Source organism: Triticum urartu, chromosome 3A, assembly GCF_056163025.1.
Source record: "Triticum urartu cultivar PI428250 chromosome 3A, HENAU_Tu73, whole genome shotgun sequence".
In the NCBI taxonomy this organism is placed as follows: domain Eukaryota; kingdom Viridiplantae; phylum Streptophyta; class Magnoliopsida; order Poales; family Poaceae; genus Triticum; species Triticum urartu.
In genome coordinates, this window is record NC_141875.1 from 579,523,074 (window position 1) to 579,582,044 (window position 58,971).

At 47.3% G+C, this 58,971-nt stretch overlaps 4 protein-coding genes and 1 pseudogene across 4 annotated transcripts; 3 read left to right on the forward strand and 2 right to left on the reverse strand.

The window, feature by feature from the left end:
* The first annotated feature begins 282 nt into the window (after nucleotides 1–282).
* LOC125545194 (acidic endochitinase-like) lies at nucleotides 283–1,754 on the forward strand. The gene has a single exon (XM_048709074.2). The coding sequence runs from the start codon at nucleotides 333–335 to the stop codon at nucleotides 1,260–1,262; it is 930 nt and encodes a 309-aa protein (XP_048565031.2). The 5' UTR covers nucleotides 283–332; the 3' UTR covers nucleotides 1,263–1,754.
* Nucleotides 1,755–1,931: 177 nt separating this feature from the next.
* Nucleotides 1,932–6,525, reverse strand: ABCI8 (ATP binding cassette protein 1). Its single transcript, XM_048709073.2, has 2 exons — nucleotides 5,022–6,525; nucleotides 1,932–2,485 (listed from the first exon to the last, which is right to left on the reverse strand). The coding sequence occupies exons 1-2, from the start codon at nucleotides 6,435–6,437 to the stop codon at nucleotides 2,267–2,269; spliced, it is 1,635 nt and encodes a 544-aa protein (XP_048565030.1). The 5' UTR covers nucleotides 6,438–6,525; the 3' UTR covers nucleotides 1,932–2,266.
* A 425-nt stretch (nucleotides 6,526–6,950) lies between these two features.
* LOC125545190 (internal alternative NAD(P)H-ubiquinone oxidoreductase A1, mitochondrial) lies at nucleotides 6,951–10,712 on the forward strand. Its single transcript, XM_048709071.2, has 8 exons — nucleotides 6,951–7,436; nucleotides 8,251–8,467; nucleotides 8,922–9,082; nucleotides 9,166–9,231; nucleotides 9,418–9,581; nucleotides 9,673–9,787; nucleotides 10,075–10,254; nucleotides 10,342–10,712. Exons 1-8 carry the CDS (start codon nucleotides 6,996–6,998, stop codon nucleotides 10,492–10,494), a joined length of 1,497 nt encoding a protein of 498 aa, XP_048565028.2. The 5' UTR covers nucleotides 6,951–6,995; the 3' UTR covers nucleotides 10,495–10,712.
* Nucleotides 10,713–11,132: 420 nt separating this feature from the next.
* LOC125545191 (uncharacterized) lies at nucleotides 11,133–13,543 on the reverse strand. The gene has a single exon (XM_048709072.2). The coding sequence runs from the start codon at nucleotides 13,227–13,229 to the stop codon at nucleotides 11,526–11,528; it is 1,704 nt and encodes a 567-aa protein (XP_048565029.1). The 5' UTR covers nucleotides 13,230–13,543; the 3' UTR covers nucleotides 11,133–11,525.
* Nucleotides 13,544–17,207: 3,664 nt separating this feature from the next.
* Nucleotides 17,208–18,159, forward strand: LOC125546995 (L-lactate dehydrogenase A pseudogene; annotated as a pseudogene).
* Nucleotides 18,160–58,971: the final 40,812 nt, after the last annotated feature.

Consider the following 58,971-nt stretch of genomic DNA (forward strand, 5'->3'; position numbering starts at 1 on the left):
TCGAGAGGCTTGAGATATGAACAAGTGAGTACAGGGTTTGAACGAGTATCTCAGACACGCAGTTAAAATTAGCAACGTGCCGTAGCAGATGGAGATGCATGAACTCCAAAAAAAACAAGATCGGGGCCGAACTACGTGTTGAGAATGTTCAGGATCTTAAACAAACAAAGATATGGCTCCAGCGTTACCTCGAGGGCACGCCCCAGTTTCTGACGAGACCGGATCGCCGGAGTAGTATAAATCAAGCAGGTAGCAGCAGCGTCCCATATCCAAAGCAAGAAGCAAGCCCCTCTGCCTTGTGAACGAAAGAGCTAGCTGCCTAGCTGCCAACAATGGCCGTCCCGGCTAAAGCCAGCAGCTCCTTCTCCATGGCCTGCCTCTTGGCCGCCATCTTCCTCCTCTCCTCGGCGCCACGGAGCCACGGCGGCAGCATCGCCATCTACTGGGGCCAGAACGGCAACGAGGGCACCCTGGCCGAGACCTGCAGCACCGGCAACTACGCCTTCGTCAACATCGCCTTCCTCTGCAGCTTCGGGTCGGCCCAGCAGACCCCGCAGCTCAACCTGGCGGGCCACTGCGACCCCTACTCCGACGCCTGCACCAACCTCACCGCCGACATCAACCTCTGCCAGTCCAAGGGCGTCAAGGTGATGCTCTCCATCGGCGGGGGCGCCGGCGGGTACACGCTCAACTCCGAGCAGGACGCGGCCGACCTGGCCAAGTACATCTGGGACAGCTTCCTCGGCGGGAGCTCGCCCAAGCGGCCGCTCGGCGCCGCCGTGCTGGACGGCGTCGACTTCGACATCGAGGGAGGGAACCCGGACTACTACGGCGCGCTGGCGGCGCACCTCAAGGCCTACGGCGGCAAGGGCAAGGGGGGCAGCAAGGAGGTGTACCTGTCGGCGGCGCCGCAGTGCCCGTACCCGGACCAGTGGGTCGGCAAGGCGCTCGAGACGGGCCTCTTCGACTACGTGTGGGTGCAGTTCTACAACAACCCGCCGTGCCAGTACGTGCAGGGGGACACGGCCAACCTCATGGACTCGTGGAAGCAGTGGACGTCGGGGGTCCACGCCAAGTACATCTTCCTCGGGCTGCCGGCGGCTCCGGCGGCGGCGGGGAGCGGGTTCATACCGGCGGGGAGCCTGGAGTCGCAGGTGCTCCCGGCGCTCAAGGGCTCCAGCAAGTACGGAGGGGTGATGCTGTGGTCAAAGTTCTACGACGACCAGGACGGCTACAGCTCCGCCATCAAGAACGCCGTCTGATGATGATTTGATGATCGATCGCATTCCTGCACGATTCGGGTTATGGGCATCGACAGTGTGTGTATAGTTGTGGCGCATGTGTGGTCTGGCAATTGGCGTAGTTGATTTATCTGTGCACGCAGCGGGATTTATATCGAATAAAAGGATTATTTGTCACATCTACAGTGTTCTGCTCCTGGACTTACAGTCATTAAATCATACTCCCCCTCCCATAATATAAAATGGTTTTTTAAGCTAAAACAGCTTGCAAAAACATCTTACAAACAGCTTGGTCCCAGAGGTTGTAATTCAGAAGAACGCGCCAATCATTTTCAAATGATACAAGACGAGATCTGTGGCCGAGGCACTCTCAAATAGTAACACATGGATCAACGACATCAGATGTACACTTCCTGTCCAGGCCACTGGAATTCATGGACTTGTGGCGTCATCGTCTCGTACAGGATGCTGCCCTGCGGCAGTTTATTCAATTGGCCAAGTCATATCCGGTTGCAAAAATGCGAATCAGTAAGCCAGGGATGAAATCACAGTTTATTATACAAAATTATCAATGCAGGAGCAAAAAAAAGATTATCAATGTTTAAAGCTTCCTTGCCTGGCGATGAACAAAATGAAGCTGGAATACATCATGTGTTCAGCACCCCAGAAGAGGTTGTTCCCATCAAAACATGGCAGAATCAAGTTTGCCCATACATACATTGATACATGATCCACAGTGAAATACATGAAGACGACAGTTTCTATTTCTTGCATTGGCATCCGAACATGAGCTCGTTTACACAGCAGAGGAACCAGAAACAAAAATGGACAACAAAAGAGAAGCGCCGCGGTTCTCTTCGTTGTCGTGGACATACAAGCCATGAAACGTCATTTTATCATGTAACTTATTCTTCTCAGTCACATACTGCTGCTGTACATGGTCACATGGACTTCCTTAGATAACCATCGTATGGTATTTCAGATAATTATCGGGTGATATTTCGCAGACTTGTTGAACCAAGAACTTAGCCAACTGATCCCTCCAGCTTCAGGTTCATAAGTGCATCCACCTCCTGGGCAAACTCGTAAGGAAGGTGTTCAAAGACAGCCCTACAGAACCCACCGATCATGGCTGCAACGGCCTTTTCATGATCTATCCCTCTTTGCTGAAAGTAGAATAGCTGATCCTCGCCAATTTTGGATGTGCTTGCCTCATGCTCAACACGGCCACTAGTGCAACCCACCTGTTGCCACGAAAGTTGGGTCAAAATCATACTATAAATGAGGTTTTCTGATGAACTGTTATTAAAATGATGGTAACCAAAAAACTGGTATGACTACTTGTCAGAAAGAACTGTTGTTAGCATGTGGAGGTCATGTAAATATAGTATTGGATGCACACTTATGCAAGTGCAGTATGAGACACACATGCAGCTTAGGCCTGCGGAAGATAGGAGTTGTTGATCCCAATATTCGTGCAGCTTATGCAAGTGGTTGCATAAGTTAGAATAAGAATAAGCATGACAATGCGCATGTGCCCCTTGAGATTATAGGGACATCAGACGAAGCATCAAGATTGACCGGTAGACCTAATTGAGTAATTCAGCCAGCTATAGAAGTCTATTTAGCATGGATGTATATGTAAGATTCTGGAAGTGCACTAATAAAACTAATAAAAGATAATTCATATATTTGCTTGGTATATCTGTATATACCTAAAAAAAAGTTAGGTGTGAAGGAGAACATTATGAAATTCAGCACTGAACTTCCCATAATGCCTATTAAACTTGTTTTGATTAATGATTATATGGCTCATATGCCTTATCAGTCTAACCATAAAACTTCCATCAATGAGTTGCCAAGTTTCTCTCTCTCTCTAAGTCAATGCAAGAAATCCTACCCTATTATTTTCTTCCATCATTATCATGACAACTTCTGAGTGTGCTTTTAGTATGCAAATGACAGGAGTGTTTATAAGGTTGCACAGATCAATGCTATATCAAGATACTGATACCTTCTGAGTTCCAGTACATGTGGGAGTTCAATTCGGAATTAGGCAGAATACCATTAACATTTATCTTGCATGTCTAAAACTTAAATGGGGAGAAATTTAATTTTACGCTAGGAATTGTTATGGATCAGCCTGGGAAGGGTTTGAAGACCAGTGGCAACACGTGCCCTCAACTAGCCCCTGCAGGGCATGATCCCTCTCGTGGTTACGAGAAAAGGCCCTTTATATAGCAGATATTGAACTATTGTATGAAGAATTTGATAAATTAAGAGTTCTACTAGAATGATCGATGATTCATTGCTTGACTACAGGAGACTAACTTGCGCACAAGTCGGAGCACAACTCAAACTCTTCACAGACCCATAACTCTATCAAAGTTAATTGGACTCTTCCTAGTCTAAAGACCCATCTAATCCAAATCCAACATGAATACTTCTCTTACTGTCTACCCTAAGCTTGCCCTATCCTGTGCCTTAATGGATATGCACACATGAGGCTGCTATCGCACACGCACACACAGGCTGAGTCCATGTTGCTGCTGCTGGCTTGTGACAGGCCGCTGCGGAAACCACCCCACATAACAAATGGTACCCTCAAACAACCAAATTACCAAAGCTCCTTAATTCCTATATCATGTCAGCGCATAGTTTTGCCTCAAATTGTATATATACTATATGTACCACAGAGGTCCCAACTCCCAACTCTATATGTACTTCGATACTTGTTAGCAACTAACCACAAATTAGTCACAGAGACAGAGCCTGCCCTATGCCAGCAATCAAACCTTGCGTACCAAACTAACCTAGGACAGAGAAAAGGCCCTTTATATACGTATCAGATATTGAACTATATCTACATGAGCAATTCAATAAATTACTCCCTCCATTCCACAATGTAGTGCTTCCTCTATCCTCGTGCTTCAACTTTGACCGTAAATTTAACTAACAAGACCGATTGCGTCGGGAGCAAAAGTTATATCAGTGAATTCGTATTCAAAAGAAGTTTTTAATTATGTAACTTTTTCTCCCGCCGCAATCAGTCTCGTTCGTTAAATTTATGGTCAAAGTTCGACCTCGGAAAGCGCGGGCGCACTATATTTTGGAATGGAGGGAGTATGAGTTCCAACTGAAGTTCAATTATCTGTTGCTTGGTTGAAGAGTTACACAACTGCCCTTTATATAGGTGACTGACGCAACCACAAGCTAGAGCACAACTCAAACTCTTCACAGAACCATAACTCTATTTTCCTAATTTAATTGGATCTTCACAGAGTTATACAGCATGAATGCTTCTCTCAAGACTATCTCTAAGCATGCCATATCCTATGCATTAAAGGATGCGCAAACATGAGGCTGCTATTGCACACATAGGCTGAGTCCATGTTCTTGCTGTTGCTGGTTGTCACACGGCCACTGCACAAACGGCCCCATAACAAATGGTATCCTCAAAAAATGAAATTACCAAAGCTCCTTCATTCCAACATCATGTCAGCAAAGTTTTGCCTCAAATCTTATCTACTACGTGTGCAACTGAGGTCCAAAGTCTATGTGTGCTTCACCACTTAACAGTAACTAACCGCAAATTAGGCACAGAGACAGAGCATGAAAATCTTATCTACAACGTGTGCCACTGAGGTCCCAATTCTATGCGTGTTTCACCACTTAAGAGTAACTAACCACAAATTAGGCACAGAGACAGAGCATGACAGCAACTGAACCTTGCACGCCAAGCTATGATAATTAAACATGTAATTAAGAAGTGGAAAGTACCTGAATGGTGGGATAGGTGTTAGCAGCAGCGTTGTCCCCAATCAGCAATGAATCACACTGCGAAGAATTATAAGCATTCTCTGCACCTGAATTCATCTGGACCAACCCACGGTAGCAATTCCTTGACTTCCCTGCTGAGATGCCTTTGGATATAATCCGGCTGCGTGAATTCTTCCCCTTATGGATCATCTTCGTCCCTGTATCGGCCTGCTGGTAATCCTTGGTCAGCGCTACGGAGTAGAACTCTCCAACAGTGTCGTCCCCAACAAGCTCCACACTTGGGTACTTCCAGGTGATTGCTGACCCTGTCTCAACCTGTGTCCATGAGATTTTCGAGCCACGCCCCTTGCACCGCCCCCTCTTGGTCACAAAATTGTAAATGCCCCCTTTGCCCTCCTCATCGCCAGCATACCAATTCTGCACGGTGGAGTACTTAATCTCGGCCCCCTCTTCGCACACAAGCTCCACCACCGCGGCGTGGAGCTGGTTGGAGTCATATGCTGGAGCAGTACAACCTTCCAAATAGCTAACCGTGCTCCTCTCATCAGCCACAATCAGAGTCCTCTCAAACTGCCCGGTCTCCTTGTCATTGATTCTGAAGTAAGTAGATATCTCCATGGGGCAGACCGTGTCCTTGGGCACATAGCAGAAGGATCCGTCACTGAACACGGCTGAATTGAGCGCGGCATAGTAATTGTCACCAGGCGGCACAATACTCCCGATGTAGCGCTTGATGAGGTCCGGGTACTCACGGATGGCCTCGGAGATGGAGCAAAATATGACGCCCTTGGCCATGAGCGCCTCCCTGTGGGTGGTGGCGATGGAGGTGGAGTCGATGACGGCGTCGACGGCGACGTTGGAGAGGCGCTTCTGCTCGCCGAGAGGGATCCCGAGGCGGTCGAAGGTCTTGAGCAGCTCGGGGTCGACCTCGTCGAGGCTGTTGAGCTTGGGCTTGGTCTTGGGCGCGGAGTAGAAGCACAGGGACTGGAGGTCGACGGGCGAGTAGACGTTGTCGCTCCAGGTGGGCTCCGCCATGGTGAGGAAGCGGCGGTAGGCGGCGAGGCGGAAGTCGAGCATCCAGGCGGGCTCCGCCTTGAGCTCCGAGATGCGGCGGACGGTGGCCTCGGAGAGGCCCTTGGGGATGGAGAAGGACTCGAAGTCGGAGACGAAGCCGTACTTGTACTCCCGCTTGAGCAGGTTCTGCAGCGCCTCCGCCTCGTCCGCCGCCGGGGACGACGGCGACGGCGACGGCGACGGCTTCTGCGGGCCCGTCTGCACGGCCACCACCGAGAGGCGGCCGCGGCCGCGCGCGTCGACGCGCCGCCGGGGCCCGCCGGACGGGCGCCCCGCCCCGAGCCTGGCGGTGAGGGCAGACGGCCCGAAGAGGGACGTGGAGGCGGACGCGGAGGCGGCCATGGTCGGTCGCGGCCGGCGAGGCGGAGGCGGAGGCGAATTTGGGAGGGAGGGGATGAGCGGAGGGGAGACCGTGGGATGAGAGAGAAGCGAGGGGAGGGAGGGGAGTTGTTGACAGGGAGAGGCCGGAGCGGTGGCACGGGCGTATGGTCCGCGCGCGCCGCTGGGCCCGGTGCCGGTGGCTCGGGCGCGTGCCCACGGCGTTGGCGAACCAGGTCCAGGGAGGGCCGTGCTGGCGGGGCAGCGGTCGTGTGGCGGCCGAGCGGCGGAGCACGGCACCGGATGGGGTTCGCGACACGTGGCTTTCCTGGAGAAGCGCTAGAGAACACAGATTTTCCATCCTTCCATTTATCGGTTTTTTCCTGCCGCAGACGGGACGGAGCCACCGAGGATGGGCCCGGGCCGTCCAGATGCGATCCGACGTCACCCGGCCGCGGATCGAGCGGCGCGGAAGCCCGGCGGCTCGCCCGCCCGGGCCCGCGGGCCCAACGGCCCCCCGTTAACTCGCCTCACTCCTCGCACTCGCTCCCGTGGCGTTCGCATCTCGTGAGTCGTCTCGCCATGGCCGCGTCCTCGCTGCTCCGCTCGCTCTCCCGCGTCTCGCGCCGCGGCTGCGCGCCCGCGTTCTACGGCCGCGGCCCGCTCTCGCCGCTCTCCACCGCCGCGGCGGCCGACGCGGGGGATGCTGCTGTGTTACCGAGGGGGCTCGCGGGGCTGGGGCCGACGGCCAAGGGGGAGAAGGCGCGGGTGGTGGTGCTCGGAACGGGGTGGGCGGGGTCGCGCCTCATGAAGGACCTCGACACCACCGGCTACGACGTCGTCTGCGTCTCCCCGCGCAACCACATGGTGTTCACGCCGCTGCTCGCCTCCACCTGCGTCGGCACGCTCGAGTTCCGCTCCGTCGCCGAGCCGCTCGCGCGCATCCAGCCCGCCGTCTCCAGCTCCCCGGGCTCCTACTTCCTCCTCGCCCGCTGCACCGCCGTCGACCCCGACGCCCACACGGTGAGCCCGGTTCCTGGGTTGGTTGGTGAGAGGCGCCGCGCGCGTTGATCCTGTCAAACGGGGGTCGCTTTTACAGATGTGGAATGTGTGTCCCCGAGATTCGTGGAAGGGGATGATACTGTGCGCGCAGTTGTGCTTGACCTTTTCTGATGTCCATAACCACGTCCGGTCTTTTTGGATATTGGATGGGGCAAAGGAAGAGGAATCTGCGCTTTACTCCCATTCAGCAGGAGCTGCATGTCTATTTGCCTATGGCGCTATGTAGCACGGTTCTCCATAGCTCTATGCTAATGGAATGAGAGAGACAGAAAACTTGTCACCAGCTCCCACTCATTTATGACTTTGTGGATATTTTCTAACTTTACCAGTACTAGCTTAGAATTCATTTCCCCTAGGCCAAAACTCTTGAACACGGTTACACGGGGAAATCAGCTGCAGAGAAAAAAAAAAGCAAACTTGTTTATATTCATTCATCACACGCCAGGTCTTCTGTTTCTTACATATTCACACAGTATGCACATGAGACTTCTATATCATTTGGCTTGTTCATGCAGTAGCATCAAGTAACTTTGCTTGCTCAGGAGCCTGTCTATTAGAAGATTCACTCCGCAACTTATTAGACAGTTCCTGCTGGCTTAGTGCCTAACACTGCTGGGCATCTCTATCACTATACAAGGGAATGGATCTTCACAATTTCGAACGCTAGACATTTGCTTATGAGGGATTTGGCATATTGCATGATCTTTTTACGAACAACATGAGCATTTCTCCCCACAGCTTTTACATACATTTGCTCAGACACGTTTGGTTTCAGATTGAGTGTGAGACAGTTACTGAAGGTGAGAAAGACACCTTGAAGCCGTGGAAATTCAAGGTTTCGTATGACAAGTTGGTCTTTGGATGTGGAGCTGAGGCATCGACTTTCGGTATACGTGGTGTTACTGAACATGCAACCTTTCTTCGGGAAGTTCATGACGCTCAAGAGATCCGCAGGAAGCTCCTTCTGAATCTGATGCTGTCTGATGTACCTGGTATGGTAACAGCTCAATATGTTTCTAATCACCCTTTGCTAGCACAAAGTCGTCAATTATTACTTTCCCACTTTGTTGTTCTCCATATAATGTTTTTTTTTTACTTAAGTCAAGTGGATACAGTTGCATGTACTTTTTGTTCGATGAATTTTGGATAAATCTATGTCACCTCGCATATGCTTCATTTACCGTACTTTTTAATCGATGAATTTTGGGCAAATCAATTTTTTATGTCTCATATGCTTCATTTTCAGAATATAGCTTGTGTGCACAAACATGTACTCCCTCCGTCCGGAAATACTTGTCATCAAAATGAATAAAAGGGGATGTATCTAGATGTATTTTAGTTCTAGATACATCCCTTTTTGTCCATTTTGATGACAAGTATTTTCGGACGGAGGGGGTAATACCCATTTGATTATTGCTGATGGATCAATGCTATTTTGTTAAACAGGCATATCAGAGGGCGAAAAGCGCAGGCTATTGCACTGTGTTGTTGTTGGAGGTGGTCCAACAGGGGTTGAATTTAGCGGGGAACTTAGTGATTTCATCACCAGAGATGTGAAAGAACGTTACTCACATGTGAAAGATTATGTCCATGTGACCCTGATTGAGGTTTTTGTTGTTGATTTTTTTTATTCGTTCCCTACTCTTGTTGAATTTGGGACTTAACAGCTGGTATTCGGCTTTCATTTCAGGCAAATGAGATATTGTCATCATTCGATGTTCGCCTCAGGCAGTATGCTGTAAACCAACTAGTTAAGGTCAGTAATCTTTGTTCGGTATCTTTAGCCATCATCAACCAAGACTTGGGGACTAGTAGGTTTTCAAATAAGGCATTCAGATCGTCCCATGATATACATAGTTGGTAGTTGTAATAGCTGTGTATCATTCTCTCCCATATCATTTGGAATATGAATATAACCTGCCCTTGCATGGTCATCCACCAGTCAGGTGTTAGGCTTGTACGAGGAATCGTGAAGGATGTACAACCCGACAAATTAATCCTGGACAATGGAGAAGAGGTTCCTTATGGTTTGCTGGTATGGTCTACTGGGGTTGGTGCTTCATCATTCGTCAAGTCATTGCCATTTCCCAAGTCACACGGAGGAAGGTATAATTGATTGGTAGGACCTTATAATCTGTCGCCTGTTGGCTCATGTGCAAATCCCTAGGATTCTTAATAGGTTATGTACTGTTTGCAGGATCGGTGTAGATGAGTGGTTACGTGTTCCTTCTGTCCCAGATGTATTTGCTATTGGTGATTGCTGTGGATTCCTTGAAAGCACCGGCAAGGAAGTTCTCCCAGCCTTAGCTCAGGTAACTTCATGAACTATCTTGATGCAGTTCAATAGTATGAAAGCATTTTGTCAAGTTACTGTCTCAGAAAAAAAAAGGGGCTTTTGTATTGTTTCCTCTTTCCTGAAGTGCAATAGAACTGGGTGGAATAGAAACATGGCATAAAATAAAATTGAACAGATGGTTATACATCCCATCAAATTGCAGACACTTGGGTTGTTGGGCATGACATTAGACTATCTCTTTGCGATGCTGCATATCAGTCATGCATTCTACTGATTTTGTTCCCCACTTGTACTCCTGAACAGGTTGCCGAGCGGCAAGGCTTGTACCTCGCTCGCCTGCTCAACCGTGTGATGAAAGCTGGAGGAGGGCACGCAAATTCCCAGGTCGAAGTCGATCTAGGTCCAAAGTTTGTGTATAAGCATCTAGGGAGTATGGCAACCGTTGGAAGGTACAAAGCTCTGGTGGACCTGAGGCAAAGCAAGGTTGGTTGCTCTTCCCTTCTTTGTGAATCTTTGCAGTTCACTAGACGCTCAGGAGTCAAACTGAGCGTGTCTTTTCCCTATTCGCAGGACTCGAAGGGCATATCCATTGCAGGATTTGCAAGCTGGTTCATCTGGCGCTCAGCGTACCTGACTCGTGTTGTCAGCTGGAGAAATAGGCTCTATGTGGCTATCAACTGGCTGACCACGATGATATTCGGCCGTGACATAAGCCGTATCTAGGGTATCTATCTGAGTATCTGTAGATCTCTGGGCTCTGAACTGTATGAGTTCGATACAATATATAGGCCACGAACACTACAAGAAATATGGGTCTAGATCATCTTTTTTCCCCTCCTGCTCCTCTCTGTATCCCCTTCAGACACGTGAGTTCCAAATGCACAATTTTTGTTTTTGTAAATTATGAATAAATGAGATGCAATTTGATGATCTTCAAGTTACTTGGTGTGTGGACGATTGAATACTTATGCAACTGTAGTTTCTTTGCTCGGGAATGAGTGATCGGTCTCCAAGAACCTCACTATACACATTGTAAACGTCCGGCGAATAAATGCAAAACCAAGATAATGGAACATAATATCAGGAAGACTACACGAACCATCAAATGAAACAATGCCATAGTTGGGTGTTTCTTTAGAGGTTCCATTTCCAGTTCGTTGTTTTCTACTTGCAATAGTGTACCAAGTTTTAACTTGCTCTCATGAGAAAAAGAACTTCTATTTCATCATCTGCTAGCAAAAAACATTGCGAAAATGATGAGTTGGCTTGCCGCCAGAACTATCAGTGAATGAAATATATGCTTTTGAGAGTAACTTATGTTGGAGTATAAATGAGCATAAAAGATCAGGCTTGGCTTCTCAAGCAACAAAGGCAATATTTCCATCCATTTTCTGGGTATTTCATATACCATCATATATAACCTCTCAGTTTGATACTTTGATGACCAGAGTTTCTATGAATTATAAGCAGTCCATAGAAATCTCATTGCTCTGAATGCACATTTTGGCATCCAATCAACAGGGAAAATTTCATCCCACAACAACCCTCGACATTTGGCTTGACCAACAGTTTGACAGACTAAAGAGGTACAACAGGCCCCAGGGGGACTAAACAGAACCATTCTAGTAAAAAAAATGGAAAGGGAAAGAACATTGTTACACTACAACACAGCGGATACCATCCAAAGAAACGAAATGGAATAACTGGAATCAGCAACATTATCAAGTTCAAAGAAACTCCGCGACCGAGAAGGTCTACATCCTCCGCCTCTTGTTGCGCTGTGGGGGAGCACCATCCACATCTAAAGAAGCCAACGCACTGCTCCTCCCCCTCCTCCTCAGGGTTCTCGAAGAACCTGCGTTACTAGGCTCTCCCGCCGTCTCAGAAACACCTGCATCCCCCTGTATCACTGCAATGGTGCTCGAGTTTGATGCTTGGTCTGTAGAAGGCGCTGCACCAACATGGGTTCCGTCGACGGTTGCCTCGGGATTCAAAGGGTTCGACGATGAAGCAGATCCTCCGTATTGGCCAGGTGTAGCTAACCTTCTAAGGTATGAAGCAGATGCTCCGTGTTGGCCAGGTGTAGCTATCCTTCTAAGGTCACTCATGGCAGTTGCCAATCTTTCTGTATTTGCAATGCCAATAAGAGTAAGCCGTTGCAACAAATCAAATCCTTCTGGTAAAACCGGGCTTGAACCATCTCTAGGTGCATCTGGCGCACTATTTCCAGGCAGACCACTATCAGGGGCAACAAAAGCACCATCAGGAGAGTTATCTACCTCGCTCAACAACCGTCTTGCTCTCATCCTTGTGGTCAATCTACTTAGGCGGCCAGTGTGTGGAGCAATGTCACCTGTTTCATGCACAGCTGGTTCAGACGGGCCTTCGAATCTACTCACACTACTCATGATTTGTTGATCAAGAAGGCGCCTCCACGATGACAGTATCCCATGTGCGTCACCAAGCCTTCTTGACATTGGACGTAAGTGCTGGAACTGCTGCCGGAAACTTTCAAGACGATTCCCATGTGGCCTTGGTGGGATTGTAAGACCTGGCTGCTTGCCTTCATCCACAGCCTTCTCTGCATCTGAACAAGAATTCCCTCTACCATAGATAGGAGTGATATTCGCCTCCGTCACCTCGCCCTTGCAGACTGGGCATTCCTTGTGGTTGGAGTAAACATTAAGCCATTGGTATAAGCAGGGCCAGCAGAAGAGATGGCCACAAGAAGTGACCACCGGCTCTCCGGCCATCTCAAAGCATATGTTGCACTCAAATGTGGCGACACTCTTGCCCCGCTCCTCCGACTCCTCCGAGGCACCTACTTCCACTCCATTGCCGGTTACCTTATCATCTCCAACGACATCAATTGTCGGCTCATGATGTGGCACCGGCACTGCTGCATCATGATGCCCCAAGGGTTGAGCCTCGGAGCTGAGCGGTGGAAGGTCCGATCTAAACCGCCCGGTGGGCCTAGAGCGGAGCCACCGGCTTCCTGTCTGCTCAAGCAGCTGCCTGTACCTTGTTGCAGCGTCGGGGAGAAAGGAGGAGGAGGCCGTCGATGAAGACGGGCGGTCCTCCCAGAGGAACTCGCTGGCTCGCACCAGCGATGGCGGGGGGTGGAAGCCGAAGCCGATGTCGTCCGGGAGCTCATGGATGACCGGCGGCAGAGGCGGCGCGTACGGCAGGTGCGCGTCCTCGGGGTGGTACGAGGAGTACACCTCCGGTGGCGGGGGAGACAGGTCGGCGCGAGACGGGGAGTAGGGGGCATGCGGGGGCTCCGGAGGCGGAGGGGCGTCGACGGAGGCGGCGGAGGAGGAGGGCGAGGAGGGCATCGGGGTGCTGAGCGCGAGGTCGGAGCCGAGGTCGGAGCGGCGGGACCGCGGGGCGCGGGGGAGGCCGAGGTACAGGTTCAGATCCATCCTCCTGCTACTTCCCGCAGCCTCATCGGCGTCCATCCGCCGGCGAGGCCCCGCCCCAGCTTCCTCCGGGTAACACCAGGTCGCCTCCTCCCCGCCTTAGCATGGCAGGGCGGCGCGCGAGGCAAACCCTATGTCGGGGAGGTGGCGCGGCGCGGGGGGGCGGCTCGTCATGGATGGGATGGACTTGCCGTGGCGCCCCCTCTCCGGCGCTATTCCAGAGGATTGGCTGGCGAGGGCGGCGGCGGCGGCGGCGGTGGAAGGGCGCGGCCTCGCCCGAGGTGGAGGGGTCCGGCTGGGCGGAGGCGCGGGTGGGGGTGGGGATGGGGAGGCGCCGAGGAGGGGGAGAGGGAAAAGGTAGCAGCAAAGCGGTGCGGGGAAGAATTGCCTTTCTATTGCCGTCTAGTATTGCCTACCGCGCAAGAACGGCATGCTGCGTCACGTTAACAGCTGGTCGCTAACCGCTTAACCGTAGACCTTTCATCCACAGCTGTTTTTTCACCAATTTACCTCGAGTGGAAACTATAGCCATCTAGCCAGGCTTGCAAACACACTCCATGGCGTAGCCGGGCACGAAGAGAAAGAAGAAAGGAAAATATAATAAAGAAGAAAAGGAGAGTGGAAAAGGAAGGCCGCGACGGAGCACGAGGAGAAGGCGGTTGTCGAGGGAGGAAGGGCGTGAAAAGGCCGGTAGATGGTGAGAGATGGGAGGCATCGGAGAAGAAGAGGGGGGAAGAAGAACGGCGAGGGGTGGTCAAGAGAGTGTTTTGGCACTTTTGCGTATTCTTGTCAAGTTATCGTTTTGTGGCATCTTATTACATATTTTTCATACATGTCAGTTGCATGAGCCGTGTTTGTGTCACTGTATATGTATCATTCTTGGCCAGGTTATGATAATAAATAAACTTGTAATGTCAAGGTGCAATAATAGTAGTAGATATGTAAATAAATCTGACAAACAAAAAAGGGTGTCTTATTTAGTATGAGTAATTTTATGACATAACAAAGCTAGAACTCTACTTTTGAGCTGATCTGAGGGATGTCGCATTGATGCATTCCTTTTTAGCACACGCGTAGTCTTTAACACCTTATGAACGCATGTATTTTCTCTCTTGCATGCACACTTGCCCAAATATTATATGTTCCGAATTCTCTTTATCTTTGCAAACATGCCTTCTTCCCGTTTCATACTTTCTATGCTTTAGTTTAAAAAATATTTTCTCTATACTTCTAAATCCTATACGACTACCCCTATGTGCTTGGTCCCCTATTGTTTTTTCGAGCATGGACATATGTCGTCATCCACACTATTTTGTACCACACTTTTGGCCAACTCCCTAAAACCATACCACTATGCAGACCACGTATGAAGGTAGAAACTATTCGGCTTTCAGAACTAAAAATCCTCGTTCAAAATTTTGCGAGAGTTTCCTTGGGATATTGAGTAGAAAAATGTAGGTGTATCGCTTTAAAATTGTGTTTCATTGAGCTCAATCGCTTGTGGAAGACATGACGGCGCACTCCGATGATGTTCCATAGGATATAGCTAGTGGCGACAACGGCAGTGAGCAGTGGTTGTGGAAGGATGCGGTCTTGCCAGGGCTGGGGGCTGGGAGGAGGTGCATGCGGGATGAGGAGAAGCCAAGGAGGATGAGAGAAAAAATGAGGTGGCAAAGCAGCTGGAAGAAAAAAATATTGCGCCTATCATAGGAGAACATCTTGCCTATCACCATGTTTAACATTTTGTGAGTGTTCTGACCTATGTGTCCCAATTATTAGGTCCAGCTGGGATGCCACATCTGCGGGTTTTTTCCTGATGGTTTTTCTGCACGCCGAACCGCACCGCCTAACTTCTTCCGGCTGACCAGGCTCAATATGATCGCACCAGAGCAGCTTGCCAGCGTCCGATGGCCAAGTCGCCCATGTCGGGGACACACCACACTGGCCTCCATTATTCACGACACACATCGCTCGCATTCCAATCGTTAGGCGGGGTAGGACAACGTAGATGACGAGTGGCAGGCAAGACTTCAAGGCGTGGCCGTTGGCGATCGTCGAAGCGAGCGGTAGCTAGTACGGCAATCTTCTCCCTTTGACCGCATCCTCTATTTCTCACCCTTGGTGGTTAGCTTCTTTGTGGCTAAATTTTCTCTCAGACTGGGATGCATATTAGATGGGCTTAGGATACTTGTTTCCAGTTCAAAGAAGTATTGTGATGAGATGATTATACTTGATCAGCGTGGCATGTTCCCATTGAATAAATTATATAGGAGAAAATGTTACTGATATAATCTGAAATCATGTATGTTTTTCTTTAATATTATCATATACGACCTTAAGTGTGCATGATTCAGTGGATGAGATTAAAAGTGGTGTAAATATACTATTTTACTAACTCTGATGCATGCGCCTCCATCGAGTCTGGCCGATCGAAAGAAGCTAGGTGATGTGATTTGACGTGCAAAAAAACCATCAGGAAAAAACGGCCGATGTGGCATGCCAGCTGGAACTGACAATCGAGACTCATCGACGGATAGAGCGCTAAAAAATTTTAAACAGGGTAAATTGTGACAACACTTTTGCTATATGGGGTAAAACGGATGAAATCCCGTTAAATGGGGTAATTAGTGTCAAAATATAGGGTAAAAACAAGAATTCACTCTTAAAAAATAGTATTACGAAAGCAATGGCAAACTGAATCTTGGCTTGCAAAATTAATGAAGCAGTGAATTTCAGAAAATATGCGAGTTAGACGCACAAATTTCAATCTTAATCTTGACACCAATTTTAGAAGATTACAACAGTTTTGACACATTATGTTGGAAAATTAAATTTTTGTGTTTGGCCTCACATGTCAGCCTCACATATGAGCAAGGTTATTTTGAGGATGACAGGTAGTACCAGATAACTTTTTTGTAGTTATCTGAAATTGACATCAAAAGTTGTAGTTTTTCTGATAGGAGATCACAAATAGTTGTTGTTTTCTGAAATTTTGTTGTGTGTATTGGATGGAGATGGAACTTGCAGGTGGGCCTCTGTAGTGCTACAGAATCGCTAGGTGCACACCTTGAGGATGCACATCAGAATGTTCTGGGAATAGAAAAGAAGAACTCAAATAATATACTAGGGGTAACCAAACCATTTTATAAAATGAGGTCATTATATCATCTATTTGTTCATTTCGCATCCATCTACCCAAGCAGAAAATGAAGCCGCCCTGTCCATCATTCATCCCTCATACGAAACAAAAAATGGCTCATGTCACCCCTTCATTAAAAGAGCAACAAAGGCCGACATATTCTCGAAAACAGGGATGATCATGTCCTGTTCCACTTTGACCCCAAAACAAATGCACCCAACATGACATTTCCAACTATTTTGATTTTCTCCTTATATGAGTACTACTAGTAGTAGTAGACAACACTAAAGATATGTGGGGATATAAAGAATTCTGGGTCCCACAATAAAGATATGCACAATGAAGGAACGGTGAAGGCTGTGTGACACATGGCTCTTACACAGCTCTCTGCAAGGGTTACTTTCTTGATCGTTTCTCCTCAAGCACATCATAATATAGCTATATGGTGGGATCGGTGGCAGCAGTGAGTAAATAACGACCAAGATTGATGGCCAATTTGATAAAAGTCCCAGCTTATAAATATAGCACTTCGCTACCCAGAATGGTGTGCTTGTTCATCTCTTCATAACTATTCCACTAAATCCACAAACGCCGATGTCACCACCACCACCACAAAAGCAGTAGCAACATCGTCGTAGGTAGGAATGGGAAAGTTAGTTTCACAACCGGATCTAGGTTTGGGCGCAAACCGCTCTTCGTCTTGCCACTTACCGGTCAGGTGTCAGGCACAGACATGTCCGTGACCAAGGGATCTAACCTTGTCATCAACGACGGAACTATGTGTGCTCCAGGGGGCCGGTGCCCCCCCCCAAACAATGATGTTTTGAGACAGTTGCCTAGCTCTGCCACTACTGGTCATCATCACTGCTAATATCAGGATGAGAGCCACGATTGACCTTCTATAGAGGAACCATAACATATTCAAGAAGATTGTGCTCGAACTGCCACGATAGTCCCCAGATGCCGTTCTTTTGATAGTGACCAACCTGGTTGATGTGATGAGTGGCATTGCTTGGAAGCTTTCTGGGTTTCCAGTCCACCATGTCATCGGCTCAGGCACCAACATTGACTCATCAAGACTTGCGCTTCCTGTTCGCCAAGGAGCTCGACATGAACACTCGAGATGTTCAGGTTCGTTGGTCACAATCCTCCTCATCTCTTCCCAAGCCGCATTTTCTTTGAATGTACATTTCCCAAGCCAGAGTACATTTCAAGATTGTACACTAGGTACGTCTAGTTATACAAGATTGTATACAAATAGATGTTATAAATCACTAAACTATTAATATGTTTTGTTAGAATATATATATGATAGGGGAACATGGGGACAACATGGTGGCCATCTGGTCGAGCGTTATTGTGGTCGGCATGCCCTCACACAAGGCTCTGCCTGGAAGCTTTTCTGGCGATGACGAGCTCGAGGTCATTCGACTCACCGTCATCAATAATGCCTACAAGCTGATCTCTCTCAAGGGATACACCTCGTGGATCATTGGGTACTTTGTCAACAACCTTTCCGAGTCCATCCTTCACGACCAGATGAGAGTCCATCCAGTATTTGTTCTACCATGGTCGATCTGGATCCGTCAAAGAAAGCCAAAGCTATCGTAGACGAAGTGCACATGCAAATTTCTCCGTATCATGATACCAGGTGACCATGATGTATTTGTTAGCCTTCTAGCTCGACCCGGACGAGGCAGAGTTCATGGAGTGTTGGAGATGCAGTTGACTGAGGAGGAGACCAACAAGCTCAGGGCCTCCACCATGACACTATGGGGGTGGTGCGGTGCCCTCTGCTTCTTCGAGGTCCGCGACGAGGCGGCGGAGTGAAGGCCGGTAATGGAGGTGTCCGAATAATACCAATGATTGATTGTGTATGTTTCATTAATACTATTGGTCATACTTTAGTTCGTATTGGATCCCTAAGATTATGTTTGTGTTTGTTAAGCAATAACTTCATTGCAATGGGAAAATCCTCCTCAATAAAGAGTATGATTTTCTTGACACTATAAGGAGTATGGTTTTCAGCCTAACTAGATGTGTTGCGCATAATAACTTTACCACGTGCAGTGGAGGCCGGGCTGGCAATGGTGTGCACGTGTCTCCTCTACTAGCCGTGACAAGATGATTGGTGTATGTCGATTCAATAGTTGTGGCATGAAGGAAATATGCCCTAGAGGCAATAAGAAAGTTATTATTTATTTTCTTATATCATGATAAATGTTTATTATTCATGCTAGAATTGTATTAACCGGAAACATAATACATGTGTGAATACATAGACAAACAAAGTGTCACTAGTATGCCTCTACTTGACTAGCTCATTAATCAAAGATGGTTATGTTTCCTAACCATGAACAAAGAGTTGTTATTTGATTAATGGGATCACATCATTAGGTGAATGATCTGATTGACTTGACCCATTTCCATTAGCTTAGCACCCGATCGTTTAGTATGTTGCTATTGCTTTCTTCATGACTTATACATGTTCCTATGACTATGAGATTATGCAACTCCCGTTTGCCGGAGGAACACTTTGTGTGCAACCAAACGTCACAACGTAAATGGGTGATTATAAAGGTGCTCTACAGGTGTCTCCAAAGGTACATGTTGGGTTGGCGTACTTCGAGATTAGGATTTGTCACTCCGATTGTCGGAGAGGTATCTCTGGGCCCTCTCGGTAATGCACATCACATAAGCCTTGCAAGCATTACAACTAATAAAGTTAGTTGTGAGATGATGCATTACGGAACGAGTAAAGAGACTTGCCGGTAACGAGATTGAACTAGGTATTGGATACCGACGATCGAATCTCGGGCAAGTAACATACCGATGACAAAGGGAACAACGTATGTTGTTATGCGGTCTGACCGATAAAGATATTCGTAGAATATGCAGGAGCCAATATGGGCATCCAGGTCCCGCTATTGGTTATTGACCGGAGATTTGTCTCAGTCATGTCTACATTGTTCTCGAACCATAGGGTCCGCACGCTTAACGTTACGATGACAGTTATTATGAGTTTATGCATTTTGATGTACCGAACTTAGTTCGGAGTCCCGGATGTGATCACGGACATGACGAGGAGTCTCAAAATGGTCGAGACATAAAGATTGATATATTGTACGACTATATTCGGACACCGGAAGGGTTCCGGGGAAGTTTCGGATAAAACTGGAGCACTGGGGGGTTACCGGAACCCCCCGGGGGGTTAACGGGCCTTATGGGCCTAATGTGGAGAAGAGGAAGGGGCTGCCAGGGCAGGCCGCGCGCCTCCTCTCCCCCTAGTCCGAATTGGACAAGGAGGGAGGGGCGGCGCCCCCCCTTTCCTTCTCTCTCTCCACCTCTCCTAGTTGGACAAGGAACGGGAGGGGAGTCCTACTCCCGGTAGGATTAGGACTCCTCCTGCGCGCCTCCTCTAGGCCGGCCGCACCCCCCCTTGGATCCTTTATATACGGAGGCAGGAGGGCACCCTAGAACACACAAGTTGATCTTCGTGATCGTTCCTTAGCCGTGTGCGGTGCCCCCTTCCACCATATTCCACCTCGGTCATATCATAGTAGTGCTTAGGCGAAGCCCTGCGTCGGTAGAACATCATCATCGTCACCACGCTGTTGTGCTGACGAAACTCATCCCCGAAGCTTTGCTGGATCGGAGCCCGGGGAGCGTCATCGAGCTGTACGTGTGCCAAGAACTCGGAGGTGCCGGAGTAACGGTGCTTGGATCGGTCGGATCGGAAGACGTACGACTACTTCCTCTACGTTGCGTCAACGCTTCCGTTGCGGTCTACAAGGGTACGTAGACAACACTCTCCCCTCTCGTTGCTATGCATCATCATGATCTTGCGTGTGCGTAGGAATTTTTTTTGAAATTACCACGAAACCCAACAGTGGCATCCGAGCCTGGTTTTATATGTTGATGTTATATGCACGAGTAGAACACAAGTGAGTTGTGGGCGATATAAGTCATACTGCTTACCAGCATGTCATACTTTGGTTCGGCGGTACTGTTGGACGAAGCGGCCCGGACCGACATTACGCGTACGCTTACGCGAGACCGGTTCTCCCGACGTGCTTTGCACATAGGTGGCTTGCGGGTGACAGTTTCTCCAACTTTAGTTGAATCCAGTGTGGCTACGCCCGGTCCTTGCGAAGGTTAAAACAACACCAACTTGACAAACTATCATTGTGGTTTTGATGCGTAGGTAAGATTGGTTCTTGCTTAAGCCCGTAGCAGCCACGTAAAAACTTGCAACAACAAAGTAGAGGATGTCTAACTTGTTTTTGCAGGGCATGTTGTGATGTGATATGGTCAAGACATGATGCTAAATTTTATTGTATGAGATGATCATGTTTTGTAACCGAGTTATCGGCAACTGGCAGGAGCCATATGGTTGTCGCTTTATTGTATGCAATGCAATCACGCTGTAATGCTTTACTTTATCACTAAACGGTAGCGATAGTCGTGGAAGCACAAGCTCGGCGAGACGATAACGATACTACGATGGATATCAAGGTGTCGTGCCAGTGACGATGGTGATCACGACGGTGCTTCGGAGATGGAGATCACAAGCACAAGATGATGATGGCCATATCATATCACTTATATTGATTGCATGTGATGTTTATCTTTTATGCATCTTATCTTGCTTTGGTTGACGGTAGCATTATAAGATGATCTCTCACTAAATTATCAAGTAGTGTTCTCCCTGAGTATGCACCGTTGCGAAAGTTCTTCGTGCTGAGACACCACGTGATGATCGGGTGTGATAGACTCTACGTTCAAATACAACGGGTGCAAAACAGTTGCACACGCGGAATACTCAGGTTAAACTTGACGAGCCAAGCATATACAGATATGGCCTCGGAACACGGAGACCGAAAGGTCGAGCGTGAATCATATAGTAGATATGATCAACATAAAGATGTTCACCAATGAAACTACTCCATCTCACGTGATGATCGGACATGGTTTAGTTGATTTGGATTACGTAATCACTTAGAGGATTAGAGGGATGTCTATCTAAGTGGGAGTTCTTTAAGTAAATTAACTGAACTTAAATTTATCATGAAACTTAGTACCTGATTAGTATCTTGCTTGTTTATGTTTGATTGTAGATAGATGGCTCGTGCTGTTGTTCCGTTAAATTTTAATGCGTTCCTTGAGAAAGCAAAGTTGAAAGATGATGGTAGCAATTACACGGACTGGGTCCGTAACTTGAGGATTATCCTCATTGCTGCACAGAAGAATTACGTCCTGGAAGCACCGCTGGGTGCCAGGCCTGCTGCAGGAGCAACGCCGGATGTTATGAACGTCTGGCAGAGCAAAGCTGATGACTACTCAATAGTTCAGTGTGCCATGCTTTACGGCTTAGAATCGGGACTTCAACGACGTTTTGAACGTCATGGAGCATATGAGATGTTCCAGGAGTTGAAGTTAATATTTCAAGCAAATGCCCGGATTGAGAGATACGAAGTCTCCAATAAGTTCTATAGCTGCAAGATGGAGGAGAACAGTTCTGTCAGTGAGCATATACTCAAAATGTCTGGGTATAATAATCACTTGATTCAGTTGGGAGTTAATCTTCCAGATGACTGCGTCATTGACAGAATTCTCCAATCACTACCACCAAGCTACAAGAGCTTTGTGATGAACTATAATATGCAAGGGATGAATAAGACTATTCCCGAGCTCTTCGCGATGCTGAAAGCTGCGGAGGTAGAAATCAAGAAGGAGCATCAAGTGTTGATGGTCAACAAGACCACTAGTTTCAAGAAAAAGGGCAAAGGGAAGAAGAAGGGGAACTTCAAAAAGAACGGCAAGCAAGTTGCTACTCAAGAGAAGAAACCCAAACCTGGACCTAAACCTGAAACTGAGTGCTTCTATTGCAAGCAGACTGGTCATTGGAAGCGGAACTGCCCCAAGTATTTGGCGGATAAGAAGGATGGCAAGGTGAACAAAGGTATATGTGATATACATGTTATTGATGTGTACCTTACTAATGCTCGCAGTAGCACCTGGGTATTTGATACTGGTTCTGTTGCTAATATTTGCAACTCGAAATAGGGACTACGGATTAAGCAAAGATTGGCTAAGGACGAGGTGACGATGCGCGTGGGAAACGGTTCCAAAGTCGATGTGATCGCAGTCGGCACACTACCTCTACATCTACCTTCGGGATTAATATTAGACCTGAATAATTGTTATTTGGTGCCAGCGTTAAGCATGAACATTATATCTGGATCTTGTTTGATGCAAGACGGTTATTCATTTAAATCAGAGAATAATGGTTGTTCTATTTATATGAGTAATATCTTTTATGGTCATGCACCCTTGAAGAGTGGTCTATTCTTGTTAAATCTCGATAGTAGTAATACACATATTCATAATGTTGAAGCCAAAAGATGCAGAGTTGATAATGATAGTGCAACTTATTTGTGGCACTGCCGTTTAGGTCATATCGGTATAAAGCGCATGAAGAAACTCCATACTGATGGACTTTTGCAACCACTTGATTATGAATCACTTAGTACTTGCGAACTGTGCCTCATGGGCAAGATGACTAAAACGCCGTTCTCCGGTACTATGGAGAGAGCAACAGATTTGTTGGAAATCATACATACAGATGTATGTGGTCCGATGAATATTGAGGCTCGTGGCGGATATCATTATTTTCTCACCTTCACAGATGATTTAAGCATATATGGGTATATCTACTTAATGAAACATAAGTCTGAAACGTTTGAAAAGTTCAAGGAATTTCAGAGTGAAGTTGAAAATCATCGTAACAAGAAAATAAAGTTTCTATGATCTGATCATGGAGGAGAATATTTGAGTTACGAGTTTGGTGTACATTTGAAAAATTGTGGAATAGTTTCGCAACTCACGCCACCCGCAACACCACAGCGTAATGGTGTGTCCAAACGTCGTAATCGTACTTTACTGGATATGGTGCGATCTATGATGTCTCTTACTGATTTACCGCTATCGTTTTGGGGATACGCTCTAGAGACGGCCGCATTCACGTTAAATAGGGCACCATCAAAATCCGTTGAGACGACACCTTATGAACTGTGGTTTGGCAAGAAACCAAAGTTGTCGTTTCTGAAAGTTTGGGGCTGCGATGCTTATGTGAAAAAGCTTCAACCTGATAAGCTCGAACCCAAATCGGAGAAATGTGTCTTCATAGGATATCCAAAGGAGACTATTGGATACACCTTCTATCACAGATCCGAAGGCAAGACTTTTGTTGCTAAATTCGGAAACTTTCTGGAGAAGGAGTTTCTCTCGAAAGAAGTGAGTGGGAGGAAAGTAGAACTTGACGAGGTAACTGTACCTGCTCCCTTATTGGAAAGTAGTGCATCACAGAAAACTGTTTCTGTGACACCTACACCAGTTAGTGAGGAAGCTAATGATGATGATCATGAAACTTCAGAACAAGATACTACTGAACCTCGTAGATCAACCAGAGTAAGATCCGCACCAGAGTGGTACGGTAATCCTGTTCTGGAAGTCATGCTACTAGATCATGATGAACCTACGAACTATGAAGAAGCGATGGTGAGCCCAGATTCCGCGAAGTGGCTTGAAGCCATGAAATCTGAGATGGGATCCATGTATGAGAACAAAGTATGGACTTTGGTTGACTTGCCCGATGATCGGCAAGCAATTGAGAATAAATGGATCTTCAAGAAGAAGACTGACGCTGACGGTAATATTACTGTCTACAAAGCTCGACTTGTCGCAAAAGGTTTTCGGCAAGTTCAAGGGATTGACTACGATGAGACCTTCTCACCCGTAGCGATGCTTAAGTCTGTCTGAATCATGTTAGCAATTGCCGCATTTTATGATTATGAAATTTGGCAGATGGATGTCAAAACTGCATTCCTAAATGGATTTCTGGAAGAAGAGTTGTATATGATGCAACCAGAAGGTTTTGTCGATCCAAAGGGAGCTAACAAAGTGTGCAAGCTCCAGCGATCCATTTATGGACTGGTGCAAGCCTCTCGGAGTTGGAATAAACGCTTTGATAGTGTGATCAAAGCATTTGGTTTTATACAGACTTTTGGAGAAGCCTGTATTTACAAGAAAGTGAGTGGGAGCTCTGTAGCATTTCTGATATTATATGTGGATGACATATTACTGATTGGAAATGATATAGAATTTCTGGATAGCATAAAGGGATACTTGAATAAGAGTTTTTCAATGAAAGACCTCGGTGAAGCTGCTTACATATTAGGTATTAAGATCTATAGAGATAGATCAAAACGCTTAATTGGACTTTCACAAACCACATACCTTGACAAAGTTTTGAAGAAGTTCAAAATGGATCAAGCAAAGAAAGGGTTCTTGCCTGTGTTACAAGGTGTGAAGTTGAGTAAGACTCAATGCCCGACCACTGCAGAAGATAGAGAGAATATGAAAGATGTTCCCTATGCATCAGCCATAGGATCTATCATGTATGCAATGCTGTGTACCAGACCTGATATGTGCCTTGCTATAAGTCTAGCAGGGAGGTACCAAAGTAATCCAGGAGTGGATCACTGGACAGTGGTCAAGAACATCCTGAAATACCTGAAAAGGACTAAGGATATGTTTCTCATATATGGAGGTGACAAAGAGCTCATCGTAAAAGGTTACGTTGATGCAAGCTTTGACACTGATCCGGACGATTCTAAATCGCAAATCGGATACGTGTTTACATTAAATGGTGGAGCTGTCAGTTGGTGCAGTTCTAAACAAAGCGTTGTAGCGGGATCTACATGTGAAGCGGAGTACATTGTTGCTTCGGAAGCAGCAAATGAAGGAGTCTGGATGAAGGAGTTCATATCCGATCTAGGTGTCATACCTAGTGCATCGGGTCCAATGAAAATCTTTTGTGACAATACTGGTGCAATTTCCTTGTCAAAGGAATCCAGATTTCACAAGAGAACCAAGCACATCAAGAGACGCTTCAATTCCATCCGGGATCTAGTCCAGGTGGGAGACATAGAGATTTGCAAGATACATACGGATCTGAATGTTGCAGACCCGTTGACTAAGCCTCTTCCACGAGCAAAACATGATCAGCACCAAGGCTCCATGGGTGTTAGAATCATGACTGTGTAATCTAGATTATTGACTCTAGTGCAAGTGGAAGACTGAAGGAAATATGCCCTAGAGGCAATAATAAAGTTATTATTTATTTCCTTATATCACAATAAATGTTTATTATTCATGCTAGAATTGTATCAACCGGAAACATAATACATGTGTGAATACATAGACAAACAAAGTGTCACTAGTATGCCTCTACTTGACTAGCTCATTAATCAAAGATGGTTATGTTTCCTAACCATGAACAAAGAGTTGTTATTTGATTAATGGGATCACATCATTAGGTGAATGATCTGATTGACTTGACCCATTTCCATTAGCTTAGCACCCGATCGTTTAGTATGTTGCTATTGCTTTCTTCATGACTTATACATGTTCCTATGACTATGAGATTATGCAACTCCCGTTTGCCGGAGGAACACTTTGTGTGCAACCAAACGTCACAACGTAAATGGGTGATTATAAAGGTGCTCTACAGGTGTCTCCAAAGGTACATGTTGGGTTGGCGTACTTCGAGATTAGGATTTGTCACTCCGATTGTCGGAGAGGTATCTCTGGGCCCTCTCGGTAATGCACATCACATAAGCCTTGCAAGCATTACAACTAATAAAGTTAGTTGTGAGATGATGCATTACGGAACGAGTAAAGAGACTTGCCGGTAACGAGATTGAACTAGGTATTGGATACCGACGATCGAATCTCGGGCAAGTAACATACCGATGACAAAGGGAACAACGTATGTTGTTATGCGGTCTGACCGATAAAGATCTTCGTAGAATATGTAGGAGCCAATATGGGCATCCAGGTCCCGCTATTGGTTATTGACCGGAGATTTGTCTCAGTCATGTCTACATTGTTCTCGAACCATAGGGTCCGCACGCTTAACGTTACGATGACAGTTATTATGAGTTTATGCATTTTGATGTACCGAACTTAGTTTGGAGTCCCGGATGTGATCATGGACATGATGAGGAGTCTCGAAATGGTCGATACATAAAGATTGATATATTGGACGACTATATTCCGACACCGGAAGGGTTCCGGGGAAGTTTCGGATAAAACCGGAGCACCGGGGGGTTACCGGAACCCCCCGGGGGGTTAACGGGCCTTATTGGCCTAATGTGGAGAGGAGGAAGGGGCTGCCAGGGCAGGCCACGCGCCCCCTCTCCCCCTAGTCCGAATTGGACAAGGAGGGAGGGGCGGCGCCCCCCCTTTCCTTCTCTCCCTCCACCTCTCCTAGTTGGACAAGGAACGGGAGGGGAGTCCTACTCCCGGTAGGAGTAGGACTCCTCCTGCGCCTCCTCTAGGCCGGCCGCACCCCCCGTTGGATCCTTTATATACGGAGGCAGGAGGGCACCCTAGAACACACAAGTTGATCTTCGTTATCGTTCCTTAGCCGTGTGCGGTGCCCCCTTCCACCATATTCCACCTCGGTCATATCGTAGTAGTGCTTAGGCGAAGCCCTGCGTCGGTAGAACATCATCATCGTCACCACGCCGTTGTGCTGACGAAACTCATCCCCGAAGCTTTGCTGGATCAGAGCCCGGGGAGCGTCATCGAGCTGTACGTGTGCCAAGAACTCAGAGGTGCCGGAGTAACGGTGCTTGGATCGGTCGGATCGGAAGACGTACGACTACTTCCTCTACGTTGCGTCAACGCTTCCGTTGCAGTCTACAAGGGTACGTAGACAACACTCTCCCCTCTCGTTGCTATGCATCATCATGATCTTGCGTGTGCGTAGGAATTTTTTTGAAATTACTACGAAACCCAACATGGCATGTGACGAGATGATTGCATTTGTGATAGTTGTTGTATGCTATTGTACGTGTTCATACAGTTTCACATGAACAGTTTCAGTTGTTGATTTGTTTGTTATATACTATTGGGTTTGTCATTGCTGAAAAGAATGATGGTACTGTACATAACATTTGCGATTCTGTGGTAGATCGGGTTTAAATTTGGAATAAATATTTCTATGTTCCACAAAACAAACATAGAGTTATTAGAAAGTTGCTATGGGTATTCCATTTTGCTGATGCAACTGTGTTTATTGTTGTCCTCGACTAGATCATGTTCAAAGGAAATTGGGTTTTTAACTCTTCTATTGTTATGGGTGCTTGAGTGATACAAAATAGCTTAGAATATGATAGACTAGCATGCTATTAGATGACCACAAATGAGTATTTTCTTGGTACCGACATTAGGTTGTACTATACTACATGAAGAGAGTTTTAGCTATGGTCACTCTAATTAGATTGCAGTTAAAATAATGTCATTCTAAAAAAGGTGAAATATTAACTATATACGTATGCAGCAAGCACCCAACATAGATATCGTGTCCATGAGAGCACAAAACTTGGTAAAATAAAATTAATGTATAACTCACATGCATGAACAAGTGATATGACATGGCAGCACTACATGGACATACTAATGCAAAAATGTAACATATAACTTACATGCATTGCTTGCTGATGTGGCATGATTGTATGTAGGAAAAATAGGTAGTGTGTTGTAGGTATTTAGCAATAGAGAAAAGGAGTGTCATTTCTAAAAAAGTGAAGGGTCAACTATATAGGTATGCTCCAAGCGCTCAACACATACCTTGTCTATAAGAGCACAAAATGCAATACAAAAAATTAACCCATGACTTACATGCATGAACTGATGATGTGGCATGGATACGCTAATGTAAAAAAGTATAACTTATAACTTACATGCATGACATGCTGATGTGGCACGGTTGCATGGGTAGAAAAAATAGGTAGGGCGACGCTGGCGATGGTGATTGCGCGGCCCGCGACGGCGCTGGCCTCCGGCACCTGCCTTCCCTGCCCCGCCGGCCCCTCCCAGCTCGCTTCCCCTGCCGGTGTCCCCTCCCTGGCTCGCCCCCTCCGCCCCTGCTCGCCGTACCTCCTCCCGCAGCCCTCGGACTGCTCGTGCTGGGCGGACTTGGCGACGGAGGAGGACCGGGCCCAGGCCGCAGCGGCTGCGACGGGCATCCCTCGTCCTCCTCGTCGTTTCGGCGACCGACTCGCTGAGTCCCTCGCGCCTGTGCTGGGCCTTCCAGCGACGACGCCCGCCTCCTCCCCCCTCACCTTCCCTTGCCGACGCGGCCACCAGCCCGTCGGGCACCACCTTCCCCACCACCACCGGTACCGCGCCGGGAGGCCGGTCACCGCAGTTGTGGGGCCCGAGCCCATGCTTGGGGGGTGGCCGGAAGGTCTGACATGGGCGCGGCGGCGTTCTCCGGCGCAGCTCTCCGGCGTAGTCCCGGCGATGTGGACCCTGACATCGACCCAGCCCCCTTCTCTGGACCTCCGCGGACCGCGATTCTGCCCCTTCCGCTCGTCATCGGCGACTCCGGCTAGCGTGGTCGTCGCGGCGATGGCTCCTGCCAGACAGCGGGAAACCCTACCCTCCCTCCCCCCCTCAGGATGGGCTGGGCCGTCTCGGGCCCGCTGGGCTGGCTGGGACGGGGTAGGTGTTGGGCCCCGGGAGGCTTCCTGGGCCGGCCTGCATAGGAATTCCCCCCGTTGGGCTGTGGCCCCTTCCCCGCTCGACGGCCCACCTTCGCTAGGGTTATTGGGGTAGCCCCTCTCCTCATCCAGCCCGTCCGCGTCGCATCCCCCTGGCTCTCCTTCCCCGCCGCCATCTCGGCCGCTCCGCCTCGCCGCCCCCTTGCTCCCCTCCCCCAGCACCCATCCTCGCACGGCGGTACCGGACATGACCCGGGTAGCCGGAGATGGGATCCCCCGCCCCAAACGTCGGGCTGGCGGACAGGAGACAACGGCTCCGCCCGAGGCTCGCCACCCATCCCCGGACGGCTCCCGTCGCGAGGCGGAGCTCCGTGACGGCCTGTTGCGCAGCCAGGGCCCGACTGAGGCCGATGCCGCTTCCTGGCGTTCCTCTCGCGCCCGCGACCCTCCCCAGAGACGTGGCGTGGCCGTGGACGCGACCGCGAGCGGGACCGGCAGACTCCCCCTCGCCGCTCTCGCTCTCCTCCACGGTCTGACCGGGCGGCTGCCTCCCCCCGCGACGCTATGACCCCCCTCATCGCCAAGATCAATTCCCCCTGTCCGGTTCCAACAACAACTCCAACCGCAATGGGCAGGGGGGATTTGCCAAGAAGAAGAAGAGGGGTGTCCAGCCCCAACCGGGTGGTCCGACATCTTCGGCCACGAACCTATCGGTGGTGACGGCACCTCTTCCATCTGAGGCCACGTGCTTCAACTGTGGGGTGGCCGGGCACTGTCAGGTGGACTGCCCTAAGCCTCCAGCCTGCTACATGATGCGTCTCCGTCGTATCTACTTTTCCAAACACTTTTTCCCTTGTTTTGGACCCTAACTTGCATGATTTGAATGGAAGTAACCCGGGTTGACGCTGTTTTCAGCAGAATTACCATGGTGTTATTTATGTGCAGAAAAAAAAGTTCTCGGAATGACCTGTAACTTCATGGAACAACTTTTTGGAAATAATAAAAAATCCTTGCAAAAGATGAAGGCTAGGGGGCCCACCACCTGTCCACGAGGGTGGGGGCGCGCCTGCCCCCTAGGGCGCACCCCCTATCTCGTGGGCCCCTTGGAGCTCCTCCGACCTCAACTCCAACTCTATATATTTGGTTTCGGGGAGAAAAAAATTAGAGAGAAGAATTCATCACGTTTTACGATACGGAGCCGCCGCCAAGCCCTAAAACCTCTCGGGAGGGCTGATCTGGAGTCCGTTCGGTGCTCCGGAGAGGGGAATCCGTCACCATCGTCATCATCAACCATCCTCCATCACCAATTTCATGATGCTCACCGTCGTGCGTGAGTAATTCCATCGTAGGCTTGCTGGACGGTGATGGGTTGGATGGGATCTATCATGTAATCGAGTTAGTTTTGTTAGGGTTTGATCCCTAGTATCCACTATGTTCTAAGATTGATGTTGCTATGACTTTGCTATGCTTAATGCTTGTCACTAGGGCCCGAGTGCCATGATTTCAGATCTGAACCTATTATGTTTTCATCAATATATGAAAGTTCTTTATCCTATCTTGCAAGTCTATAGTCACCTATTATGTGTTATGATCCGTTAACCCCGAAGTGACAATAATCGGGATACTTACCGTCGATGACCATAGTTTGAGGAGTTCATGTATTCACTATGTGCTAATGCTTTGTTCCGGTACTCTATTAAAAGGAGGCCTTAATATCCCTTAGTTTCCGTTAGGACCCCGCTGCCACGGGACGGTAGGACAAAAGTTGTCATGCAAGTTCTTTTACATAAGCATGTATGACTATATTCGGAATACATGCCTACATTACATTGATGAACTAGAGCTAGTTCTGTGTCACCCTAGGTTATGATCGTTACATGATGAACCGCATCCGGCATAATTCTCCAGCACCGATCCATTGCCTACGAGCTTTCCATATATTGTTCTTCGCTTATTTACTTTTTCGTTGCTATTGCTATCATCACTACAAAATACCAAAAACATTACTTTTGCTACCGTTACCTTTTACTACCGTTACCACTACTATCATATTACTTTGCTACTAAATACTTTGCTGCAGATACTAAGTTTCCAGGTGTGGTTGAATTGACAACTCAGCTGCTAATACTTGAGAATATTCTTTGGATCCCCTTGTGTCGAATCAATAAATTTGGGTTGAATACTCTACCCTCGAAAACTGTTGCGATCCCCTATACTTGTGGGTTATCAAGACTCTTTTCTGGCACCGTTGCCGGGGAGCATAGCTCTATTCTTTGAGTCACTTGGAATTTATATCTGCTTATCATTATGAAGAACTTGAAAGATCCAAGAACCAAGATTTATCCCTCAACTACGAGGGGAGGTAAGGAACTACCATCTAGCTCTGCACTTGATTCACCTTCTGTTTTGAGTAAGCTTGCGACACCTAAACATGCTTCTGCTGTTCGTGCTGATATGTCGCATGTGTATTCATGATGCCACTTCTGCTATACATGATACTTATGATGAAACTACTTCTATGCTTGATACTATTGTGCCACTTGGTGAATTTCTTGATGAACAACTTGCTAGGGCTAGAGAGAATGAAAATATTGAATCTGATAATATTGATGAAAGTGATGATGAAGACTCACCTGTTATTCCTGAGGGTTATGTTTTTGATAAGGAAGCTACTTTAGCTATTTTAGTTTGCAAAGATAGATACGAACTCAAGAGGTTATTAGCTAAATGGAAGCAACAATCTCTTAATGCTAGAATGAAACCTGACCTTGCTTTTGCTACTTCACTTATCTTTGTTACTGATAAGGATTATGAATTCTCTGTTGATCCTGATATAATTACTTTGGTTGAATCTGATCCTTTTCATGGCTATGAATCTGAAACTGTTGTGGCACATCTTACTAAATTAAATGATATAGCCATCCTGTTCACTACTGATGAGAGAACTCGTTACTTTTATATCCTTAAAATATTTCCGTTCTCATTAAAGGGTGATGCTAAGATATGGTTTAATTCTCTTGATCCTGGTTGTGTGCGTAGTCCCCAGGATATGATTTATTACTTCTCTGCTAAATATTTCCCTGCTCATAAGAAACAAGCTGCTTTAAGGGATATATATATAATTTTGTGCAAATTGAAGAAGAGAGTCTCCCACAAGCTTGGGGGAGGCTTCTCAAGTTACTTAATGCTTTACCCGATCACCCTCTTAAGAAAATGAAATACTTGATATCTTTTATAATGGACTAACCGATGCCTCCAGAGATTACCTGGATAGTTGTGCTGGTTCTGTTTTCAGGGAAAGAACACCGGATGAAGCTGAAATTCTATTGAATAATATGTTGACAAATGAAAATAATTGGAAACTTCCTAAGCCAGCTCCGGAGCCAATTCCTGAGCCTATTCCTAAACCAACTCCGAAGAAGAGGGGTATTCTATTTCTCAGTCCTGAAGATATGCAAGAGGCAATGAAATATATGAAAGAAAAAGGTATTAAAGCTGAAGATGTTAAGAATTTACCTCCTATTTAAGAAATACATGGTATTAATTTACCACCTGTTGAAGAAGTACATGGTCTTGATAACCTGACATAGGTAGTAAAGGTAAACTCTCTCTATAGATATGATAAAGCTGAAATCCATTTACTAAGTTTGCTAGCCCATGCTTAGATGAGTTTGATAAATTTATGGTTAAGCAAGAAGACTTCAATGCTTATTTTGGTAGACAATTGAAATACAATTCAAATATGCTTGAACACTTGGGTGATTATACGGCTAATGTCAAAGGTGAACTTAAACTTATTAGTAAACATGCTTCTATGGTTACCACTCAAGTAGAACAAGTACTTAAAGCTCAAAATGATTTGCTCAATGAACTGAACAGTAAGAAGAATGATTATGCTGTTAGAGTGGCTACTAGAATTGGTAGATTGACTTAGGAACCTCTGTATCCTGAAGGCCACCCTAAGAGAATTGAGCAAGATTCTCAGAGAAATAATGTGGATGCACCTAGTCCTTCTAAAAGGAAGAAAAAGAAAAATGATAGGACTTTGCATGCTTCTAGTGAACCTGTTATTGAAACACCTGAGAATCCAAATGATATTTCTATTTCTGATGCTGAAACACAATCTGGTAATGAACCTGAAACTAGTGATAATGTTAATAAATATGTTCATGATGATGCTCAACCTAGTAATGATAATGATATAGAAATTGAACATGTTGTTGATCTTGATAACCCACAATCAAAGAATCAACGTTATGATAAGAAAGACTTTGTTGCTAGGAAACACGGTAAAGAAAGAGAACAATGGGTTCAGAAACCCATACCTTTTCCTCCCAAACCATCCAAGAAAAAATATGGTGAGGATTTTGAGCGCTTTGCTGAAATGATTAGACCTATCTTTTTGCGTATGCGATTGACTGGTATGCTTAAAATGAATCCTTATGCTAAGTACATGAAAGAAATTGTTACTAATAAAAGAAAGATACCGGAAGCTGAAATTTCCACCATGCTTGCTAATTATAATTTTAAGGGTGGAATACCAAAGAAACTTGGAGATCCACGAGTACCCACTATACCATGCTCCATTAAAAGAAACTATGTTAAAACTGCTTTATATGATCTTGGAGCCGGTGTTAGTGTTATGCCTCTCTCTTTATATCGTAGACTTGATTTGAATAAGTTGAAACCTACTGAAATATCTTTGCAAATGGCTGATAAATCAACTGCTATACCTGTCGGTATTTGTGAGGATGTGCCTGTTGTAGTTGCAAACGTTACTATTTTAACGGACTTTGTTATTCTTGATATTCCCGAGGATGATAGTATGTCTATTATTCTTGGAAGACCCTTTTTGAATATTGCAGGGGTTGTTATTGATTGCACTAAAGGCAATGCCACTTTTCATGTTAATGGTAATGAGCATACGGTACACTTTCCGAGGAAACAACCTCAAGTTTATAGTATCAACTCTATTGGAAAAATTCCATCGATTATATTTGGAGGTTTTGAATTTCCTCTTCCTACTGTCAACAAGAAATATGATATTCTTATTATTGGGGATGTGCATATCCCCGTTGAGGTACCATAGTGTTATTCGAAATTTCTCCGGTTCCATGTTATTCGGAATGAGTTTGTTAACAAGACCTAATCAACCTTGTTAGTGGATTCCTTTTGATGAGCATGAGATGGATGAAACTAGAAGGCACAACCCTCTGTACCCTCCTTTTACTTTCTGTTATTTATATTCAATAAAATAAAAATATTATTTTTCTGTCTGTTATCTGATTATCCGTGCAATATAAAAATACCCCGAAAATAAAAGTTCTCCAAATGCCCTGAAATTTAAATATGACTTTTTCTGGAATATTTGAGAATATTTGGCACTGAGAACACAACAGGAGGAGCTGGCACCTGGCCACAAGGGTCAGGGGCGCGCCCTACCCCCGTGGGCGTGCCCCCTGCCTCGTGGGCCCACGGTGGCCCTCCTCCACTTATTTCTGCACCCACACACTTCTTCCTCCCACAAACATGAATATCCAGCTCAAACCCGAGTCCAAGCTCATTTTGCTGCCATTTTCGATCTCCTTTCTCAAAGCACCTCTCACAAAACTGCTTGGGGAGATTGTTCCTTGGTATGTGACTCCTCCATTGGTCCAATTAGTTTTTGTTCTAGTGCTTTATTCATTGCAAATTTGTGCTGCTTAGGTGACCCTGTTCTTGAACTTGCATGTCAAATTTATATGGTCAAAAGTAGTTTTGATGCATGATATAGGCCCTAGGCACTTGTAGGAGTAGTTGTTATCAATATTATTGAGTTTGGTTTACTTTTATTTTGAAGTTACTAAAAATTTTAGAAATTTTTTAGAGGAAGAAATATGCTTAGGAAAATGTTCCAAGGTGGTTCTTCAAGGAAGCAAGGACCCAGGCTTGCAATGCGTGATGCTGATGAAGAGCCACCAAGAGACGCTCCAGTGCGTCCTTGTGAGTGGCCTTCTGAAAACTTTATGGATCGAGCGGGAATTAAGAAAGAATTTAACGCATATTTGCGTAACACTGATCTTGTGAGCTTCGAGGAAGAAAAGTGCAGCCAGTATCACTATCTCACTAGTTCCTTTGTGAGGAGGTTTGAATTTTCATCTTCACATAATTCTCCAACTGTCTTGTTTGATCTTTATGAAAAAATTACACTATGTACTTAGAGGATTTTACCACTGCTTGCAAACTTCCACAATGGGGTAGTATCAGGGATCCACGCAAATATGAATTTAGAGATTTTCTTGCTAGTATAACTGTGGGAGAATGTAGAGGTATAACACAAGCTACCATAGGGAGCATTCACTTTCCTGCTATACATTATTTTGCTCTCTTCATAGGTAGATGCATTAATGGTAAAGATGAGGCATGTCACATGTGTGTCCCTGACCTCAATATTCTTAGGAGTGCTGTGTTAGGAGACAAATCTTATAATTTGGGAGCCATTGTTGCACGTAGGTTGCATCTTAATAGATTTAATGGAGATTTCTTTGGTGGAATTTATGCAACCCGCATAGCTAATTTTCTTGGTATAGCCATACGCGAAGATGATATTGAACTACCTCCTGCTTACCTAGACTTTAATGCTATGGTTCACCACCAGTTTGTTGAGAGGAATGAATCACCTCTCCAGTATCGTTTAATCTTTGACAGACGCCGTGCTGTCCATATTACTCTCCCTGCTCCTGCCTTATTTGATTATCAGGCAAAAGGAAGATATGTTATTACCAGAGAGGAGGCAGATGAGTACGAGAGGAGGGCGGAGGCCGCTCGTCGCCACGCTGCAGCTCAGGAGGCAATAGCCGCTGCATCTCAGTACGATCCCAACTTTTACTATGGATATCCGCCAGGCCAGCCGTGGCCATAGACCAACTTAGGCCAAAAGCCTAAGCTTGGGGGAGTACGTATTTCTCACCTACATTACATTTATGTTCACACACTCATTGCTAGATGTCGGTGCTCATACCTTTTCATTGTATCATCCATGCTAGTTTATTTCCCTTTTTATGCTTTCTTCTTGTGTGTTTGATAAACCTTAATAAAAACCAAAAAAATTAGTTGTAGCTTTTAATTAGTTTACTTTCCATGCTTGTAGTAGTAATTAAAAAGAAAACCCAAAAATATTTCCTGTTCTTCTTTTGCTTGTTGGGAGCTTTCCCGTGTAAATAGTTTTATTTCTTTTCTTTTCTTTGGGGGTCGATAGGAGAAGACCATAATTAAATTGTTGAAGTGGCTCTTATATGCATTATTGTTGATCTTACAAAAGAGCCCATATTGCCTTGTCTTCTCCTGTTTATTGAATGCTTGCAGATTCCAGCTTAGTCCAATGCACGTGCACTATTATTATTATTCACACTATTCGGTCGTGCAAGTGAAAGGCAACTATGACGATATATGATGGACTGACTGAGATGAGAAAAGCTGGTATGAACTCGACCTCTCTTGTTTTTGTAAATATGATTAGTTCATCGTTCCTGATTCATCCTATTATGAATAAACATGTTTGCAATGACAACTAGAGATCATAGTTCTTGTGCCATGCTTGATTAGCTAGGAGCTTATAATGGTTTACCTTGCATGCTAACATGCTATTAAAATGGTTGTGATGTGGTATGGTAGGGTGGTATCCTCCTCTGAATGATTTAAGTGACTTGACTTGGCACATGTTCACGCATGTAGTTGAAACAAAATCAACATAGCCTTCACGATATTTATGTTCATGGTGGATTATATCCTACTCATGCTTGCATTCGGTGTTGACTAATTTTAATGCATGTTCATGACTGTTGTCGCTCTCTAGCTGGTCGCTTCCCAGTCTTTTGCTAGCCTTCACTTGTACTAAGCAGGAATACTGCTTGTGCATCCAACTCCATAAACCCCAAAGCTATTCCATATGAGTCCACCATACCTACCTATATACGGTATCTACTTGCCGTTCCAAGTAAATTTGTATGTGCCAAACTCTAAACCTTTAAATAAATATCCTGTTTTGTATGCTCGAATAGCTCATGTATCAACTAGGGCTGTCTGTATCTTCCATGTTAGGTGGGTTATTCTCAAGAGGAGTGGACTCCGCTCCTCACTCACGAGAAAGTGGCTGGTCACCAGGGATGCCCAATCCCATGCTTTATGTAAACTAAATCAAAATAATTACAAACAAAACTCCCCCTGGGACTCTTGTTAGTTGGAGGCACTCGTTGTTTTGAGAAAGCCATGGATTGATGCTTGTTGGTGGAAGGGGAGTATAAAATTTACCATTCTGTTTGGGAACCGCCTATAATGTGTGTAGCATGGAAGATATTGCCATCTCTTGGTTGTTGTGTTGACAATGAAAGTATACCGCTCAAAATATTATTCACCTCTATTTCAAAACTGTGCTCTGGCACCTCTACAAATCCCTGCTTCCCTCTGCGAAGGGCCTATCTATTTACTTTCATGCTGAGTCATCATCCTCTTATTAAAAAGCACCAGTTGGATAGCACCGCTATCATTTGCATTCATTACTGTTAGTTTACATTGAGTATGACTTGACTGGATCTCTTCTACCATGAATTACAATGTCTAGTCAGTCCTTGTTCTTTAAAGGTGCTCTGCATTTATGTTTTGCGGTCTCAGAAAGGGCTAGCGAGATACCATCTTGTTATATCATATTATGATTATTTTGAGAAAGTGTTGTCACCCGACATTTATTATTATTGCTCGCTAGTTGATTATGCCATTGATATGAGTAAACTTGAGACCTAAGCATTATTGTGAATGTGGTTAGTCATAATCTTTGCTGAAAACTTGAATGCTGGCTTTACATATTTACAACAACAAGAGAAAACAGAATTTGTAAAAGTTTTCTTTATCACTTTCAGTTTATCAACTGAATTACTTGAGGACAAGCAAGGGTTTAAGCTTGGGGGAGTTGATACGTCTCCGTCGTATCTACTTTTCCAAACACTTTTGCCCTTGTTTTGGACTCTAACTTGCATGATTTGAATGGAACTAACCTGGACTGACGCTATTTTCAGCAGAATTACCATGGTGTTATTTATGTGCAGAAACAAAAGTTCTCGGAATGACCTGAAACTTCACGGAACAACTTTTCGGAAATTATAAAAAATACTTGCAAAAGATGAAGGCGAGGGGGCCCACCACCTGTCCACGAGGGTGGGGGGCGCGCCCCCCTACCTCGTGGGCCCCTTGGAGCTCCTCCGACCTCAACTCCAACTCTATATATTTGGTTTCGAGGAGGAAAAAATCAGACAGAAGAATTCATCACGTTTTACGATACGAAGGCGCCGCCAAGCCCTAAAACCTCTCAGGAGGGCTGATCCGGAGTCCGTTCGGGGCTCCGGAGAGGGGAATCCGTCGCCATCGTCATCATCAACCATCCTCCATCACCAATTTCATGATGCTCACCGCCGTGCATGAGTAATTCCATTGTAGGCTTGCTGGACGGTGATGGGTTGGATGGGATCTATCATGTAATCGAGTTAGTTTTGTTAGGGTCTGATCCCTAGTATCCACTATGTTCTAAGATTGATGTTGCTATGACTTTGCTATGCTTAATGCTTGTCACTAGGGCCCGAGTGCCATGATTTCAGATCTGAACCTATTATGTTTTCATCAATATATGAGAGTTCTTGATCCTATCTTGCAAGTCTATAGTCACCTATTATGTGTTATGATCCGTTAACCCGAAGTGACAATAATCGGGATACTTACCGGTGATGACCGTAGTTTGAGGAGTTCATGTATTCACTATGTTTTAATGCTTTGTTCCGGTACTCTATTAAAAGGAGGCCTTAATATCCCTTAGTTTCTGTTAGGACCCCGCTGCCACGGGAGGGTAGGACAAAAGATGTCATGCAAGTTCTTTTCCATAAGCACGTATGACTATATTCAGATGCCTACATTACATTGATGAACTGGAGCTAGTTCTGTGTCACCCTAGGTTATGATTGTTACATGATGAACCGCATCCGGCATAATTCTCCATCACCGATCCATTGCCTACGAGTTTTCCATATATTGTTCTTCGCTTATTTACTTTTCCGTTGCTATTGCTATCATCACTACAAAATACCAAAAACATTACTTTTGCTACCGTTACCACTACTATCATATTACTTTGCTACTAAACACTTTGCTGCAAATACTAAGTTTCCAAGTGTGGTTGAATTGACAACTCAGCTGCTAATACTTGAGAATATTCTTTGGCTCCCCTTGTGTCGAATCAGTAAATTTGGGTTGAATACTCTACCCTCGAAAACTGTTGCGATCCCCTATACTTGTGGGTTATCACTACCTCTGCAAGAGGACGGATCACCCCGCCGCCCTCTGCCCGATGCACCAGCCTCCTGGGACACTTGGGTTGTTTGGCTATGTGCTGGATGATCTGGGTTTCTTTCAGATGGACCTTCCTGAGGCCTAGGCCACCCCGCCCATGACCGCTCTCATCTCGGTCCTGGATGACCGGACGGCTTCACCGACCATCATCTCTGAGGAGCTTCGCCACCTGTTCAACCCGGATTGGGATTGGGAGGTGACCCCAATCTTGGACCGGGAGTTCATGACAATCTCCCCCGACCCGATCAGTTTCCGCTATGACACCCACAGTGCCAGACTCACGCTCGCCCTCAACCAGCTCTCTGTCCGCATTTTGGTCCCCTCGGTGGACCCTTTGGCGGTGGCCTCCCTGTCCATGGTTTGGGTGCAGATTCGTGGGCTTCACCCACCTGCTCGTGACGAGGGTGTACTCCGCGGCTTGTCCCGCATGTTGGGCAAGTTTGTGGCGGTCGACAGCGCCTCTCTGCCCAAGGGCCCGGCAGTGCGGATGCAGATCAAGTCCCCTAACCCCTCCAAGCTCAAGACGACGATCCGGATGTTCTTCAACGACGCTGGCTACGACCTGCACATCTCCGTTGAGGGTGGGACTCCCATTGATCCCCTCAACCCGGAGGCGGGAGATGGCGCCGCTCTTGGGCCGGATGGGGGCCTGATGCTCGGGGCTCCCCCCGAGGCCCTCACTGTCACTCTCCCCGCTCTGAGGACTCCGACGACGACTCGACGGACTCTGGGGATGATGTTCCCCTACTGGCTCCTCTCACCCTCGACCTCTCACAGTGTGGGTCAGGGCCCCCTCGACACCGATCCCGCGGATGAGTCTGAGGACACTGCGGGCATCGCGGCCATGCTCGACGAGGCCGTCACCCTCCCTCCTCCCTTCCTCCCTCTGTTGTCCATATCTGAGGAGGAGGGGAGCGAGGTCAGCCGGAGCAGCATGGAGGTTCGCCCTCCGTCCTCCCCGCGGCTGGTGTCTCCAGCGCCAGGCCGGGAGGACCTCTCGGCGCCGACGCCTACGGAGGTCTCCGTGGTCCCGCTTCCTCTGTATCCCTCCAGGCCACCTAGATCCCGGGGCCGCCCTCGTTCAGCCTCTACCCTGGTGTCGTCTGCCCCGAAGAGTGATAGGCTTGGGGCGGCGACGGGACTGTCCGGGACCTCCCTGAACACGGTGGAGAAGGCTTCGCGACGTGCCGCCATCCTCAACCTCGACATAGGTCCGTCCGTTTCCCAGGTCCATTGTTCTGATTTCGATGATATCTATGATGCGTCCTTCTCCGCTCTTGCTGGGGTTCCTCTTGGTCACCTTGCCAAGGTAGCGGCTGATTCAGCTATTATTTTTCGTGGCGAGAAGGGCCCGGCCCTTGAGCAGCTTGCGTCCCTCCAGGCCAAAGAGATCCTGGAGGGCCACCTCGCAGCCACTAGGGCTCGTGAGGTGGCAGCAGCTGCGGAAGCCCCCACCCCTCCACCCCGCCGTCCCCGCAGTCAGGTCCTCTCTGAGGCCGACCCAGGCGAGGTTCGTGGCCGGACTTGTTCTCGTACTGCTCAGTTATGTCATGCTCTTAGTGTTGCCTCCACAGTTGGGTCCAGGGAGGCCCCGTTAGGCGAGTGATCATGCGCGCTCTTTTTTGGAACCTGAGGGGCTTCAGCCATGATGGCCGCCGTAGGCAGTGATACGTCTCTGTCGTATCTACTTTTCCAAACACTTTTGCCCTTGTTTTGGACTCTAACTTGCATGATTTGAATGGACCTAACCCAGACTGATGCTGTTTTCAGCAGAATTGCTATGGTGTTATTTATGTGCAGAAACAAAAGTTCTCAGAATGACCCGAAACTTCACGGAACATCTATTCGGAAATAATAAAAAATCCTTGCAAAAGATGAAGACCAGGGGGCCCACCACCCGTCCATGAGGGTGGGGGGCGCGCCCCCTACCTCATGGGCCCCCTGGAGCTCCTCCGACCTCAACCCCAACTCTATCTATTTGCTTTTGGGGAGAAAAAAACAGAGAGAAGGATTCATCGCGTTTTACGATACGGAGCCGCCGCCAAGCCCTAAAACCTCTCGGGAGGGCTGATCTGGAGTCCGTTCGGGGCTTCGGAGAGGGGAATCCGTCGCCATTGTCATCATCAACCATCCTCCATCACCAATTTCATGATGCTCACCGCCGTGCGTGAGTAATTCCATCGTAGGCTTGCTGGACGGTGATGGGTTGGATGAGATCTATCATGTAATCGAGTTAGTTTTGTTAGGGTTTGATCCCTAGTATTCACTATGTTCTGAGATTGATGTTGCTATGACTTTGCTATGCTTAATGCTTGTCACTAGGGCCCGAGTGCCATGATTTCAGATCTAAACCTATTATGTTTTCATCAATATATGAGAGTTATTGATCCTATCTTGCAAGTCTATAGTCACCTATTATGTGTTATGATCCGTTAACCCCGAAGTGACAACAATCGGGATACTTACCGGTGATGACCATAGTTTGAGGAGTTCATGTATTCACTAGGTGCTGATGCTTTGTTCCGGTACTCTATTAAAAGGAGGCCTTAATATCCCTTAGTTTCCGTTAGGACTCCGCTGCCACGGGAGGGTAGGACAAAAGATGTCATGCAAGTTCTTTTCCATAAGCACGCATGACTATATTCGGAATACATGCCTACATTACATTGATGAATTGGAGCTAGTTCTGTGTCACCCTATGTTATGATTGTTACATGATGAACCGCATCCAGCATAATTCTCCATCACTGATCCATTGCCTACGAGTTTTCCATATACTGTTCTTCGCTTATTTACTTTTACTTTTCCGTTGCTATTGCTATCATCACTACAAAATACCAAAAACATTACTTTTGCTACCGTTACCACTACTATCATATTACTTTGCTACTAAACACTTTGCTGCAGATACTAAGTTTCCAAGTGTGGTTGAATTAAAAACTCAGCTGGTAATACTTGAGAATATTATTTGGCTCCCCTTGTGTCGAATCAATAAATTTGGGTTGAATACTCTACCCTCGAAAACTGTTGCGATCCCCTATACTTGTGGGTTATCAGGCAGCTCATAGGATACATGCGTGGCGAAGCCATAGATGTAGTGGCCATCCAAGATACAATGCGCACTAAGTTCTCTCTTGTAGAACTTGAGCGTCTCAGTAGACATCTTTTTGCCTGGCACTGGCTGCCATCTAGTGGGGTGACAGGTCACTCCGGTGGCATCCTTTTAGGTGTGAAGGATGCCACCTTTGAGGTGGGATCCATGGACCGTGGCGCCCACTTTGTTAGTATGGAAATTTGGGAACGCGGCGTGAACTTCAAATGGGAGATCATCGTGGTCTATGGCCCGGCCGATCACAGTCGCTCCGCCGCTTTCTTAGCGGAACTTCATGCCAAGATTTCTTCCGCAACCCTCCCGGTCGTGGTTGGAGGCGACTTCAACCTCCTTCGGTCCACCGAGGAGAAGAATAACTCTCGGGTGGACCTGGCAGAGATACGTCATTTCAATGACTAGGTTGCGGATTTGGGTCTCCTTGAGCTAGATAGGGTCGGGGCGAGATTTACCTGGACTAATAGATAGGTTTCCCTGACCCTTAGTGTGCTGGATCGGGTGTTTGTTTCCCCCGATTGGGAACTCAGGTTCCCTTTGGCATCTCTCCAGGCTAGTACCCGTATTGGGTCGGACCACGTTCCTCTCCTCTTAGCTTCTACGGATGAACGACCGCGCCCTCCCCCGTGGTTCCGTTTCGAGAATTTTTGGCTCCGACAACTAGGCTTTATGGAAGCCATCCAGACCCACTGGGTCTCAGCTTGTGCTGAGCCCCATAGGCAGATGTCGATCCTCGATGAATGGCATCATTTGTCCAAACGATCCTGACAGTTTATGAAGGGATGGGGGGCGAACATTGGGAGGGATCTTCGGATTCAGAAGACCTCCCTCCTCGAGGAGATCCATGCGCTAGACCTCCGTGCAGATATCGCAGGGATCTCCGCTGAGGAATGGATGCATAGATATAATTTGGAGGACTCCCTCATGGAGATTTACTCCAAGGAGGAAGAGTTTTGGCGCCAACGCGGCTCCATTAACTGGGTGCTGTTTGGGGATGCCAACACTGCTTACTTCCAGGCTATCGCCAATGGTCGTAGGCGTCATTGTTCCATCCCCCTCCTTTGGGAGGGTGGACAGCTGTTTCAGGACCCCCAGGCTATCCGCCTGCTAGTTGACGACTTTTACAGGTCTCTATTTCAGGGGCGGCCGCGAAATGGTGTCGCCCTTGCCGACCACATCTGGTCGCGCGACCAACAGATTTCCCCCGAGGAAAATGCGGCCCTGCTTGCCCCCTTCGATGTCGCGGAAGTTGAGACATCTGTCAAAGCTATGAATATGACTGAGGGAGTCCTGGATTAGGGGGTGTCCGGATGGCCGGACTATACCTTCAGCTGGACTCCTGGACTATGAAGATACAAGATTGAAGACTTCGTCCTGTGTCCGGAAGGGACTTTCCTTGGCGTGGAAGGCAAGCTTGGCGATGCGGATATTCAAGATCTCCTACCATTGTAACCGACTCTATGTAACCCTAACCCTCTCCGGTGTCTATATAAACCGGAGGGTTTTAGTCCATAGGACAACATACACAACAATCATACCATAGTCTAGCTTCTAGGGTTTAGCCTCTCCGATCTCGTGGTAGATCTACTCTTGTACTACCCATATCATCAATATTAATCAAGCAGGACGTAGGGTTTTACCTCCATCGAGAGGGCCCGAACCTGGGTAAAACTTTGTGTCCCTTGCCTCCTATTACCATCCGTCCTAGACGCACAATTCGGGACCCCCTACCCGAGATCCGCCGGTTTTGACACCGACATTGGTGCTTTCATTGAGAGTTCCTCTGTGTCATCGCCATTAGGCTTGATGGCTCCTACGATCATCAATAGCGATGCAGTCCAGGGTGAGACCTTCCTCCCCGGACAGATCTTCATCTTCGGCGGCTTCGCACTGCGGGCCAATTCGTTTGGCCATCTGGAGCAGATCGAAAGCTATGCCCCTGGCCGTCAGGTCAGATTTGGAAGTTCAAACTACACGGCGGATATCTGCGGGGACTTGATCTTCGACGGATTCGAGCCACTGCCGAGCGCGCCGCCCTGTCACGATGGGCATGATCTAGCTCTGCCGTCGAACAGTGCCCTGGAGGCCGCACCCGCATCGGCTTCGACCCTTAATTCGGAGCCAACTGCCAATCGAGGATGAGTGGTTGGACGCCGCCTTGGGGGCTGCGATCCCAACGGCGATCGAGCCGAACACCAGCCCCGCGCTCCGCGAGACTCGTGACTCCAAGGAGCCGGACTCCTCTCCGGACTCCGAACCCTCCGCGCCCCTGCCAATCGACTCTGATTGGGCGCCGATCAGGGAGTTTACTGCCGCAGACATCTTTCAACACTCGCCTTTTGGCGATATTCTGAAGACACTAAAGTCTCTCTCTTTATCAGGAGTGCCCTGGCCGGATTATGGTCAGCAAGGTTGGGATGCGGACGATGAAGAAATTCAAAGCCCACCCACCGCCCACTTTGTAGCCACTGTCAACGATTTAACCGACATGCTCGACTTCGACTCTGAAAACATCGACGGTATGGACGACGATGCGGGAGGCGAAGAATGGGCGCCGAACGTCCACCTCATCATGTGACGTATAAATGGTGGACGCACCAAAAGATGACGACGAGGAGCGGAAGGATGCACCGAAGGCTTGTTACCTCGAGAAGCAGTCAAAGCGGCGACGTAAGCGCCACCCCAAATCCCGCCTCGACAGAAATAACGATCACACAGACCCAGCGCTGGAGCAGGGCGAACCGCTGCCGGACAACGGCAATCCGGATAATCAAACCGAACAAACAAATTCCATCAAGGATAATAGTCCGGACGACATAACGCCGGACAGGCACCCAGAGCAGCAGAATGCCCGTAAAAGGCTTGTTGCCACCATGAGGAGTCTTAAAAAGCAGAAGCGAAGGCTCAAGGCTGCGCAAGACACACTCCAAATCAGATGGAGTAAAATACTCAACACAGCAGCGAGGTACTGCGACAATCGCCCCTCCAAGAGCTACCCAAAGCGGAAGCTGCTACCTGAATTTGATGAGGAGGCCTCAGACCCCCCACAACCAAATATCAAAGCAGTCACCCGGCTGGATAGACGACCCCACTGCCAACACAGAGCGGCAAACAATGCCACTCACAATATAACACGCGACCCATGCGAGGGCTCGCACTCAAAGGATGGCGCAACAAGATCCATCTATGGACCACGCAAGCGTGCCCCAGCATACAATGCAACACAAACATCTGAACATAATGGCACACCCAGATACAGGGGTGCCGCACACCCCCTATGTTTCACCAATGAGGTGCTGGACCATGAATTTCCAGAGGGATTCAAACCCGTAAACATAGAGACATACAACGGAACAACAGACCTTGGGGTCTGGATTGAGGACTACATCCTTCATATCCATATGGCTCGAGGAGATGATCTCCACGCCATCAAGTACTTACCCCTCAAGCTCAAGGGGCCAGCACGTCACTGGCTTAAAGGCCTCCCCGAAAGCTCCATTGGAAGTTGGGAAGAGCTCGAAGACGCCTTTCGGTCAAATTTTCAAGGGACTTATGTCCGACCCCCGGATGCGGATGATTTGAGTCATATAACTCAACAGCCCGGAGAGTCAGCCCGAAAGTTTGGAACAGGTTTCTTACTAAAAAGAACCAGATTGTCGACTGTCCGGACGCCGAAGCCTTGGCAGCTTTTAAGCATAGCATCCGTGACGAATGGCTCGCCATACAACTCGGCCAAAACAAGCCGAGAACGATGGCTGCATTAACAAGCCTCATGACCCGCTTTTGCGCGGGTGAGGACAGCTGGCTAGCCAGATGCAGCACCAGCGACCCCAGTACATCTGAAGTTAGAGATGGAAACGGGAAATCATGGTGCAACAGCAATAACAAACGCCGGAATAAAGAAGACAGCACGAAGGGCACGGCAGTAAACGCCGGATTCAAAAGCTCTCGGCCAGGTTAGCAAAAGCCGCCCTCTAAAGGCACCAGGGATGAACTATCCAGCCTCAACAAAATTCTGGACCAAGTATGTCAGAGCCATAGTACCCCTGGTAAACCTGCTAATCATACCCACAGAGAATGTTGGGTCTTCAAGCAATCCGGCAAGACTAACGCCGTACACAAGCGGGAGGATACACCAAGCGAAGACGAGGACGAGCCTCCCAAGCAAAACACTGGGGAACAAAAGAAATTTCCACCAGAAGTCAAAACAGTAAACGTGTTACACGTGATCAAGGGAAAAAACAACGCGACACTCCCAGGAAAATACACCCAAGTGCCTGTCACCGTGAAGTCCTGCCACTAGTCGTCTCAACCGATCACTTTCGACCATCGCGATTACTCAGTAAGTATCCGACGTGCAGGATGGGCTGCCCTGGTACTAGACCCAGTAATTGGCGGATATCACTTCACACGAGTCTTGATGGACGGTGGCAGCAATCTAAACCTAATATATCAGGATACAATCCGTGGGATGGGGCTAGACCCAACAAAAATTTGCCATAGCAATACTACCTTTAAAGGAGTAATGCCAGGCCCAGGGGCTCGTTGTACGGGCTCCCTCCTACTACAAGTTATATTCGGCTCCCCCGATAACTTCCGTCGCGAGCATTTAACCTTCCACATCGCTCCGTTCCAAAGTGGCTATCAAGCACTGCTCGGACGCGAAGCTTTTGCTCGCTTTAATGCAATACCACACTACGCCTCCCTCACACTCAAGATGCCTGGTCCACGTGGCATCATTACAGTGAACGGAAATATCAAGCGATCTTTGTGCGCCAAAGAGAGTGCGGCTGCCTTGGCAGCCGCACACTAAAGACGCTCGGACCAGCGAAAGCATCCAACAGATCGTCAAGACCTCGGACACAATTAATCAAGTCCGGCGCCGCTACTTATACCGAATAAACGGTCACACCCCTATCTGTCAATACAAGGGGCTCAACACGTGCAGACAAGTGGCAATCTTTTCTCATCTTGAGTTATACATGGTTTCTTTAAAAACTATCTTTTTGCACGACAACTTTTTCACCTAAATTCCTCTCTTTTACAAACGATCATCGTGCTACACCCGTCCAGGATACGGCACAACGGAGACACAGGCGCAGACGTGCAGCAGGGACCCGCTCCAAGGATTCTTTTTAGATTAAGACCCTGCGTAAACCTTTTTTACTGTCTCTTGTTGATACATATCCACCGTTGAGAAGGATGCTGACGTCTTGGCATGTGGACATGCCAGAACAATGCACGTACCTGGACACAAGGGGCTTCTTACAAAGGCCACTATTTAGGCCCGGTTTATACCACAAAGACCGAATACCTTAGGGAGTGTTCGGCGTCGCGAGTTTGTCCCTATATGCATCAGCTCCGAATCATTGTCTTTGGTCAAATGTTGGGTTTGCCCGGCTCCTGTGTTTTGGTGCCTTACGTTCCGCTTTACCGGCTAAGGTAGCACCAGGAGAACTACTGCGATTGTGCCCTGATTCATCCGGACAAGCACCTCAGTAGAGAAAGCCGAAAACTGACTGTCATGATATAGCGTGAGACTGGTCAACCACTCGATGACCTGTTGGAATGTTAGAATTCCTCCGCCTTAATGAAGGGCCGTTTTTCGGCCAGGCATGTACGCACCCCGAGATCGGGAGAGTGCGGAGCCACCAGGGGCTATCTAGTAGCCCCACTGTCAAACTCCTATGGCTAAGTGAAAGTGCTAAAGCATTATAGTCCGGTTGCCTCGCTCGCTCCGCTATCACCTCCTTAATAGGACCAAGACTTTGGGTTAAGTGTGAACGCGTGTTTTTTGCGAGCACCTCCGCATTATATGCGTGGGGGTTGAAGCTGACGGCTGCAATCTTTCAGGTTATACACATGTATACATAAACGGCCGCCCAGGAGGCATGATATTACTTTTAGGCAAAAGTATAAAAATAGCCTTATAAAAATTTTATAAAAGCATTTCGCTTACAATGAGATTACATATTACTCAAACATAATATTTTTTGAGCACTGGGTCTCTATTAAACGAGCACCCTCAAGAACTTCTTCAAAGTGGTGCTCAGCAGCCATCCGGCCTATGGACGAATCCCGCACTGCAACAGTGGTAGCATCCATCCCCGCCCAGTATGCTTTAACACGGGTAAAGGCCATCCGTGCGCCCTCTATGCATGCCGACCTCTTCATCGCATTAATGCGCGACACCACATCAACGAACTGCTGCACCAAGCTGAAATAGCTGTTCGTTTTTGGCCTTACCGGCCACAGCTGATCCACAACAAACCTCATGGCGAGTCCGGACAACCTATTCAGTTCGGCCCATTCGGCTAATTGGTCAGTCAATGAAAGCGGATGCTCGGGAGAATGGAATTGTGTCCAAAACAGCTGGTCCACTTCACGGTCCATCTGACCCTGGAAGTATTTGGCCGCATCGGCAGCGCTCGCCGCCAAATCCATATACACATCCTCCGAACTCCACAGCTGATCCAGAGGGGCATACCGTGGATCTCCAAACTTCCTCCGTAACATAAAGTATTTCCCAGCTACAATGTCCCCGGCTTCCCGCAGCTCCTCCTTCTTCGCCCTCATAGCAGAGCGGATGTCTTTTCTCGTCGCAGCAGCCTTCTCAAGGTCCGATGCCTTTGCTAGGTTTTCCTTTTCAAGAACCCGGCAACGGTCGGCGGCGGCTTTTAATTCTATGGCCATCTTGGCCATCTTATCTCGGCTCTCGCCATGAGCGGCCTTCTCGGTTTTTAGCTCTTCGGCCGCCTTCAAAGCAGCCACATTACCAATCCTCGCTTGTTCCTTGGCTCGGGCAAGTTCTGCCCGCAAGGCTTCAACAGTGGCAGCTCCATCTGCAGTCACAACATATTAAAGATACTGGCATCATGCTGCTCTTACTATGTGGCGTTTACCAGATAAGGGCACTTACCCTGTGCCTCGTCAAGCCTTTTGTTAACAAGCTTGATGTCGGCGTCTGCCGCATCCAACTGCCGTTTCAAATGGGCAAACTTGCTAGTCCTGCTAGCCACCGGAGCTTCCATCACCTGCACATAGAGGCAGTATGTTTATTACCTGGGAATATGATCCTCTGTTCGTCATCGTTTCCGACGACAACCAGAGTCTCAGGGGCTACTATCTACACAGGGCACACTTAGCATGTGCTGGACTATTATACATTATTTTACGTACCTCAAAGCCTGTTAGTAGACTCATAAACGCTTCATGCAATCCGCTTTCGGCGGACGAGATTCTCTCCATCACCGTATTCATCAGTATACAGTGTTCATCTGAGATGGCTGCTCGCCCCACCAACTCCCTCAGAACATCCGATCGCACACCAGACGGTGCCGGACTCTTCTGTCTGCTCTCTTTGGGAGCCGGACATTTGGAGCTTCGGGGGTCAATGGGATTATCTTCTGGCCTCACCGGACTCGGAGAGGCCCTCCACGACGACACTTCGGGGTCGCCCGCTTCTGGAGCGGAGGAGTCCGAAGGAGGCGTTTCGCTCTGCATCATCTCTGGAAGAAGATCCCCCGAAGATGAGCTCATTTGAGAGGGGCTAAGGCCCGAACTGCAAAATATATGCGGTGGTTATTTTCTCAGAAGAAAAAGGTGGCATACCTGTACTATTAAAGTATTTTGGGTCACTTATGACTCGCTGGAGAGTTGATCCCCCCGCGGACTTTGTGCGGCAAAAGCACCCCCCGAGGTAGGACCCTCTGTAGGAGACTTCTTCTCCTGTTTGGAAGCTTCGGCTTCCGGATCCTCGGGCGCAGTCCTTTTCCTCCTCCGATCGTCTTCCTTCATGGAGACGCCCGCTCCCTCGGTTAGAATGGGCAGCGTTGGGGGCCCGCGTCCGCCCGTATTATCCTCCCCAGTATCTTCCTTCAAGGGCTCTGGGCAAGGTGCGACCTGGAGCATCTTTTCCAATACCGGATTGTCCAAACCCTTAGGGAGGGGGGCCGAACACCGAATCAACTTCGCCTTTGTTAGCCAGTCCTGGTGAAAAAGCGAACTCTCAGAAATAACTTCGACAAATAAGAGATAGTATGTTCGGCTGGAAGATTCCTTACCTGTTCGACGGCGCGGTTACTGCTCAGGCCCACGTCCTCGGTAATTTCTGGACACTCTACCTGAGGTCCGAAGAATGACTTGTACATCTCCTCGTGCGTCAGGCCGAGGATATTTTGAATGACACGCGGTCCCTCGGGATTGAACTCCCACAAGCGAAGGGGCCGGCGTTTGCAAGGCTGGACTTGACGAACTAGCATAACTTGTATTACCGCAACCAAACTAAAATCTCCATTGAAGAGATCTCGAATGCGGGTTTGCAGTATGGGCACGTCATTGGCCGGACCCCAGCTCAGACCTCTGCTGATCCATGACATTAGTTGTGGTGGAGGAGCCGAGCGGAAAACAGGGGCGGCCGCCCACTTGGCACTTCTAGGAGCCGTGATGTAGAACCACTCCTGTTGCCACAACTCACACCTTTGGAATGGAACCTTTGGGCCATGGAGCTCCAATCATCTTGCATATTGAAGCACCTCCGCACGCTGCATGTCGCCCCTTGATCATCTTTGGCTCTACTTCAAAGGTCTTGAGCCACAAGCCAAAGTGAGGGGTAACCTGGAGGAAGGCCTCACACACGACAATAAATGTCGTGATATGAAGAAAGGAGTCCGGAGCTAGATCATGGATATCTAGCCCGTAATAAAACATCAAACCCCTGACGAAAGGATCCAGAACAAGGCCTAGACCTCGGAGGAAGTGGGAGACGAACACGACGTTCTCGTTGGGTTCGGGGGAGGGGACGGCCTGCCCTCGAGCAGGCAGCCGATGCGAAACCTCGGCGGTTAGATATCTGGCCTCCCTCAACTTTTTGATGTCTTCTTCCATGACGGAGGAAGGCATCCATTGGCCTTGAAGGCTAGATCCGGACATGGTTGAAGGTTCGGAGCACCTGACCTGGACTTTGGGCGTTTGAGCTTGAGGTGGGGGAAGGATTCGATTGAGCACGGGAGGGAAAAGATAAAAGCCTTGTCACTTTATAAAAAGGGTGAATATCAAGCGTCCTCTCCGTGGCCGTTTGGACTTGCCTATAGTCTAGGAGTCCTAGAAACGGCTGGGTTACCCACGCCCGTATCGATGAGAATCCTGGAATAAGGGGGACACGATCTCTGCTTTAACAAGACGTGCCAAGGAAACCACCTCGCATGACACGCTGAGGTGGAACAATAAAACGATTCGAATGAAGGCTTGGCCGTGGTGTTGTCACGCTACGGAATACGTCAGCAGATTAGATTTGTGTAAATATTATTCTCTCTATGGCGATATGTGGAAATTTATTTTGCAGAGCCAGACACTATCCTTGGTGTTTAAAACCTTCTATGAAGTACTTGGAGGAGGAACCCGCCTTGCAATGCCGAAGACAATCTGCGCGCCGGACTCGTCGTCATTGAAGCCTGGTTCAGGGGCTACTGAGGGAGTCCTGGATTAGGGGGTGTCCGGATGGCCGGACTATACCTTCAGCCGGTCTCCTGGACTATGAACATACAAGATTGAAGACTTCGTCCCGTGTCCGGAAGGGACTTTCCTTGGCGTGGAAGGCAAGCCTGGCGATGCGGATATTCAAGATCTCCTACCATTGTAACCGACTCTATGTAACCCTAACCCTCTCCGGTGTCTATATAAACCGGAGGGTTTTAGTCCGTAGGACAACATACACAACAATCATACCATAGGCTAGCTTCTAGGGTTTAGCCTCTCTGATCTCGTGGTAGATCTACTCTTGTTCTACCCATATCATCAATATTAATCAAGCAGGACGTAGGGTTTTACCTCCATCGAGAGGGCCCGAACCTGGGTAAAACTTCGTGTCCCTTGCCTCCTGTTACCATCCGGCCTAGACGCACAGTTCGGGACCCCCTACCCGAGATCCGACGGTTTTGACACCGACAACGACCTCGGCCCCAGGCCCCGATGGCTTGCCGGTCCAGTTTTTTCAGGCTTTCTGGCCGATGGTTAAGGATATCATCCTTGATCTTTTCAGCGAATTTTCTAGGGGAACACTAGACGTGTCCCGACTTAACTACGAGATTATCTCCTTGATTCCCAAGGTACCCGGGGCGGCGGACATTAGACAATTCCACCCTATCACAGTGCTCAATGTGATATTTCGGATCCTTGCGAAAGGGTACGCCACTAGGGCGGCCCTTACTGCTCCCCGGATTCATCATCCGAACCAGTCGGCCTTCCCGAAAGGGAGATACATCTTGGATGGGATCCTTGCCCTCCATGAGATTATCCATGAGGTTAAGAGCAAACACCTCCGTGTGGTGTTCTTCAAGATTGATTTCCATAAAGCCTATGATACCGTTCATTGGTCCTTCCTTCGGGAAGTGTTGCTGAAGCGTGGATTCGACCCTCACTGGGTGGACCGGGTGATGCAGTTAGTTACTGTTGGAAATATGCCCTAGAGGCAATAATAAATTGGTTATTATTATATTTCCTTGTTCATGATAATCGTTTATTATCCATGCTAGAATTGTATTGATAGGAAACTCAGATACATGTGTGGATACATAGACAACACCATGTCCCTAGTAAGCCTCTAGTTGACTAGCTCGTTGATCAATAGATGGTTACGGTTTCCTGACCATGGACATTGGATGTCATTGATAATGGGATCACATCATTAGGAGAATGATGTGATGGACAAGACCCAATCCTAAGCCTAGCACAAGATCATGTAGTTCGTATGCTAAAGCTTTTCTAATGTCAAGTATCATTTCCTTAGACCATGAGATTGTGCAACTCCCGGATACCGTAGGAGTGCTTTGGGTGTGCCAAACGTCACAACGTAACTGGGTGGCTATAAAGGTACACTACAGGTATCTCCGAAAGTGTCTATTGGGTTGGCACGAATCGAGACTGGGATTTGTCACTCCGTGTAAACGGAGAGGTATTTCTGGGCCCACTCGGTAGGACATCATCATAATGTGCACAATGTGATCAAGGAGTTGATCACGGGATGATGTGTTACGGAACGAGTAAAGAGACTTGCCGGTAACAAGATTGAACAAGGTATTGGGATACCGACGATCGAATCTCGGGCAAGTATCATACCGCTAGAGAAAGGGAATTGTATACGGGATTGATTGAATCCTCAACATCGTGGTTCATCCGATGAGATCATCGTGGAACATGTGGGAGCCAACATGGGTATCCAGATCCCGCTGTTGGTTATTGGCCGAGAATTATCTCGGCCATGTCTGCATGACTCCCGAACCCGTAGGGTCTACACACTTAAGGTTCGATGACGCTAGGGTTATAGGGAATAGATATACGTGGTTACCGAATGTTGTTCGGAGTCCCGGATGAGATCCCGGACGTCACGAGGAGTTCCGGAATGGTCCGGAGGTAAATATTAATATATAGGAAGTATGGTTTTGGCCACCGGAAGTGTTCCGGGCATCACCGGTAGTGTACCGGGACCACCGGAGGGGTCCGGGGGTCCACCAGGTGGGGCCACCAGCCCTGGAGGCCTACATGGGCCAATAGTGGGAAGGGACCAGCCCCTAAGTGGGCTGGGGTGCCTCCCCACCAAGGCCCATGGGCCTAAGGGGAAGAGGGGGCAAACCCTAAGGGCAGATGGGCCTTAAGGCCCATGCCTGGTGCGCCTCCCTCTCCCCCTCCACTTGGCCGCCACCCTAGATGGGATTGGGGCTGGCCGCCGCCCCTAGGGTGGAACCTTAGGTGGGGCGCACCCCTCCCTCTCCCCTATATATACTTGAGGACTTGGGGCTGCCAACAGATGAGTTCCTCTCCTTCTTGGTGCAGCCCTACCCCTCTCCCTCCTCGTCTCTTGCGGTGCTTGGCGAAGCCCTGCTGGAGTACCACGCTCCTCCACCACCACCACGCCGTCGTGCTGCTGCTGGATGGAGTCTTCCCCAACCTCTCCTTCTCCCCTTGCTGGATCAAGGCGTAGGAGACGTCACCGGGCTGTACGTGTGTTGAACACGGAGGTGCCATCCGTTCGGCACTAGGATCATCGGTGATTTGGATCACGACGAGTACGACTCCATCAACCCCGTTCACTTGAACGCTTCCGCTTAGCGATCTACAAGGGTATGTAGATGCACTCTCCTTCCCCTCGTTGCTAGATTACTCCATAGATTGATCTTGGTGATGCGTAGAAAATTTTGAATTTCTGCTACGTTCCCCAACAGTGGCATCATGAGCTAGGTCTATGCGTAGTTTCTATGCACGAGTAGAACACAAAGTAGTTGTGGGTGTTGATTTTGTTCAATATGCTTACCGTTACTAGTCCAATCTTGATTCGGCGGCATGGTGGGATGAAGCGGCCCGGACCGACCTTACACGTACACTTATGTGAGACAGGTTCCACTGACTGACATGCACTTGATGCATAAGGTGGCTGGCGGGTGTCTGTCTCTCCCACTTTAGTCGGATCGGATTCGATGAAAAGGGTCCTTATGAAGGGTAAATAGCAATTAGCATATCACCGTTGTGGTTTTGCGTAGGTAAGAAACGTTCTTGCTAGAAACCCATAGCAGCCACGTAAAACATGCAACAACAATTAGAGGACGTCTAACTTGTTTTTGCAGGGTATGCTATGTGATGTGATATGGCCAAGAAGAATGTGATGAATGATATGTGATGTATGAGATTGATCATGTTCTTGTAATAGGAATCACGACTTGCATGTCGATGAGTATGACAACCGGCAGGAGCCATAGGAGTTGTCTTTATTTATTGTATGACCTGCGTGTCATTGTACAACGCCATGTAATTATTTTACTTTATTGCTAACCGGTAGCCATAGTAGTAGAAGTAATAAGTTGGCGAGACAACTTCATGGAGACACAATGATGGGGATCATGATGATGGAGATCATGGTGTCATGCCGACGACAATGATGATCATGGAGCCCCGAAGATGGAGATCAAAAGGAGCAATATGATATTGGCCATATCATGTCACTATTTGATTGCATGTGATGTTTATCATGTTTATACATCTTATTTGCTTAGAACGACGGTAGTAAATAAGATGATCCCTCATTAAAATTTCAAGAAAGTGTTCCCCCTAACTGTGCACCATTGCGAAAGTTCGTCGTTTCGAAGCACCACGTGATGATTGGGTGTGATAGATTCTTACGTTCACATACAACGGGTGTAAGCCAGATTTACACACGCGAAACACTTATGTTGACTTGACGAGCCTAGCATGTACAGACATGGCCTCGGAACACAAGAGACCAAAAGGTCGAGCATGAGTCGTATGGTAGATATGATCAACATGAAGATGTTCACCGATGATGACTAGTCCGTCTCACGTGATGATCGGACACGACCTAGTTGACTCGGATCATGTAATCACTTAGATGACTAGAGGGATATCTATCTGAGTGGGAGTTCATAAGATGAACTTAATTATCCTGAACATAGTCAAAAGGTCTCTGCAAATTATGTCATAGCTCGCGCTTCAGTTCTACTGTTTAGATATGTTCCTAGAGAAAATTTAGTTGAAAGATGATAGTAGCAATTATGCGGACTAGGTCCATAAACTGAGGATTGTCCTCATTGCTTCATAGAAGGCTTATGTCCTTAATGCACCGCTCAGTGTGCTGAACCTCGAACGTCGTCTGTGGATGTTGCGGACATCTGACATACACATTTTGATAACTACGTGATAGTTTAGTTAAACGGTTTAGAGTTGAGGCACCGAAGACGTTTTGAAACATCGCGAAACATATGAGATGTTTCGAGGGCTGAAATTGGAATTTCAGGCTCGTGTCCACGTCAAGAGGTATAAGACCTCCGATGATTTTCTTAGCCTGCAAACTAAGGGAGAAAAGCTCAATTATTGAGCTTGTGCTCAGATTGCCTGAGTACAACAATCATTTGAATCGAGTGGGAGTTGATCTTCCAGATGAGATAGTGATGTTTCTCCGAACTCATTACCACCAAGCTGCTAGAGCTTCGTGATGAACTATAATATATCAGGGACATATATGATGATCCTTGAGATATTCGCGATGTTTGACACCACAAAAGTAGAAATCAAGAAGGAGCATCAATTGTTGATGGTTGGTGAAACCACTAATTTCAAGAAGGGCAAGGGCAAGAAGGGATACTTCATGAAACGGCAAATCAGCTGCTCCTCTAGTGAAGAAACCCAAGGTTGAACCCAAACCCGAGACTAAGTGCTTCTATAATAAGGGGAACAGCCACTGGAGGAAAATTACCCTAGATACTTGGTAGATGAGAAGGCTGGCAAGGTCGATAGAAGTATATTGGATATACATTGTGTTAATGTGTACTTTACTAGTACTCCTAGTAGCACCATGGTATTAGATACCGGTTCGGTTGCTAAGTGTTAGTAAACTCGAAATAAAAGGCTGCGGAGTAAACGGAGACTAGCTAAAGGTGAGCTGGCGATATGTGTTGGAAGTTTTTCTAAGCTTGATGTGATCAAGCATCGCACGCTCCCTCTATCATCGAGATTGGTGTTTGCGTTGAGCATAGACATGATTGGATTATGTCTATCGCAATACGGTTATTCATTTAAGGAGAATAATGGTTACTCTGTTTATTTGAATAATACCTTGAATGGTCTTGCACCTAAAATGAATGGTTTATTGAATCTCGATCGTAGTGATACACATGTTCATGCCAAAAGATATAAGATAGTAATGATAGTACCACCTACTTGTGGCACTGCCACGTAAGTCATATCGGTATAAAACGCATGAAGAAGCTCCATGTTGATGGATCTTTGGGCTCACTCGTTTTTGAAAAAAAAAATTGAGACATGCAAACCATGTCTATTGATGTATATGCATGAAGAAACTCCATGCAAATGGACCATTTGTACTCACTTGATTTTGAATCACTTGAGACATGCAAATCATACCACATGGGCAAGATGACTGAAAGCCTCGTTTTCAGTAAAATGGAACTAGAAAGCAACTTGTTGGAAGTAATACATTTTGATGTGTGCAGTCCAATGAGTGCTGAGGCGTGTAGTGGATATCGTTATGTTCTTACTTCACAGATGATTTGAGTAGATGTTGAGTATATTTACTTGATGAATCACGAGTCTAAATTATTGAAAGGTTCAAGTAATTTCAGGGTGAAGTTGAAAGATCGTTGTGACAAGAGGATAAAATATCTATGATATGATCATAGAGATGAATATCTGAATTATGAGTTTGGCACAGAATTAAGACATTGTGGAAATTGTTTCACAACTAATACAACCTGGAACACCATAGTGTGATGGTGTGTCCGAACATCATAACTGCACCCTATTGGATATGATGCATACCATGATGTCTCTTATCAAATTACCACGATAGTTTATGGGTTAGGCATTAGAGACAACCACATTCACTTTAAATAGGGCACCACGTAATTCCGATGAGATGACACCGTATGAACTATGGTTTAGAGAAACCTAAGCTGTCATTTCTTAAAAGTTTGGGGCTGCGACGCTTATGTGAAAAAGTTTCAGGCTGATAAGCTCGAACCCAAAGCGGATAAATGCATCTTCATAGGACACCCAAAACAGTTGGGTATACCTCCTGTCTCAGATCCGAAAGCAATAAGGGATTGTTTCTAGAATCGGGTCCTTTCTCGAGGAAAAGTTTCTCTCGAAAGAATTGAGTGGGAGGATGGTGGAGACTTGATGAGGTTATTGAACCGTCTCTTCAACTAGTGTGTGGCAGGGCACAGGGACTTGTTCCTGTGGCACCTACACCAATTGAAGTGGAAGCTTATGATAGTGATCATGAAACTTCGGATCAAGTCACTACCAAACCTCGTGGGATGACAAGGATGCGTGCTACTTCAGAATGGTACGTAATCCTGTCTTGGAAGTCATGTTGCTAGACAACAATGAACCTACGAGCTATGGAGAAGCGATGGTGGGCCTGGATTCTAAAATGGCTCGAGGCCATATAATCCGAGAGAGGATCCATATATGAAAACAAAAAGTAGACTTTGGAAGAACTACATGATGGTCGTAAGGCTGTTAGGTACATATGGATTTTAAAAGGAAGACGGACAATGATGGTAAGTATCACCATTAAGAAAGCTCGACTTGTCGTTAAGATGTTTTCCGACAAGTTCAAGGAGTTGACTACGATGAGACTTTCTCACTCGTAGCGATGCTAAGAGTCTGTTGGAATTATATTAGTGATTACTGCATTATTTATGAAATCTTGCAGATAGGATGTCAAAGCATTGTTTCCTCGATGATTTTCTTGAGGAAAGGTTGTATGTGATACAACCGGAAGGTTTTGTCAATCCTGAAAGATGCTAATAAGTATGCAAAGCTCCAGCAATCCTTCTAAGGACTCGAGTAAGCATCTCGGAGTTGGAATGTATGCTTTGATGAGATGATCAAAGATTTTGGGTATACAAAGTTTATGAGAAACTTGTATTTCCAAAGAAGTGAGTGGGAGCACTATAGAATTTCTGATGAATATATGTTGTTGACATATTGTTGATCAAAAATGACGTAGCATTTCTGGAAAGCATATAGGGTTATTTGGAAAGTGTTTTTCAATGGAAA

What these genes read in the sequence shown, in the direction of transcription:
- LOC125545194 (XM_048709074.2), top strand. Translation starts at nt 333, where the DNA reads ATGGCCGTCCCGGCTAAAGCCAGCAGCTCCTTCTCCATGGCCTGCCTC.
- LOC125545191 (XM_048709072.2), bottom strand. Translation starts at nt 13,229, where the DNA reads ATGGACGCCGATGAGGCTGCGGGAAGTAGCAGGAGGATGGATCTGAAC.
- ABCI8 (XM_048709073.2), bottom strand. Translation starts at nt 6,437, where the DNA reads ATGGCCGCCTCCGCGTCCGCCTCCACGTCCCTCTTCGGGCCGTCTGCC. An exon ending in ACACCTATCCCACCATTCAG is followed by an intron (nt 2,486 to 5,021) that starts GTACTTTCCACT and finishes TCGTGGCAACAG; the next exon opens with GTGGGTTGCACTAGTGGCCG.
- LOC125545190 (XM_048709071.2), top strand. Translation starts at nt 6,996, where the DNA reads ATGGCCGCGTCCTCGCTGCTCCGCTCGCTCTCCCGCGTCTCGCGCCGC. An exon ending in TCGACCCCGACGCCCACACG is followed by an intron (nt 7,437 to 8,250) that starts GTGAGCCCGGTT and finishes GTTTGGTTTCAG; the next exon opens with ATTGAGTGTGAGACAGTTAC. An exon ending in GATGCTGTCTGATGTACCTG is followed by an intron (nt 8,468 to 8,921) that starts GTATGGTAACAG and finishes TTTGTTAAACAG; the next exon opens with GCATATCAGAGGGCGAAAAG.